Source organism: Bos indicus x Bos taurus, chromosome 1 (genome assembly GCF_003369695.1).
Source record: "Bos indicus x Bos taurus breed Angus x Brahman F1 hybrid chromosome 1, Bos_hybrid_MaternalHap_v2.0, whole genome shotgun sequence".
In the NCBI taxonomy this organism is placed as follows: Eukaryota; Metazoa; Chordata; class Mammalia; order Artiodactyla; family Bovidae; genus Bos; species Bos indicus x Bos taurus.
This window is the reverse complement of record NC_040076.1, coordinates 59,758,143-59,830,231: the sequence shown is the minus strand read 5'-3', so window position 1 is coordinate 59,830,231 and position 72,089 is coordinate 59,758,143. Positions and strand designations below refer to the sequence as shown.

Below are 72,089 nucleotides of genomic sequence, written 5' to 3'. Positions count from 1 at the left end.
CTCACTGTAAAAATGAAGAAGCTGAGCACAAATCTAGTAACTTGTCCCAAACTGGGATGAAATGTTGAACTGTTGAATCCAGGCCTGTTGATTCCTGGTCCAGGATTGTTTCCGTGATGCCGGAATCAGCAGAGCCTCACAGGCTATGAAGCAGCTGATAAGACCCAGGCCTGGGGTAGCCTGTCTCCCTGGGGAGTCTTTTCTCAGCAGAAGCTGAGTTACTAGGCAGCACTAACTTGCAGGTAGACAGGAGCCCATAGGCCCCTTCGCAGTGTTTCAGTTCCCTACATTTCAGCCTCCTGCAGCTCTGAGCCTGTGCAGAATCCTATGTGTATACTGTCAGTGGACCCATTAAGCTTGTACAGTAGAAACTGTTTCCTTTGACTTAGTGTGAATTTATGATGAGGAAAAGTCCAGGCAGGAAGATAAAATGTGTCATCATCCCATAGACAGTGCTTCTCAAACCTTAACCTGCATTTGAGTCCCCTGGAAATCTTGTTAAAGTGCAGATTCTGGTTCAGTAGATCTGGGGTAGGAACTGAGAGCCTTCATTTTAAGCACATGCCCAGGTGATGCTGATACTGCTGGCTCAGGGACCATGGTTTCCTTCTCTTCCAATCACAGAAACCTGCGATCTTTCACAAAAGAAGCCCAAGACTGGTACTAGCTTTAAAGGCTAACTGAAGCTGATAATCCTAAAGAAACAAGTCATAATTATATTGTAGTTGTAGTTTCTTATTTCTTACCACTTCTTCCTAACCTCCTGTGCTTTCTAAGGGAAAAAGGAGGAAAAGATGGTAGCAGAGAAGGGAGAAAGGGAAGAAAATAAGAGAGAAGGAAAGAAAAAAGAAAACTGAATTGGGAACGTAGCATGTGGTCAGAACCAACTGAGCATAGATTTCTGTGTTGCTAGCAACAGGTGCCCCTGGAGCCTCTTCTTATTCGTCAGGATCAACATTATCCATTTTGTAAAAGAGAAGAGGCAACCATATGGATAAAACCTGCAGATGCCAGAAGGAAAGATGCTTGTCTGCAGCATCTTTCCCTCTGGTAAGTAAGGGGAGTCCTTGGGGTTAGAAGCCCAGTGGAAAGCCCCATGATCCTGTTAAACCAGCTCCAGTTAATGGGCTGTGGCTGGGTGTTTGTGTAGCAAAGTGCCCCTCGCTGCAGTCCCTGGGGTGTTGGTTTGCTCCTTGATGGCTTCTGTACTGGAGAACAGGGCTTCATTTCCGGGCTTCTGGAGGGCTGATGGAGGAGGGGGCGGGTAGAAGCAAATGCTTTTGAAGTGATTTTTTTTTTTCCCCTAAAACATTCAAATTGCATTTTCCTAAGGGGGATGAAATATTTTCTGAGTTTTTGCTGTATAGTTTCTTCAAGCAATAGAAGGAGGGGGCAGGGAATGGAGGCTGGAAACAGCCTTAGTCAGGAATGTTCTCTGGGGTATTACCCGGCAGAGTTGGGGGGAGGGAAGATTTTTTTCTATGAGGCAAGCTCTCTAAAAGCAAGGAGAAGAAATTTGAAAATTGGGCCTGCTCACCAGGGAAAAACTGTCAATGTGGTGGTAGAATATACATGTGAATGGAATATTGAAAACAGTCTTGGTCAAAGCTCCAGTTTTGTGCAGAGCAGTGTCTTCCAGACTCTCCATCCCAGTCTCAGGGTCGAGCTGTTGAACAGGCCAGGGTTGGTGCTGACACGACAGGCTTTGTCTGTCTGTGTCTTCTAGGGTGTGTGTGTAGAGGGGGTGGGTATTGGGGGGAGGGAAGGGTGTGTGTGTGTGGTGGGGGAAGGGTGACAGCAAGGCTTTCCAGGAGCAGGTGTCTCTGGAGACGTTGGGGTGGAGCTGAGTTCAGGCCCTGGCGCCAGCCTTCCAGAGGGAAATCAGAAGCATGGTAATTAGGCATCTCCCCCCTCAGGCAAATGGGGAAGGAGTTTGCTTTTCTTAAACACCAGCCTGCAGAGATGAAAACCAGGAGCAAACAGCAGGATTCCCTGCCACCGCCCCCCCCCCCCAGGGTTCCTGAGGCCGCTGGTGAGAGGTGGCGCTTCCCTGACCATCTGTCACCAGCGCCACTCACTGTTGGTTTGAGCATCCTGGTCTCTTTCTCAGAGAACTCTTTATTACCCACTTGTTTGAATGATTTATCATGAAGAAATCACATTCTATCCCTGAACACTGAAAACTGCTGTGACTTTCTGAGGAAAAATGGCACAGAGAGAGGCAGGGAGATAGAACAGGGATGTGTCATTTTGCTTAAAAGAAATCTCCATGGAACTGAAAATAACTGAAAACTTAAAAGTCTGTTTTAAGAGAATGGTTGCAGTGTTATAACTGATTTGCGTATTGTTATTCTATCGGGTTCTGAAAGAGGACCAAGGTGGGCACTGTGATTGCTGTTTCTTCGTGAATGAGGAGACTGAGAATCTGAGAGGCTGTGATTTGTCCAAGGTCACACAATTAGTAAGTGGCAGGTCTGGGACTCAATTAAATGTGCCTTCTGTATTATGACTTTATTATGACAGCTCTCCAGAAATGAGCTGTTCCATGGCTTGGCAATAAAAGAATCCGCCTACAGGGTAGGAGACTTAGGAGATGGGTTCCATCCCTGGGTTAGGAAGATCCCTTGGAGGAGGAAATGGCAATCCGCTCTAGTATTCTTGCCTGGGAAACCCCATGAACAGAGGAGCCTGATGGCTTACAGTCCAGGGGTCGCAAAGAGTCAGAGGCGACTGAGCATGCGCACACGCTATATGCTATATCACCTTCGCATGGCAGCCCTGTCTGCCTTAGGGCCCATTTGACTATTGCCTGTAGAAAATAGATCATCCCCACCCACTTTGTAATTCTGAGCCATATCCTTGGTTTTTATTCTCATGAGGTTTATTTTTTTTTAAAGATCAAAATTTCCCATAGTGATATAAGGGGAGGTTGCCAAGCCTGTCCTTCTACCCACTGTGATTTCAGGGGGATCCCTGGGTATCAGTTATGCACCCTGGTTTGAAAATGATCTCACACACCAGCTTTCATTACATTTTGGTATAAAGCAAGTTGGAGGCAGTAGAGTAAAATAGATATTAGTATGAGCTTTGGAGTCAGATTTCCCTGAATTGTTCAGCCCTGCCACTGATTAACATTTCTAGGCCTTAATTTTCTTAAATGTGAAGGAGGAATAATAATAATAATAATACATCTGTTAGAGGAGCTCTGTGAGGGTTAGAGTAAAGAATGCATGTGAAATGGTAAGGAGGGTACCTGGTCCCAGAATGTTGAGTGCTAAGTCGCTTCAGTCTTGTTTGACTCTTTGTGACCCCATAGACTGTAGACCACCAGGCTCCTCTGTCCAAGAGATTCTCCAGGCAAGAATACTGGAGTGGGTTGCCATTTCTTTCTCCAAGGGATCTTCCTGACCCAGAGATCTAACCCATATCTTCTGTGTCTCTAGCAAGGGGAGGCAGATTCTTTACCACTGATACATAAGAGCTGTCTACATGCTGAGATGGAGAATGGAAGCTACAATGATATAAATGTCATTGAGAGTCCTATTTACCCAGATCACTTTACTATTATAGTATTGAAAGGGCTTAGTGATTATTGTTTATTATTTTTAACACCCAAAGTCCTGTATTAGAGATTACAATCAGATCAAACCAGGTAAATCCAAAATCCTTTTCTAGCTTTGATCACTGTTGGATCTGTGGCCTCAGGCAAATTACTTTAGTTATCTCATTATATAAAACTGCAAATATAATCTATCCCCTTTGTAATTGTGGCATGGAATGGAAATAATGGGTATAAAGTGACTCTTGATGACAAATATGTTTTAGATGCACAATAAATGGAATATATTTATTATTAAAATATTGAAATGTTTATCAACTAATATTTAATATAATGTTAAAATATTTACAGGCTATTCTTCCATAAACCGCATGCTAAAATATGAATATATCACTGGGGAAAATAATGCACCCAGTTTATTGGTTTAATTGGCTTTCACCTTAGAAAGAATTGGTGAGGTTTCAAGGTATAAGACAAAGAGAGAAGGGTGTAGGGGACAGTGAGCGGGTCCCACAGACTAGACTGGAAACAGATGCCTACCATTAAAGTGTGCCAGTTGTACACATGATGCTGGTGGTGGGGACTGTGGTGGATCAGACCACAGAACTTCTAGCTCTGAGAAGCCTTCTTCTTCACAACAGTACTAGGTGGGCATCGAAATTCCACAAATATTGTGTATCAAGTATCAACCAAAGTTTATAAAACTGAAGAAAGAAAGAGCTTGGACCTGAATCCAAAGCCCGTTCTCCCCTCTTGTATCAAAATGCCTCATTACTTAATTCTTTTTTTTTTTTCTCAGTTCGTATAATTTACTGCAGTTAACACACAGTTTAGAAATTCACCAATTTATTCTTTAACAACACAATGTAAATGTTGTTTTGCTATTAAACACATATTCCAGGAATTCATTCAATATTCATTTAACCAGTATTTGTTGGAAACCTCTTATTTGCCAGGGACTATAGAGGAGTATGTCAAGGCTGTATATTGTCACCCTGCTTATTTAACTTACATACAGAGTACATCATGCGAAATGCCAGACTGGATGAAGCACAAGCTAAATCAAGATTGCCAGGAGAAATATCAGCAACCTCAGATATACAGATGACACCACCCTTATGGCAGAAAGTGAAGAGGAACTAAAGAGCCTCTTGATGAAAGTGAAAGAGGAGAGTGAAAAAGCTGGCTTAAAATTCAACATTCAAAAAACAAAGATCATGGCATCCAGTCCCATCACTTCATGGCAAATAGATGGGGAAACAATGGAAACCATGAGAGACTTTATTTTCTTGGACTCCAAAATCACTGCAGATGGTGACTGCAGCCATGAAATTAAAAGACACTTGCTCCTTGGAAGGAAAGTTATGACCAACCTAGACAGCATATTAAAAAGCAGAGACATTACTGTACTGACAAAGGTCCATATAGTCAAAACTACAGTTTTTCCAGTAGTCATGTATGGACGTAAGAATTGGACCATAAAGAAAGCTGAGTGTTAAATAATTGATGCTTTTGAACTGTGGTGTTACAGAAGACTCTTGAGAGTCCCTTGGACTGCAAGGAGATCAAACCAGTTAATACTAAAGGAAATCAATCCTGAATATTCATTGGAAGGACAGATGCTGAAGCTGAAACTCCAATACTTTGGCCACCTGATGCAAAGAACTGACTCGTTGGAAAAGACCCAGACGCTGGGAAAGATTGAAGGCAGGAGGAGAAGGGGATGACAGAGGATGAGATGGTTGGATGCCATCACTGACTTGATGGACATGAGTTTGAGCAAGCTCTAGGAATTGGTGATAGACAGGGAAGCCTGGTGTGCTGCAGTCCATGGGGTTGCAAAGTTGGACACAGCTGAGTGACTGAAATGAATTGACTGATAGAGGATGAACAATTCATAAGACAAAGCCCCTCACCTCCCAGAGCTTGCAACCTGATAGAAGAAATAATTGCAATACAAGGCAGAATGTAAAAGATGCCAAAAGAGAAGCATGTCTCTCTGCTTCCCCATTTCTCCTTCCCACAGATAATCAATAATTAATCCTACTTTGGATTTTGCTCATATTTGTCTTCCAAGGAAACCAAATGTTTTGCATATATTATTTTGTCAACCCTTCCAAAGGTACAACAGCTTCATAGTTCAGTTCCAAAAACCTATCCCCTTGTAAAACCGTGTGCAGCCAATCTCACTTTCTCATGTCATTCAGAGCAGTGACACAGTGTCTAGCAAATTAGCATCAGTAATCTCAAGTAAACAGCACCAGCACTAAGGGTCACACATCTCAGCTTATTTAGGTCTGTATGGGCACATAGTCCCTTTTTTCTTTCAAATATTAGGAACTGATAAACCAGTCAGTGGGGCAGTAATTGGACTTCCCAGGTGACAGTAGTGGTAAAGAACCAGCCTGCCAATGCAGGAGACATAAGAGATGTGGGTTCAATCTCTGGGTCGAGAAGCTCCCCTCAAGGAGGGTATGGCAACCCACTCCAGTATTCTTGCCTAGAGAATCCCATGGACAGAGGAGTCTGGTGAGCTACAGTCCATGGGATCACAAAGAGCTGGACATGACTGAAGTGACTTAGCATCTGTGTACACTCAGTCAATAATTAGGGGAGAAATAAAAAGAATGAATCAATTGTATTCCATTTGGCCAACAGTAGAAGGCAAGCCCGCAAAGGAAGTTAAGAGGTACTGGCAGCATCTGAATGCTGAGTTATAGTGAAGGCTACCCTGATGGAAGACTGACTGTGTGCTGGGCATAGTGCTGAGGGCCTTACTTTCATCATCTAACACACACACAAGTTAAAGAGGGTTGTACTTACTTTTGGTTAAACACTCTTATTATTGCCATTTCCTTACAAGCAAAGGAACTGAGACTCAGTTTGGTTAAGTAACTTGGTTTCAGCCAGGAAGTGAGTCTGGAGTGAGCTGGAGCTCAACCATAAATCTGATTCTTTAAAGCTCAGGTCCTAATGACTATGCCACACCCTTTCCTAAGATTGGGAGATTCAAGAAAAGCTGCATGTATTTAAAGCCGGGGTGTCTGAGGAGTCTGTGGGAAAGAACCAGAAAGACAGGACTTGGGAAACATCCAGGTTTCAGGTGAGGCCATGAAGCATGTAACAGTAAGAACTCTTGTTTTAAAGGACTGAAGCCCAACTCAAGCTATCATAAATTACTGAGGAAGTTTTTGTCTCAGAGAAGCAAACTCTGGCAAGAGTGGGAGACAAGTGGATCCCGTGGTATTCATCCAGGGAAGTAAAGGCTTCAAGTGTCCGTCTGTCTCTGTTCCCTCATACTGCAGCTCTGCTTGTCTGTCTCCTTTCTTCAACACCAGCTCACCCCATAAGGCTGAAACCACGTTTATCAGCTGCCTCAGAATTTTATCTTTAAAACTTCAAGTCCTATGAGGAAGAAAAACTGTTCCTCATAAGATTCAGTTAGAAAAATCCCTAGAAAATTTCTGATTCGTTTCACCTAGCAATTGTTTACCTCCCTGTGGCTAGGGTAGCACTTTGATTGGAACATTCCCATCAACAATAAGATAGGAGTAAAACTGTTTCCTCTTGTAGAAAAAGAAGAAAAAGAAATATGGGGGGAGCAGGTCAAGATGATCGAGGAGATCAAGAGTAAGAGGATGTGGAGCTCACCTCCCCCCATGAGCCCATCAGAAATACATCGACGTGTGGAACAATTCTCACGGAAAACTAACTGGAAACTGATAGAAAGAAGCCTGTACAACCACAATTGAATTAAAAAAAAAATACATTATCCTATCAGGTGGGAAGGGAATAAAAGCCATCTAGCAAGGACATGTGCCCCTGGGAGTGGACTCAGGGAAAAGGAGATTACACAGGTGGACACCCATCTTGGGGAGTGAGTGGGTCAGGCACAGACTGGGAGGTCCCAGTCCTGGGGTCCTACTCAGAGGAGATAAGCCTATTGACTGGTTGGAAGACAGTTGGCACAAATAGAAGGGCTATGAAAGCCTGGACTCCACTCGTGAGTCACACTGGCTAACCCTACCCTTAAAAACATGTTGAAGGATCTTCTCTAAATGGAAAAGAAGTCAGAATATATAGGAAAGGGAAAGTTTTTACTTGGAAAGGCAAATAGTAAGAACTGAAGATCAACAATGTAAATAAGCCAGTACTTTGACTAAAATACAAAAAGAAAAATGTAAAAGCAGCTATGATTACAGTAAACATTTGAGGGAAAAGCAAGAAGATGTAAAATAAAATGTGGAAGAGAGAAATGAAACATGCTTGAACTTGAATACCAGTTTTAAAAAGTATATACAATTATAGGGCAATGTATATGAACCCTATGGTAACCACAAATCAAAAACCTATGATAGACAACAAAGACAAAAAAGAAATGAACCCAAGCATGCTACTAAAGAAAATCATCAAATTACGAAGAAAGAAACAAAAAGAAGAAATGAACAGAGATGAACTAAGAAAACAACCTGAAAACCAGATTTAAAATGCAAATAAGTACATACTTATTAATAATTACTTTAAATGTCAGTGGACTAAATGCTTTGGGAAAAAATGACATAGGATGGCTTATTGGATAAAAGAAACAAGACTCTTTGATATGCTACCTACAAGAAATTCACTTCAGGGCTAGAGGCGCAAACGAAGTGAAAGTGAGGGGATGGTAAAGGAGTGGACCAAATTAGGGCTATGGGATTCACAGCCTAGTGTGTATGAAAACATAAGCAGCAAGGGTAAGTAGTATAGCACAGAGAATTATAGCCATTATCTTTATGGAGTATAAACTATAAAAATATTAAATCACATTGCTATACATCTGAACTAATATAATATTGTAAATCAACTATATACTTCAATTTTTTAAAAAAGAAATGTTGAGCTGAAAATAATAGCAAATTAATAACAAATGTTTACTATAAGTTGAAACCAGATTAGCTATCAGAAGCTAATTATGTATGGAAAATACACCTTAAGATTTTTTTTTCCTACCTTATAAGCCTTCCTGCTGCCACATGCTAATCCACACCAATCTAAGATCTACAACATCAGAGGGTCAGAGAATCCTTGCGTCTCAAACCATTGCTTCCATGATTCATACATATTGTTATTCCTTTGGCTATTTGTTATACACAAACTCATTCTTTCTTAGATTATGCTAGCTGTTTCTCTGAAGTGATCTTCCCCTAATTATTTAGATCTCAACTCAAATATCACCTCCTTATAGAGAACACCCCTGACTACCTTAAGCGCATTTACCTTTATTTATAATGTTTTGGCTGCACCACACAGCATGCAGAATGTTAGTTCCCCAACCAGGAATCAAAACTGCAGCCTTTGCAGTGGAAGAGTAGAGTCTTAACCACCAGACCACCAGGTAAGTCCCCTGACTACCTTTTTAAGACAAAGCAATCCTTTGCCTTTTTTATCACATCATAGTGCTTAACACCACTGATATTCTCTTTTCTCCTGTCCTCATTCCTTTTATGTTCTGTCTCAGTTCCCTTAAAAAAAAAAAAAAAAGAGAGTTCTATGGGAGCAGAGATCTTTTCTGTCTTCTGTCCCTTCATAATGTCCACACCTACAGTAGTCTGGCATTCTGTGTAGGCCCTTAACACATTTTTGTTAAATAAATAGTAGAATGGATGAATCCTAGCCTTAGAAGGGACTATAGCATTTAACATGAAGATTTATATATAAGAGGTGCTTCAACTGTGTTTTTGAATTAATTAAAAACAGAAGAATCCAGAAAACCTATATTATTGGAATATGTTTGAAATATTGCTGAAATTAGAATGATATAATCAAGAGTTCAAATCCTCACACCAAGGTTGAACAGCGAACATCCACCTTTCCTTTCTACATTCTTATCAGATTATATGAGCTATGTGAGAGGGATATTTTGGAAAGGCCTGGCTTCTTGCACAGCTATCACTTTACTGAGCGTATCTCATATGCCAGACATCATATCAGGTACTTTACATGCATTAGCTCCAACTCTGAGAACCAAAACTGTAAGTAATTGTTTAGTCACTAAGTTGTGTCTGACTCTCTGCTGCCCCCATAGACTGTAGCCCTCCTCTGTCCATGGGGATTCTTCAGGCAAGAATGCTGAAGTGGGTTACCATTTCCTTCTGCAGTGAATCTTCCCTATCCAGAGATCAAACCTGCATCTCCTGCATTGGCAGGCAGATTCTCTACCACTGAGCCACCAGGGAAGCCCCAGTAGGCAATTTGCCCCAGGTCCAAATGTTTATTAAAGGCAGGAATGGGATAAGAACCCCTTCCACTCCATCACAGTGTAAGTGTTTTCACAAGTACTCTAGCACAGCAGTCTCCAACCTTTTTAGCACCAGAAATGAATTTCATGGAAGACCATTTTTCCAGGGACCAGGAGCAGAGAGGACGGTTTGGGGATGATTCAAGTGCATTACATTTATTGTTCACTTGATCTGTAATCTGATGCTGCCGCTGATCTGAAAGGAACCACCAGGCCTTGGCTGGAGGTTGGGAACCTCTGCTGTAGCAGATCAAGGAGGAGATTTCAGAGTTGTGTGTTTGATGAGACTTAATAATTGGTATATGCCCACAAATCCGTCTCATTTTTATCTGTGCCTGGCATGTGGATGAAGAAATGAAACTTTGTTCGTGGTTTCCCAGTTCTTGTGTCTTAGGACAGTTTAAAAGTATGATTCTTAGACCAATGTGATGGCTTATCCTAAGGACATATTAAAATGCAGATTCTCAGGCTCCATTTTTGACTTACTGAATCAGAAACCTGGGGATGGCGGGGGAGGGCAAAACTCTGTTTTCAGTCCTCCAGATGATCCTGATTCATACTAGTGTTTGAGCATCACTGCTTTAGGGCATCTTTTCAGAAGACAGTTTCAGCCGAAGGATACCTAGATATCAGTGGAGAAATGGGGGTAGAGTGACCAGCTGTCCCATTTGTTCAGGACTGAAGACTTTTCCAGATGTGGGGTTTTTAGTCTTAAAACCAGGACAGTCCTGGACAAAGTAGAATGACTTAGTTATTATATTAGTTTTTATTACTATCATAACAAATTACTGAAAACTTATAGCTTGAAACAAAAACATCTGTTATTTTTACAATTCTGCAGATCAGAATTCCAACATGAGTGTTACTGGGCTACAATCAGTGTTAATGAGGCTGTGTTTCTTTCTGAAGGTGTAGAAATAATACTTTTTTTTTTTTTTAAGTCTCTAGAGGCCCCCTTGCTCTGACTTCAAAGCCAGCAATGCTATTTTTCTGTAACTAGCATCCTGTAGTCATATCTTCTTCTGACCATAGCTATGAAAGGTTCTTTGATTTTGAGGAAGGACCCATGTGATCAGATAGGGTAATCCAAGATAATCTTTCCTTCTTAAGATCCTTAATTTTCTCACATTTGTAAAGTCCCTCTTGCCATGAAAGGTAGCATATTTATAGGTTCCAGGAATTGAAATTCCTGGATTAGAATGTTGTTTGGGAGCCAATATTCCGCCTACCACAGTTACCATGACTGGAAGTCTGGAATGTGGGAATTTTCAGTATTGAAACCAGTGAAGTCCTAGGCAGAACCAGGACAAGTTGGTCCCTTAATTGGGTGGTAGAGGGCAGAGAAGAGCTTTATTGCTTGTGGGAGTGGCCACATCATGCTGCAGTGAAAAAGACTCTAAAAGCAAGCTCTGAAGTCAGACAAAAGTCAAAAGGAGGCAGGTCTGTTATGAATTGCCTATTCTGTGATTTTGTGTAACCTGATCAAACTTCCTCTTTTTCATGCTTGTGACATGATCTCCCATTTGTGGATTTTTTTGTGTGTGTTGAGTATAACCACACTAATTTATTGTTATTCACTAACCATGGGTAATTCACTGTTGCTTATAAAATGCTACATTAACTACTACTACCATTTAGTTATCAAGTTTTGAGGGAAACAAAAACAAATCATGACTTTAATTGTCTGAATCTGGCTCTGTGTGTGTGATCAGCATGTGATCAGGGCCTTGCTGAGCCCTGAAGAGAACTGGGAAAACATATTAGCAGCAGTGCAGGCTGTAGTAGTAGCTCTTGCAGGGAAGTAATGTTCCATGAGTATTTTATTGTATAGAGCATATAGTAAGGATTTATCTATTCCCTGTAAGTATTTGACTGTCTCTAGTTCTACCATCTCTTCAGGTGAAACACCTCCAAAGAAAATGGCTTCTAAAGTGTCTGGAAATAAATGCACATATATAGTAGTGTTCATGCTGCTGAAGCTTTGTGAATTTAGTAGAAACATGGGTATATGAAACCAACAAGTGTTCCTCTTCATGTTAACCAGGAGACTGGGGGTGGAAGTGGTTGAAGGTTTTGCCCCTGGAGGTCATAGGTGCTATCCTCCTCTACGTTATGACACTGACCCTTTTCTTTAAGGAGAGAGCATAGTCCTTGTAATGAAGATTGACATGGAAGGACTCAAATGCCAAATCTTCCCCTTATTCACTGTGTGAGCTAAGGGACATTTCTCATCTTTCTGATCTTAATTTTTCTCATATTTAAAAAATAATAATACCTTATATTTGTGTGAAAGTTAATACTGTTGTTTTTGCTGTTGTTTAGTCACTAAGTCATGTCCAACTCTTTGCAACCCCATGGACTGTAACCTGCCAGGCTCCTCTGTCCATGGGGATTCTCCAGGCAAGAATACTGGAGTGGGTTGTCATTTCCTTCTCCAAGGGATCTTCCCAACTCACGGACTGAATCTGCATCTCCTGCATTGGCAGGTGGATTCTTTACTGCTGAGCCACCAGGATATATTTGTTGTGAAAGTTAATAATAACATACATTAAGTAAGTATGAAGTGTCTGGTGCAGAGTTGTTAAAAATAAATAGTGATTATTAACATTATTGGTTCACTTTTCAAAGACATCTCCGGTAATAATTGCGGGTTTGTCAAGGTTGTTTAGTGTCAGTTCAGTTCAATCGCTCAGTCATGTCTGACTCTTTGTAACCCCATGAATCCCAGCACGCCAGGGCTCCCTGTCCATCACCAACTCCTGCAGTTCACTCAGACTCACGTCCATCGAGTCAGTGATGCCATCCAGCCATCTCATTCTCTGTCGTCCCCTTCTCCTCTTGCCCCCAATCCCTCCCAGCATCAGAGTCTTTTTCAATGAGTCAACTCTTCGCATGAGGTGGCCAAAGTACTGGAGTCTCAGCTTTAACATCATTCCCTCCAAAGAAATCCCAGGGCTGATCTCCTTCAGAATGGACTGGTTGGATCTCCTTGCAGTCCAAGGGACTCTCAAGAGTCTTCTCCAACACCACAGTTCAAAAGCATCAATTCTTCAGCGCTCAGCTTTCTTCACAGTCCAACTCTCACATCCATACATGAAAAAACCATAGCCTTGACTAGACATAGTAGTAACTATTTTCACTCCTTGAAAGGCCATTCATTTAACACACTTTCTATTCTGTTTCAGGCTGAAACTGAGGGGGTAAAATTAATAAATAAGTAATCCACATCTTCTAGGAACTCTTAGTCTCCAAGGAGAAATGACACTTGCTTGAATGGGAAGCATGAATTAGTGATGTTTGGAGAAGAGAGCACGCCACACTTTGGGAGCAGCATGACTGAACCAGAGCACAGAGGTGAGATCCAGCCTGGTGTGTGTTTGGAATTACACGTAGCTTGCTATGCTGCATCATATTAGGAAGGAAGTAGTCAGTTGAAGCTGAAGACACTAGCTGAAGCATGAAAGACCTCCTGCATGTTGGCAGGAAGCTTAGACATTATCTGTGCATGGTGGGGATCCATCAATGGTTTTAAGTAGGGAGTGATGTGATCTAATTAAGATTTTAAAAATGTCACTCCGGCCATTCTATGAAGAATGGATTGATGGGAGGGAAGGATGAAAGGAGATCAGTGAGTTGGCTTTTTCAACTATGTTATCTGCATTAAACAAGAATGAACTAAGGTTATTTCATAAGACTTCAATTAAAGAACTAAAAAGAGTGTGAGCAGGGTTAAGGGAACCACCAAGACTGTTAAAGTACTCTGGGACTAGCAACCGTGGGAATGGTTACCAACCCCAGGCATGAGGGGTGGAAGGAAGAAAACAGTAAGGGCTGGAGCACCCGATAGGAGCTGAAACCTTATTAGGGCATGTCCTCCAGAAGTTGACCCCAGAGGAGGATTACTGCATAAGTAATTTATTCAGGAAGTGCTTCCAGGGGGACTTGGTAAGGAAGTAGGGGAGAAAGATATGCATAGACGCAGTTTCCCCAGCATCTGTTGGAAGGAAGGTGCTGCACAATGAGTTAAGGTGGAAGGGAGTCAAAAGGTCTGGTGCCAGGTCCTCGGCCATGTAAATCATGCATATCTCTTATCTTTAGTTTGACCATCTGTAAGATAGGGAAAATGCATCCTTTCAGAGCCATTGTGGGCATGAAATAAGGAAGACTAAGGAAGGGCTTTGTGAGAGGGTATGCTAATGTCAGGTGCTCTGATGTAGGAAAACTAAATATTTTAACCTGATTAGTCTGGGGAATATGGGTTCAGAACTGGGGCCACGCGTGGGGGCTGCTCCTTAGGTCTCCTGGGCCCTGAGCCTGTGCTCTCGGCCTCATTTCAGACAGTATTTGGACACTATGACGAGCAGAAAAGATACTGCTGAATAAATTTTTATGATGTTAAGAGTAATTTGGAGAGATGTTTTTAAATATTGTCATTTTAAAAAATTGAGTATAGCACTTAAATAATGGTATGTACGTACAAAGTACTATGGTGATTTTATTTTTAAAAGCAAAAGTATCTTTCAGTAACTGTGAAGCTGGGGAGATCCCAGCTGGGAGAACGACGTCAGGTCTCATTGTCCTCTCAGCCCACTGAAGCCCCTCAATAAAATGGTTTAAACCTCCCCCCCCAACCCCCAAAAATAATCAAACGTATCTGATTTAGAGGCATTATTACAGTATGGCTCTGTTGGCAATTAAAACTGTTATCTTATTGGAAAGCTGAGGGCATATCAAATGAATAGAATTGTTGCTCCCTTAAATGATGTCAAAGTCTAGTGTTATTATTGGCATTTTATGTTTCCCCAAACTTTTCTATAAACATCTGGGCCATAGAGTAATTTCTTACTAAATAATAACATCCATGAGACTGTGAGAAACTTGGTAAAACTTTGATGTGAAGAACCCTCATTATTTCTGAATGAGAAAGAGATTATCTCGAGGAGAAAGGCAGAGTAGCAAAGTGCCGAGGCATCTGATTCCCTTATGATCGATGCACAAGTTAACTTCCTCTGGTGACAGCAGGAAATACTGGTAACCTTGGCAACACTGGTGGCCCTTCCCATCCTTTTTTAATTGAAATAGCTGTTGCTAGGATACACCCTAAAGCAAAACAGAAGAGAAAAGAGGGGGAGCAAGAGAATGAGAGATATGAGAATGGAAGGAGGAGAGAGAGAAAAAAAATAAGAAAGACAATGAAAATGAGAGAAGAGGGTAAAATGAAAATATTGGGTGGTATTTGAAGGGCAGACTTCCATTGATTACTACCAAAATGAAAGAGCATGGGGTGGGGTAACGGTAGAATGTTAGTTCCTGATTTACTAAACATCAATAATGCATAATTCATTTTGAGTTTTCTCATGCAAACTACATATCCTTAAATGTGGGTGTTTTCATATTGGGTTGGAAAAGAAATGTTTATTAGCTCTCTGTCCCTTACCAAACTCTCATCTGCATTCTTTCTTCTGAGGCCTCATTTCTCCACTAGTCTGAAAGTAAAATCACTGCAAAGAATAACATTATATTAAAATGCAGTGAATGCTCCCTGTCAGGAGGACACAGGTGAAGTTTCTCTGGCATCTAGGGGAGACCATGACCCCATCATCCATGCTTCTGCCCTCACAGCTTCCGTCCATGCCTATGCTTGGCTATTGTGTGAAGACAACTTCAGCAGCTGACAACCTCTGAGTTCAGGGAACAGGTGATGGTTGCCCTGGGTGATTGTAGCTTTTGGTAGCCTGGGAGTCATATTATGTAAAACTTACAATTGAAAAGAACTGCCAGCCCTGATGAACATTCGCCTCTCCTGTGGTATGGAGAAGAGTTACCCTGGCCTCATCCCCCGTTTCTAAAAAATGAGTGGGTCAGCCAAGGTAGTGCCAAAAGTAATTAGGTGGCTTTGACACCTTAGGCATTTTGCTACAATTGAAGGGGTTTTGTGTGCTTTGTTCACCGTGGTATCGTCAGCACCTAGATGGGCACCAAGAACACGGTCAGAGCTCAGTAAGTGCCGATGAATGAAAGAAAAGAAATCACTTCAGCTTCCTGGGTCAGGGTCATCTTACCATTTTCAATTTTAGTTTAGGGGGAGCCCAGCCCTGACCTCTACAAATGGAATACCCAGGATTCAGCTTTTTATTAGAGTACCTCTTCTCTCATCAGGCGCATTGATTAAAAAATGGGTCTAGGATGAGTCAGAGATAATGGGACAGAGTGAGAATTTTTCTTAGAATTTCTAGCAAGAAACTTTCACTGTCTTCCCACTGGATGTGAATGAGAGAATACGGAGCGTCCGCTTCTGCCTCGGCAATTTGCCATCATGGTGGCTTAAGACAAGAGCTAATCCTAACAGAGCAGAGTCAAAAAGTGAGAACTCCAACTCTCCTCCCAGAGGACTGCTCCCAAGGTCTCCCAAAGCGGCCCACCCATGCAAGGTCACAGGAACCAGCATCAGCAGTTCCCATGCTGCACTGGAGTCACAGGTGTGCAGAGATGCTGAGATGCCTTTTTCCCAATACAGTGTCTTACTTTTGTACCTGATAGTTGAATCAGCATTGCTTGTCTCTTACCAAATTAATTTTTTAAATGGCTCTGTTTGCTTCTTCTGGAAACTTCCTTCCACATAGATGTGGTCTCTAGTACTTGGGATTTGACTGAAAAAGAGTTTTTCTCTCTTTCACATCTTTACCCCCATTCCATAGATGCTCCTGGATTCTTTGAATTTTCACCCAAACTCTCTTCTTAAAGATATCATCAATGAACACAAATCAATAAAACAGATACCAAGAAGCTTCTCACCCACCAACATTTACAGTCCTTCAGACATAACTCAGTTTCAGGACCCACTACTCTAAGCAAAATATAAGAAATTCTACAGGGCTCAATTATTGTCAACATTCTATGGTTTTGAATAATTCATGATTTATATATAATCCTAAAATTTATAACTTAATTATTTTTATACCCCTGTTATCTGCTAAGTCACTTCAGTCGTGTCCGACTCTGTGCGACCCCACAGACGGCAGCCCACCAGGCTCCCGTCCCTGGGATTCTCAAGAACACTGGAGTGGGTTGCCATTTCCGTCTCCAATGCGTGAAAGTGAAAAGTGAAAGTGAAGTCGTTCAGTCGTGTCCGACTCTTCACGACCCCATGGACTACAGCCCACCAGGATCCTCCGTCCATGGGGATTTTCCAGGCAAGAGTACTGGAGTGGGGTGCCATTGCCTTCTCCAACCCCTGTTATCTGCTAGGCATTAATCTAAAGAGTAGGTACTGCCTTCATGGAACTTACAATCTAGCAGGCTTGGGGAATGAGTAAATAATAAACAAGTGAAACAAGTAAACAATAAACAAGTCTTGTTTATTGTTTGCTACACAGATACAAAACTGCTACACAGATACAAAACTGGGTGATGTAACAGAGCTTTTCTGGGATGTCTGAGATCCACCTTAGCTAGCGTGGCCAAGAGGCCTCTTTGAGGAAGTGACAGTTGAACCAAGATCTAAATGATGAAAAGGAGTCGATTGTATGAAGACATGGTGGGGAGGTGGTTCTAGAAAGAAAAAACAAAGTCTGTGAACCCTGAGGAGAGAATGAACTTAAGCATTTGGAAAAAACAGGGATATGGTACTGAAGGAAGACATGAAAGTATAATATTTGAGGCAATCAAGAGCTTTATTTAGACATATTATGTTTACGTAGCAGGTTGAATACATTAGGTTGTAATACAGGAGAGAGGTTAGAGATGGAGATGTACATTCAGGATTAATTGGACTATAGATAGTACTTTAATTAAAGACTAAATGAAATCACCTGGGGACAGTGTGGCTGGAAACATGCAGAGGGCCAGAGAATTCCCACATATAAAAGAGGCTAAGCAAGCAGAGGAGGAGCTGCCAATTAGAATCTGGTAATGAAAATCCATAAAGTTGGAGAAAAACAAGAGTATAGTGTCAAACAATCAGAGAAGGGAAGAGTAAGCTGCATTGACTGTTGCTGAGATGTCAAGTTAGACGTGTACAGACATGTAACTGTTAGATTTGGTAACATCAGTTCCCTTGCCAAAAGGAGTTTCAAAGCCATGGTAGGCTGGAAGCAAGGCTGAACAGAGCTGAAGACTAAATAGGTAGCAATAAGGAGAGACATCAACCAAGGACTATTCTTTCAAGAAGTTTGGCTGGAAAAAGAAAAAAATGGTGTAGTATTTGAAAAAGATTTGAGTTCAAGAGGTTTCCTCTACTTCCAAAGGTTGGAGACAATAGAGCATTTTTGAATATGAAATCAATGATTTAGCATGAGACTTCCAACTTCCTGTCCCAAATTCAAAGGGCTTGGATGAACAAAGACAGATAAGTACTCTCTGAGAACCCTCGCAGGTCCCAAATATTGCAGTCTCAATCGTGTGCCCCAGTAGATCATTATATTTTGGTTTGTTGTTGCCTGACTTTTACAACTCTCAGATATTAAGCCAATTCCGAATCAGTTTCTTTATCAAACTGCTAATGCAACATTAGTTTCAGTCATCAAATCAAAGAAAAGTTCTCCTGGGTAGCTATAAATGGAAAAGGCAGAAATTAAATTTAGCCTAATATTAATATTTTAACAGAAAAATGAGTAGAAAAAGAAAAATAACAATGAAAACAAGTAATCCCTGCCAAAGCAATCCTATTTATCTTTCCATTTCCCACTATTTTGGTGTAAAAATAGTTTACCCTTTTCGTTTCAGGTGCTTTTGGGAAATGAGGAAAGCAGTCTGGGGCTAGGACTTGATATTATACCTATAACAGAATATAGACTAGGTTTTAGCATTTTTTAAACGTTAAAAGCAAACAAAAAAATGGATTAAAAGTTACGAGCAATTTCTGCCTTCTAGGAAGAAGTGGGAATTAACTTTGAGCAGAATATCCTTTGTTTTGGAAAGAGCTGTCCTCTGAAGATTCCTACGTTAGAAGAACTCCCACTGCCACCTGCCAGGGGGAAGAAGTGTCTACACTAATAGTAATGTTCTTATCCTGTTTTCTTATTTGGGTTGGTCAAACAAATGTTTATTTATCTGCTGTAGACGTCCATGATTGTTGGGTTAAAGTTGGGAATGGGCACTGGTCATGTAGAAAAGTAGTGTTTTTTACAGAAGGATTCTTAGACCACTCACATCAGCATTACTATGGAGTTGGCTAAAAGTCTTTGTAGATGGGCCCACATTACTTATTTTTGTGAATATTGTGTGGATATTCAACACATTTTTCAGACGATCCTTATCAGTAGTATGCTCCTAAATGTTTACCCTATTGCCTCTTGAGTTGAGGGTGGGTAAAGAAGCAGCACTGATGTATATTATTCACTGATTCCTCCTCTTTCACTCCAAATAGGGAAATTAGAAGAATTATTTAACAAATCTGATGACAAGCGGAGTTTGGTGATTTTATTTTTTATCAAGGACTATTTTCACTACTCTATAGATCAGGCTTGCAGCTGACATTTATATTTAGCAAGTTCTGCTTTCACCTTGCCTCCTCTCGTCTCAGAAAACAGATAAATCTTCCTGTTTGATAGTTGCTGCCAGTCACACCTTTCTTCCTCTGTTTCTCCCCTTCTCCCTCCAGCTAATCCATCTCTTTGCAGAGTATGTATCCCTTCCTCCCACAGCACTAGGTGGGAGGAAGGGATACACTTTTCCCCCTAAATTGTGTTTGTAGCTTTGTTTTCAACATGACTAACAAAACTGGGATTTCCAGGGCTGCTTCTCTGCCTTCCCTTCTTGAAATGATATCTACATAGAAAGGGGCCATAAGAAAGCAAGAAACTTAAAGAACTGATCAGACCCAGGAGAGGAAGTCTGCTATCTAAGACTAGAAGTTCATTAGCTCTCATCTCTTCACTCCAGAGAGAAGTCACTGAAAATTCACCTCCCCTACCACAGAGTCAAATGCATTGCCTTCTTCAATCTGAGGCTGACCTCTGAGCTGAGGTGCAATCTTATCACCCTGTCACCTGATAATGAAGCCCTGTCAGAATCTTCTCAATAGACCTTATAATGTCTATGCTTCTCAACACCTGGGGCCTAACCTCAGAGCAATGATCTCAAAAAGATGACCCTAAAGTTCCTTTCATTGGTTATAGGATTAGCATTATACATCAATGTCCTTTTCTTTTCCCAGTAGGTTATGAGTTGGGTGGTTACAGAGCCAAGTAGCACAAGGAGTTTAAGGATCAAAATTGTTTATCATGACTCATCCTGCTGTGATATAACAACCAAAGAGCTTAACAGTTCAGCCTTCAATTTTTTCCAGCTATGAAAGACAAATAATAACATCATAAAAGCTCCCCTCCCACCATACACACACTCATTTCATAAGTGTTTTTAAAGGAAAAATGGGGACAGAAGTTTTGTCAGTTCAGGATTAATCTTTGGGTTGACTTGAGAACAAAGTTGGATGGTTTAATGTGCCATATAAAGGTTTAACATTTGCAAAGAGTTCTGCTTAAGTGCTTTGTATGAGTCATCCCACCTGTTCTTTCCAATAACCCTGTCAGGCCTTTACAGAAGAGAAAACAGGTTCAGAGGACTTGAAGTGATGTGGGTGGAGCTAGAATTCAAACTTAGGTGAACTGGCTTCCCCTAATGACCCTCAACTCTATATCTCAGATATAAGATAATTCTCTATCAAGATTTTTCTCTTGAGCTCCAGAATGTATGTCTAAGTACCTGTTGGGCATTACTACCCTTTGGAGATTGACACTGCAAGACAAAGACTCTCCCTGATCTGAAAGCCGCTTATCCATCAGGCCTTATCACTTATCCCCTCTCCCTCTCATACTCCACACCTGAGCCCTACTGAGCTACTTGCAGTTCGGCAAAAACAAAAGCACATACTGTAATGGCTCCTGTGTTATCCCTCGTGTATCTTTCCTTTGGGATCGAGACATACATTTCCACAACTCGAAGAAGTACTGGCTGTTGCCGACACACAGCTGAGAATTCCTGAAGGAACTGCCTTACATCAAAGGAAGATACCATGCACAAAGTTGCACCCCAATCCAGAAGCAGCATATACCCCATGACTGGTCAGTGGAGGTATATAAAGCCAAGTACTCAAAAGGGGAGACCTCTGAATGCCATTCCAACTCAGTGCTTCCCCATAGGATGGGCTGAGTCCTCTGTTGGTACCACATTGCTGTTCAGCTTCCCCCCTCTGCCTAATCCTGCTCTCCTTACTCTTTTATAAGCATTTTCCTTCCTAAGAGCCCTCTCCATAATAGTGCATTCAAATCTCTGCTTCACAGTCTGTTTCCTGGGAAACAGTTGGTACCAAGACTTGTCTTTGAAGTGCTCTTTTGGAGCTATATTAGTCTTTGAATAGCTGACGATGAGAAACATGTTACTGGTGGTACATCGAATGGAATTTGGGTAATTCCTAGAATACTGTAACAATGCAAAAGTTACATCTTTCACTGATGGTAAATTGGAATGGGAACTAAAAGAGAATATACTGCAGGTGCACTGCTTCAGATAATCGAGAGGTTCTGGGAACTCAATGAATATAAAAGCCATGGAATCAGGTGGGTTTGCCTGGGTGCTACCAAGGCATTAGTGAAAGACGATGAAGGACTGAGAGCAATTAATCTCAAATTCAGGACAAAATTAAAAAGCCAGAGGGCCTGAGGGCAGAAAGGCAGAGGACCAAACCCAGAATGTGATTTAAAGTGTAGTAGATTCCAGAGAACATTGATTTGTTGACCTGGAAAATCTACTTCACCAAGGTTACAGCCTTAACTGAAAAGGAGTAAAGCTCTGAGGCTTGGGATGGGGTTATTTGGGTTGATACCCTTGAAAATCTTGAATCTCTAGTCTCCTCTGAACCCCTAGAAATGCTGTAATTCTTCAGGTTAAAAGCTATCACATTCTTTTTTCTGCAAGACATCAAGATAAGATATATGCCTACACCTCCTTTCCCTTCCCCTTCACTTCACCACTTTCCCTCTTGGCCACCAGAACAATAACTAGGGTCACAACATAACTGGCTTGCAAAATGTTTGGTCTGTCTACTAGCAGAAGGAAGGAACTATGCATCCAGAGAGCTGTAGGCCCCAGCCAACATGTGTCAACAGGACCAGGAAATAATGTATGGAACTTGAGCCTGATCCTGGGTCCAGGTAGTAGGGGAGGGGAATGAAAGCAAAACAAATTTGGATAAGGGAGAATTTATTTATGTGGGAACATTATCCTCTGATGCAGGATTTAACACCCTGTCAGTGACCCAGGAGACAGTGCTTACATGCTGCTTGAATGGTCCTTAGAAGCTTGGGGAAATCTATTCAGTTCAGTTCAGTTCAGCTATTCAGCTCAGTCATGTCTGCCTCTTTGCAACCCCATGAACCGCAGCATGCCAGGCCTCCCTATCTATCACCGACTCCCAGAGTTTACCCAAACTCATGTTCATTGAGTCAGTGATGCCATCCAACTATCTCATCCTCTGTCATCCCCTTCTCCTCCTGCCTTCAATCTTTCCCAGCATCAGGGCCTTTTCAAATGAGTCAGCTCTTCGAATCAGGTGGCCAAAATACTGGTGTTTCAGTTTCAACATCAGTCCTTCCAATGAACATCCAGGACTTATCTCCTTTAGGATGGACTGGTTGGATCTCCTTGCAGTCCAAGAGACTCTCAAGAGTCTTCTCCAACACCACAGTTCAAAAGCATCAATTCTTCTGTGCTCAGCCTTCTTCATAGTCCAACTCTCACATCCATACATGACTACTGGAAAAACCATAGCTTTGACTAGACAGACCTTTGCTGGCAAAGTAATGTCTCTGCTTTTGAATATGCTATCTAGCTTGGTCATAACTTTGCTTCCAAGGAGTAAGTGTCTTTTAATTTCATGGCTGCAATCACCATCTGCAGTGATTTTGGAGCCCAAGAAAATAAAGGCAGGCACTGTTTCCACTGTTTCCCTGTCTATCTGCCATAAAGTGATGGGCCTGGATGCCATGAGCTTAGTTTTCTGAATGTTGAGCTTTTAGCCAACTTTTTCACTCTCCTCTTTCACTTTCATCAAGAGGCTCTTTAGTTCTTCTTCACTTTCTGCCATAAGGGTGGTGTCATCTGCATATCTGAGGTTATTGATATCTCTCCAGGCAATCTGGATTCCAACTTGTGCTTCTTCCAGCCCAGTGTTTCTCATGATGTACTCTGCATATAAGTTAAATAAGCAGGGTGACAATATACAGCCTTGGTGTACTCCTTTTCCTATTTGGAACCAGTCTATTGTTCCATGTCCAGTTCTAACTGTTGCTTCCTGACCTGCATACAGGTTTCTCAAGAGGCAGGTCAGGTGGTCTGGTATTCCCATCTCTTCCAGTTTATTGTGATCCACACAGTCAAAGGCTTGGTAAGAAACGAGTTGCCAGTCCAGGTTCGATGCACGATACTGGATGCTTGGGGCTAGTGCACTGGGATGACCCAGAGGGATGGTATGGGGAGGGAGGAGGGAGGAGGGTTCAGGATGGGGAACACATGTATACCTGTGGCGGATTCATTTTGATATTTGACAAAACTAATACAATTATGTTAAGTTTAAAAATAAAATAAAATTAGAAAAAAAAAAATACTGGCACGTGGTGAAAGAAGAGATCAAAAGGTTCAGAGAAGGCTTGCTAGAGAGGATGTACTATGTAAAGCAGAAACCCACTGACTAACCATGATTCACATAAGGGTCCATAGGACACTCCCTTTACCATAATGATAAAAAATGCACTGATGAAAAAGTCACCAGCATAAATAAGATGCTCAGTGTTTGCTGTCCTCTGTAGGCTAGTGCTGAAGATAGAAGATGCAATTGTAGATTTGGGAATCCTGATGGTAATGAAGAGAATGCCAAAATAATGCAGGTTAGGTGGTAGCACCTAGCTATCTAAAACAAGATCACAATCATCATCATAAATGGACAGTCTGAATAAGAGCCAGGAAGACCTAACCCACACAGGGCCAAAGAGATGGTTAATAGAACACAGTGTATCTCTAGGCAGTCAACAAGGGTATGCTTGATCTATTCAGAAGGTTAAGGGAACTTAGTCCAATAAAAAGTCAAAATCCCTTGTTCAGTTTCTGAGCCAATTCTCAGCCCCAGATCCCACTACTTGAAGAAGTCAGGTCTTCAGGAGGAAGAGATCTGAAATCACATATTAAGTGTACATGAGAATTCCCTCAGTACTTCCTCAAGGCATCTATGACTATTTTAATAATCATGCCCCAAGAAAAATGGGAATACCCAGTCATTTCAAGTCAGAGAAGGCAATGGCACCCCACTCCAGTACTCTTGCCTGGAAAATCCCATGTACGGAAGAGCCTGGCAGGCTGTAGTCCACGGAGTCGCTAAGAGTCAGACACGACTGAGTGACTTCACTTTCACTTTTCACTTTCATGCATTGGAAAAGGAAATGGCAACTCACTCCAGTGTTCTTGCCTGGAGAATCCCAGGGACGGGGGAGCCTGCTGGGATGTCATCTATAGGGCTGCCCAGAGTCGGACACAAGTGAAGCGACTTAGCAGCAGCAGCAGTAATTTCAAGTAGTATGATACATAGGTTCTAAGTGAACAGTGAGAAGGGACCTGAAAAATTATGTGGCATTAATTAGAGTATGAGCATATGAGAACCAAATAATAAATAAACACCTGGTCTAATTCCATTTCAGTGAGTTCACTAGGTTCATGGACTCAATATGTAATAATTTCCTTAATCTCCAAATGTAAGGTTGGAACAGGCACTCTTCATATTTGGCAGAATTTCTGCATTGGTTCCTTGGCCTTTGGATGGCACATGCCTTCTCCAACCATCCAAGATTATTATCATATTTGTGAGCAACCTAATGTATTCATGGGCTTTCCAGGTGGCTCAGTGGTAAAGAATCAGTCTGCCAGTGCAGGAGACGAGGGTTCAACCCCTGGGTCAGTAAGATCCCCTGGAGGAGAAAATGGCAACCCACTGCAGTATTTTTGCCTGGAGAATCCCATGGACAGAGGTGTCTGGAAGGCTGCAGCCCATGAGTTTGCAAAGAGTCGGACACCACTGAGTGACTGAACAACTACAACAACCCCTAAGTAAAAGCTCAACACTTTTAAGTCCTCTTTGGATTCTGGAGTGACATATTTAATACTCAGAAATTTGCTTCATCCCATTCACCAATGTGACACAGAAAGACTATGAGCTTTGATTAAGACCCAGGTCAGAAAGGCTCTGTAGCCTGAATGGCTGATATATGGGCCTGCAGTACTGCAACACTAATGGTATTTAATAGTTATCTATGATGGGAAAAGATATTTGAAGTTTTTGATTAGTCCCAGTAGGCAAATTTTAAAGTGGACTTCTAATATTTTAGAGTAAGGCTATAACATCTGCAGTAAACTGCTAGAAATCAAGATAGCATTTGCAAAATAAGTCTTGCTATGCTCCTGGGACCTGATAGAGGAAAATCATGGGATGTCAACTGATTATGGAGCCAAGACTGCCCATCCTGAGCTGGGTCTTTTTGACCCATCAAGCCATAAAGTCAAGCTCAACTAAGACAGAAGGGGTATGTATATTCATTGGATTAGGAATGGCAGAGCCATAAGGCACAAAAACGTTGTAAGGAGCACAGCCCTCCATGGTATCCACTGCTGTGACAATGACACCTCTTCCTCAGATCGCACTTAGAGCTACACTGTCCTCAGTGGAAATGTCCTCAACCGGGTGGTCATGTTATTTATTGATTAAAATAAGACATTTTATGATTGGCAGAGGAGTACAATTATCAATTATTCCTAGACATCAGGTATAAACCAGAATCCTCTAGGTACACTGGGTTTTATGATGACCCATCCTTAATTGACAACCACTTTCCAGATCCTTACTAGGATTTCAAACTTTTAACTTTATATCCAGTTGCCAGTATTTTTGAGAGTAATAGGTGATACCAAAGGAAATAAGATTTAGTCTGTTGGTAACTTTTAAACAGTTTTAGAGACATATGAAATAGGGCAGCAAAATTTAAGCAGCTTGCACTCTTTCTGTTCAATGACTGACTGGGGCCAGGCTTAGAACAAGGCAATAAATGAGTTCTAGAATTACCAAATGCAGTAAGTTTTCAAGAAGCGAAACAATGGTAGGTAAAACTTCCAGGTAGAAGAGAGAATAAAGGACTGATCCATGATGGGCATACTGTCTAGTCACATGGTCCCCTCCAAAAAGTATTTATAACAAAGTCACAAAAATAGTAGTTTAGGCATCAGAATAAGTGGATGACTTTGAAAAAATATATTCAAGGTAAATATCATCCCTCACTGTGACAAGAGAAGTACTAATATGTAACGATGCTATGCAAATATCACTTCCATATTTCCTGGCTTGCAGGCTGTTAAATTCCTAGTCATGATAACACATATTAATGGGAGGTTGGAAGTTAAATAAACATAATTTGAGCAAGTCAATTCTCTGTGGTATGCTTTTTGTAACAGATAAAAAGCTAACCGAAATGATTAGTCACTGTAGAAATAAGGTATTGATCATGTAATAAGATGACTTTGCTTTCAAACAGCATGAAGCCCTATTCAAAAGCAATCAAATATACCATGTTATTGGGTCCTCTCAGCAGCCCCGAGAGCCAGGAATTATCTTATTGTCCCAATATTATAAGTGAGATGACTGTGGTCCAGGGCAATTAAATAATTTGTTTATTGTTTTACCTCCACTGAAGAAATTGAAACTAGAACCCATATCCCCAGGTATCCCCTATCCACCTCATAATCCAGTGTTCATTGTACTTGAGTGCCTAGAAAAAGAATTGACCTTGTGAAAGCTTTGGGTTTAGTGACATCTGACCATCCATTTTGGCTGAAGTCCATTTCTTTGGTTTTCATATCCCCTAGGGATAATCCATCTCACTCATCCCCGTCACATTCACCATCTGACCTGCCATGCTCTCTGAAAATTGCAACTGTGTTTTACCTTTGGAGCAACCAAATTCAATTATAGTTTCGGCCTTTGTGTTTCCTCAGCCTTTTTTCCTACACAAATTGATGGTGACAGCAACGATACCAATTCAATTACATACCATCTTCTGGTTCTCAGTAATGATTCTGAGTAGGTCAACAGGGACTAGCCAGGAACAAGGAGGACCATGAATTAAAAGGGAAGGATAAGGAGTGAAAGCCCAAATTAGAGACCCATTTTCACTTACTGGGAAAATTTGAGCCAACTTCTCTCATGTAATAAGCAAAATAAATCATGGAAAGTGAAAGGAAAGAGTAGGTTGGCCAATTTATGAAAGAGTAATTCTAGAAAGGATTAGAGAGCTTTACAATTATATTGCCTAGGTGAGCAAAACCTGAGTGATACAAAATAAAGCATTGTCTTATCAAAAAACTGGGTGTTGTAATAAACATATCATAGAAGGGTCAATTATTTTTGGCACTTCTGTTCATACAAAATATATTTCTTTATTGAATTCTCAGCACATAGCAGGTTGTTCTGGAGTAGAGAGGCTGCCGAGAACAAAATAGTTGAGCCACTGCCCTGATGGTGGTTACATTCCAGTGAGGAAGACACACGGGTCACACAGCTGCTACGAAGAACAAAAGGTAAAGGGACTGATGGTCATGTGATAGATAAATGCTATTTAGGTAGAAGGGACAAGGAGGGCCTCTCTAAGGAGGTGACATTTGAAAATTGAATGAATTGAGCCACAAGCATGTAGCACACACTTCCAAATCCATGGAGGTGTAGACGGTAATGACATTTGTTTAACCTTTGTGTATATGTTTAGTAGCAGACTTTAAAGGTTACTATTTTGATAGCTGTCACCTACCCTGGAAATGACTGTTAAGAGACAAGCAAATAATTATCTCCCAAATGCTAAACTGAATCCTCTACAAAATGAAGCCAGCTTACCAAATTGAATGCCTTTTTTTTTTTTTTTTTTTGCTCCTTTGACAATCCTTTAAAGCCAAGTCTTAAACAGTCATTCTCTTTCTCTTGCTCTATTACTTGTTACCTGATTATCCACTCTTAGTTAGCTATTTATTTTTTCTGTGTTTATAGACTGTTTTGTGGACTTCTATATTGTCTTGGGCAAAAAGCCTAACAATCAATAATTTAGTCTGTCTTTTTTCTTTAAATTAGAGTTTTGGCTTGCACATAATAAACCAGTGTGCACTTCCAATTAAATCAATTCAACAAATATTTGTGGCCTAAATATTATTAGCAAGATAATGTTTTTAGCACAAAATGGGAGAAAAAGATGAGCAAACACTGTTTAGCTCTTAGACAACATACTATGTGCATAGTAGATAAGTGTACAAATAACATGAGGAAGAAATGAATTTCTCAAAAAAAATCTCATAAAATTGAGAGACATTAGGTGAGGAACATAAATTACTTCAAGGAGGAGGAATGATTTGAAATGAGTCTTAAAAGCAAGGTAGGATTGCAAACTATAAAGAGAGACCCAGAATTCATTTCAGAACGAAGGTACAGTAAAAATAAGTAAATGAAGACAAAAAGAGGTAAGGCAGGTTTGGAGGACAGATACTCCAGATTGGTTGAAAGGCAAGTCATTGGGGTAAAGAGTGTTAAGTAGTTATATGGTGTCAAATAGGCCAGGTCAACATTATGAAGAAACTGGAATGCTGGAAAGCAGTGGGATTTCCCAAAGGGTTTTGAGTTGGGAAGTGTCGCTAAGTATATCTAGCATTGATGGAGGAAGTAGATACAGGTGGGAGACTGGCGTGGAATGTACTTCTAAGGCACAGAGGAGAGATCATGAACGTCTGAGATGTAGAGCAATGGTACTAGGAACCATAATTTCTGAAAAGAAACACAAACTTGTGATGGTATCCTTAAGGGATCTTGGCAATTGATTAGATGTGAGGCAAGGTAGAGAAAAATGTAAAGATTATTTTTTAATAATAATGGCACCTCTTGGGATGAGTTATTATGAGCAAATGCAGAGTTCAGTTTAATAAATATTAAGGTATTGCTAGGACAGGCAGGTGGAGATAAGTAGATGGAAATCTGGGATTGGACCTTGTGGGAGATTTGCTAGTAGAAATCATTTCAAAGGTGAGAATTGTGGCCATGGAAGGGAATCAAAACACTGGGGAAATAACTGTAGAAAGAAAAGGGCAGAAAGCAGGGGTCTAATTTTAGAGGTACTTTTTTATTTTTTGGTTAGTGGCAGCAGGAAAAACAACCAGAAATGTTAAGAAATACGGAGCAATAAGAGGTAGGATAGCAACTTACTTATGGAAACCAAGGAAGGTAACAGTTACAAGGAAAAAAGTTTAGTCAATAGCATCAGATATATCCTTGGGACTGAGGAACTAAGAAAAAGAACTGAATTTCCTAGAACTAACAAAAGATCATGGCATTTATTTCTTAGTGATGAAGGAAGGCTTATTTCGAGTAGGGTGTGTATAAGCACATGTGTACACAAAGGAAAAGGAGCTAGAGAGCTTATGTAAAAACCAAAAACAGGATAAGAATTATTAACACAGCACAAGGTAAAAGGAATAAACTAACATTCATTCCGTGCTTACTTTGTCCCAACACTATGCAAGTTATGCTCACTCAGTCCTGTCGGACTCTCTGCTACCCTTTGGACTGTAGCCCGCCAGGTTCCTCTGTCCATGGGATTTTTCAGGCAAGAATACTGGAATGGGTTGCCATTTCCTCCTCCAGTGGATCTTCCCAACGCAGGGATTGGACTCATGTCTCCTGTATCTCCTGCATTGCAGGAAGATTCTTTACCTGCTGAACCATCAGGAAAGCCCTACTATGCAAGATACACTTATGTTTTCTTATTTGGTACTCATATCAGCACTGTGTGAAAGATGTTATTATTTTCTACTATAGATGAAAATACAAGGTGCAAGGAGGTTAAACAAGATGCTCCAGGACATACATCTATATCCGCAATAGCTGTGAAATTCTAGCCATTGTGTGGCAGGGGCCAAAGGCCACGCTTTCTCTATGACAGCATAATGCCATCTTGAGGCAGGAGGCCTAGGACTAGGTTCAGTGGGTTCGGCAGGGAAGAAGACCAGAACCTCCTTCTCGGAAATGGAAACAAAAGAAAGGAGGGGTGGTAAAATATATACTAAAGCGGAAGTCATCTGCTGTGAGTGACTGACCAGCACCTCCGTGTTACAGGCAGAAAAGTGGAGGAAGGACTAAATGGTTCACGCTTCCTGTCTTGAAAGACAGGAAGTCTTCCTAGAAGACTCCTGCCTACATTTCAGTAGCCCAAACTCATCACCACATTGCTAAACCTACTTGCAAGGTAGGCTCAAAAATGTAATTTTTATTTCAAGTTGGGATAATGACTAGAGCTTCACATGTGTTAATGGCCATCCTAATCACCTGGAGATTTGCCTAAAATTGCAAACTATGAGCAGAGGCTCAAGATTCTTTATTACATACAAATTCTTGGTGATTGCCTGTCTGCTGGTCTGTAAACCATATTCTGAGTAGTAAAGTTGTGGACCAGTGGTTCTCAAACATTATTGTGCATCAGGATCACCTGCTAATTGTGATAAAACAGATTTCTGGGCCCCACCCTCAGAGTGTCTGATTCAGTAGGCCAAAGTGGGGCCTGGGAATTTGCATTTCTTAGAAGACTCCATGGGATGCAGAATGTTGCTGGTGGGTGGGACCACACAGGAAGAACTACTGATACGACTTCTTTTGGTGACAGATGGTTGAGACAGTGGATGACAGAAAGGCATGGCATCAAGACGGGAGCAGGGTTTGTTGATATTTCTGCCTTCATTTTACTGTTGGTGATCGCAGTGCCATTATATTCACACTCTCACTGGGTTAAAAACAAATGTCCACCATCAGCTGGCCTGATATATATTCTCAAGTTTTCTCCCTCTACAATTTCTCCATGTTAGGAGGAATCCTAACCAAACTGCAGTGCTGATTCAGCTAACCGTCAGTACTGAGTTTCACAGTGTGTGAGTGAAATCAATATGTAATACGAAGAAATTAAAATATCCTAGCGTCTCTAGTCAGAATAGTCTCCCCACATTAAAGGGAGACTGTTTTCTTCATAGCTGGAAAATTTAAGGTACTCCACTCAATCTCTTGTTTGTTTTCTATGTCAAAATTACTGGATTACCTACTGATTAGCAGACCTGGCCAATTAGTCTGATGATCTCATCACATAGTTTCAACTTCTCCAGCTGTGAGTTACTTTTTATACTGACTCTTTCAATTAAAAAAACTCCCCCAGCTGAGACAAATGACGAGTAAAGTGATAATGCCCACCAGCAATTTATCTTGACGACTTATTTAGAGCAGCCTAAGTGGTACAACTGAGCCATGGGGTAGAATTCAGGGAATGCATTGTGCTGCTGTATTTTGAGGCACTGAGGAAGTCCACAGCTCCTGGCACATGTAAATAAAACTGGTGCTGATTTCAACTGAATCTCATTACTACTGCAGGCGGTATATATGAATCTATGAAAACAGATGAGATTACTTTGGGAACATGCCCAAGATGTATTCACTTATGTCCTGGAGAGGTAAGAGTAAGAACAAATCGGCAAAGAAGTAGGAAATGAAAATGAGTAAGATAAGTACCCTTCACAAGAACGTATAATCTTACTTTGTCTAGCCCTTATTCCTACCTCCTCAGAGAAAGTTTTTCTTCCCCTGAGAGAAAAACTCAGAGGTGATTGTTTTTCCATAGGTCCCTTCTATGTTCAGAGGGCAGTAGGGTAAAAGATTTGTCAAAGAATCCTCATAGTTCCAGCTTCTACATGGCTTTTGGTCTTTAATGGACACTGTGGTTATGTTCCAAAGAGCCCCTAAAAATAGAAAGAATTTAACCTGCTGTCTTAAGTCTTTAATGAGGGCCACTTCTCTAGGCATGGTCACTTCAGACTTTTATTTTCAAAAGAAAAGCCACCTTAGAAGCTCGATGAGAAAAGAAGAATAGTCGTAGAACAGCCTGGAAAGCTAAAAGCATCTTTGCCATTCAGACCCTGACTGCATTAACAGGATGGCGGGCAATCACCTTGTGCCTTGTTCAAAGCCTACCATCTCTGCAGGCTTCCAACTCCTCCCCTCCAGCTTGCTCTCTGATCAGTAAGATTCTCTGTGTCTTTGCGTAAAGGTCATGGAATCCTAACAGCTGCAAAACATTTTGAAGGGGGATTAACTAGCTTGATTCCAGCCTACTGACTGAAATACATGACTCAGAATGAGAATCTCAGATTAATACTATGGATTGTCATCCCAGATGCCAAGAAATTCAGACACCTATGTAACCCCTCTTGGAAGAGGAACTATCTGTATCATTTCCTCAAGGCTCCTGGAGAGAATAAGCAATGAAGTGCTCAAAATTCCTCAATGGAGTTCACTTTCAGCCACAAGAGTTCCAAAGACAATCACAAGGACCAAATCCATTCAGTGTCATAATGACTCAATTTTCTAGAGACTGTATCTAAGACCAATGTAGGAAGAGACTGGATGTGGACAAAAGAAAAACACACACACAAAATTTGCTAAATTAACTGATTAAATGAAATAAACACAGAAACCACAGCTGGTTTCCAGTCATCGGCCGAGTTTGTGAGGAGGGCTAGCTCTGACAATTTGGAGTGTGGTGTAGACCTAAGGAGTGTGGGAGCAGCAATATGTTTATTTGTGCTTAAATAGAAACGCAAATAGCTAGTCCAAGCAAGAACTTCCTCCACAGAAAGAAACTGCAAATAACCCATCCCCTGGCTGCCAACTAGAGGCTTATTTTAGGAAAAGTAAGTAGGAACAGGCGGCAAGGCCAGTCCAGGAGAATTTAGAGGTGTTCCTCCCACACACCAGGCGCTCATTAGCATGTCTCCTCGGCTTCTGAACCATGTAACAGCTGCAGACAGACAATAGGGGGAACTGTCACCGAGAACCAAAAGGGTCCTGGAAAAGCCTGTTAATTAAGAAAAGATGGAGGGGGATGTGTTTTTAGAAAGCAATACAACTCCTGAACAGAGGGGAAAAATTTAATAGAGAGTTTTGAAAGACAATGACTCAAAGGAAAATAAATCAAAGTAAAATAGGTTATCACTCTTCAAGGTGAAACCACAGTTACTTGTTCCTCAAGCATTTATCCCGCACTTACTGAGAAATGCTGAATTTCATGAGAGGAAAAGAAATGGGATTAGACAGTTTCTATTCTTCAGCAATTGGCATTTATTTGCAAGGATAAAAAATTTATACCAACAACTGCTATGCAAAATTACAAGTTTTGGTCACTTATAAGGTGGAACATACCAGCTGTTTAGAACTGTTGCCTTATTATAAGCACATTGCTAGGATGAGTTTAAAAGGATGACAACTTAAGATGCCACCATTGACTTTGGAAGAACAGGAATGTTAAATGTAGGTTGCAGAGCCAGGTTGACTGTCTTTTTTCATTTTTCTTTTCTTAAAATCCATCAACTCAAGAAAATACCCCTCTACTTATTAGCAGCTCACCCCCACCACAAGCTACATGTTATTTACCCAGCAGAGAGTTCAAGGTCACTGCCTAGAATGGAAGAAACAGGAATGGTAGGCAATGCAAGCCCAAGAGCAGCCAAACAACGCAGGTAAAAGTTAGACCAGTGCAAACAGAAGCAAGGACAAAAGGCAAATGCAAGCAGGACTCCTGAGGGACTTAATGGAAAAAAGTTGCTTACAAAAAAAAAAAAGAGCGAGGGAGAGGAGCCATTACAGAATTAAAATTCACATCACATTTGATGAAAGAGGACAATAAAAATAATGTACTGATTAATCATTGTTACTCATAATCACCACCTTATGAAGTGGTGACAGCAGTCCCACTTTCCAGATTCAGAAACTTGCTATGGAGCAGAGAGGAATCTGCAGAGCCAGAATTAACATATCAGCTGATAAGCTAACCACTACAGCATCTGGACTCTCAGTTCCGCTGGACTCTGGAAACTGCAACTAGATACCAATAGCAGTGGATTCTGGAAATTTCCATCCAATGCCCATGTTTCTTCTCTTATCATGGGCTTTAGGTTGGGCCATGTGCATCTAGCTTCTATAGGTAAAGGATAGCACAAAGTCAAAGTGAATGGCATCTTCAGTAGACCACAGACATTGCTATATGTGCCATTTTCAACCACTTGACTCCATTATGTCCCTCCTCTGGAAGTGTCAGCCTGGAGCCTTTGTTCTTCTGGGTAGGCCAGAGTACACGGAGGAAAACGAAGCTTGGCAATTTCAAGTAATGCCCTGATGTGCAGAGAACCAGGCTCACACCTTCGAGAATAAAGGCCTTTCTCAGAGGTGCTTCAGTACAGCTAGCCCATAGCTACCTGCCCTTTCGGTCTCTGCAGGAAAGAGGTCAGGTTCCAGGGCTCATGTGGGCCCTTAATTCAAGTGAATGGACATCCAGGAAGTTGGGGATAAGGAATGAAACATTCAGTTACAGCACAGGGGCAATACTAACAATGTTTATTTGCAGGTTCCAATGGCTAACTTCAACCAGTTTTAAAAAATCAAGTTTGAAGACAGAGTGACAAACATGATGAGAAATATCCTAGATTCTCACATGTCTTATGACTGGCTCTGAAATGGATCTGATAAGCTCATGGTTGTGCGTAAATTAAATTGTCTGAAAGGAGCAACTCCTGGAACTGAGGCTCAGTTTATTATTCTGTTGTTGTTTTTAATCTCCATGTTGAGTTTGCCTCCTAACACACCCAGAGAGGGTATCCAAGTGAGAGACTGAGAAGGAGGGCGCCAACGGAGCGGAGATGTGCTTAATGTAGACACCATTAATAAATCACTGATAGTTAAGATATAGATTGGATGATGGGTGGCAGATGGGAAGGAGGTACGTCAAATTGCTTTTCTCATATAGATTATTGGATTAACAAGGAAGCAGCAGGCAAGTGGCAAACTGGTGTAACAAATTGCTATCATAAAAAAAAAAATTGAACTTATCCCAGGATGGTAATAAGGCTCTGTAGGCCATTAGCCCTTCGGAGAGGTGCTAGAAGTGGGAATATCCCTCTGAGATGGTAATACAGAGAAAGCTCTCCATATGCCTCCTCCCCTCACTATTGTACCTAAGCACATCCTGGTGAGAGGAGGGGGATGGGACACAGCCAGACAGCAGAGGGAAATGAATTAATGAATGGGTTAGCAGGTGCATGCCCCACATGATAAGAGATAAACAGAAGTATATACACCACACCATTCTGGCAACCAATGCTGGTTGCAACCAATACTGCTCGCTTTATTTGCCCCCTGCAGACCCTCCAGCTTCTTATTTTGAAAATTTTCAAACCTACTGACAAGTTGCTGCTGCTGCTCGGTTGCTTCAGTCATGTCTGACTCTGTGCGACCCTATGGACTGCAGCCTGCGAGGCTCCTCTGTCCATGGGATTCTCTAGGCAAGAGTAGTAGAGTGGGTTGCCATGCCCTCCTCTGGAGGATCTTCCTGACCCAGGGATAGAAACTGAGTCTCCTGCATTGCAGGTCGATTCTTAACTGCTGAGTCACCAGGGAAGCCATTGGCAAGTTGCACTGGTAATAAAATTAGCACCTGATAATATTATGCAGGCTTCACCAGTTGTTAATATTTTGCCACATTTGCTTTGTCTTTCATTTTCCTTCTCTCTTTTTGGTGAACTATTAAGTGGTAGACATCAAAATGCTGTGGTGGTATGTATTTTCTGCAAACAAGGTCATTCTCCTACATATTCACAATGGAATTGATGATTTTCAGGAAATTTTAGCTTTCATAAGTAATATTATACAACGTACAATCTATGTTCAAATTTCCCAAGTTGTTCCAATAATGTCTTTTATAGCTTTATTAAAAATCCAGGATTTGATTTAAAAAATGTATTGTTTAGTAAACATATCTCTTAAATAATTTATATTCTAGAACTGTGCCCAGCTTTTCTTTTTAACTGTTAAGACACTGACATTTTGAAGTGTCTGGACTAGTTGTTTTGCAGACCATTTCTCAATTTAGATTTTTCTGATTGCTTCCTCACGATTAGAGTAAGGTTAAACATTTCTGGCAGGATGTGTCTCTCGTAGTACATCACTTCAGGAGGCATATGCTGCCAGTTTGTCAAATTTGGTGATTGTAAGTTTCACCATTTGGTTAAGGTGATGCTGTCAAATTTCTCCATTGTAAATAGAGCCTGTTCCTTCTGTTATTAATAAATAATTATGAAACTGGGTGATTGTAAGACCAATGTTTTACACAATAGTTTTAGCATGTTTTGATGTTTTTTGTTTGAATCAATTATTACAATAGTCATTGATAGTCTTAGAAAATCATTTTACATTCTTTCTACACTTAAGAGTTGTTATTCTTTTGTAGAAATAAATGTTTCTTTTTATTTTCTCCATTCACCGCCATTATTTTTGCTACCACTATGGCCTCAGAGAGGTTTACTATAATCCATTCTGGCCAATATTTATAATAATATTCTAGTTGTCACAGATTTGTTCAGTGTAAGCCTCTTTAATCTGGTACCAATGATTTTTTGACATTGTCTTATCAGTGTTTGAGCACTTCTTTACTTTTTGATTCAGTTCAGTGCTCCTGGCTCACCCTGTACTTCACTGCCCCAGATTTAGGGTTTGTCAGTTTTCCAGCGAGTCCTGGTTCCTTTGAATGGAAGTTGGCAGTTATAAACCAAGATAAGGTGATCAGATCAGTTCAGTTCAGTTCAGTCACTCAGTCATGTCCGACTCTTTGCGACCCTATGAATCACAGCACGCCAGGCCTCCCTGTCCATCACCAACTCCCGGAGTTCACTCAGACTCATGTCCATCGAGTCAATGATGCCATCCAGCCATCTCATCCTCTGTCGTCCCCTTCTCCTCCTGCCCCCAATCCCTCCCAGCATCAGAGTCTTTTCCAATGAGTCAACTCTTCAAATGAGGTGGCCAAAGTACTGGAGTTTCAGCTTTAGCATCATTCCTTCCAAAGAAATCCCAGGGCTGATCTCCTTCAGAATGGACTGGTTGGATCTCCTTGCAGTCCAAGGGACTCTCAAGAGTCTTCTCCAACACCACAGTTCAAAAGCATCAATTCTTCAGCGCTCAGCCTTCTTCACAGTCCAACTCTCACATCCATACATGACCACAGGAAAAACCATAGCCTTGACTAGACGAACCTTTGTTGGCAAAGTAATGTCTCTGCTTCTGAATATGCTATCTAGGTTGGTCATAACTTCCCTTCCAAGGAGTAAGCGTCTTTTAATTTCATGGCTGCAGTCACCATCTGCAGTGATTTTGGAGCCCAGAAAAATAAAGTCTGATACTGTTTCCACTGTTTCCCCATCTATTTCCCATGAAGTAATGGGACCGAATGCCATGATCTTCGTTTTCTGAATGTTGAGCTTTAAGCCAACTTTTTCACTCTCCACTTTCACTTTCATCAAGAGGCTTTTTAGTTCCTCTTCACTTTCTGCCATAAGGGTGGTGTCATCTGCATATCTGAGGTTATTGATATTTCTCCCAGCAATCTTGATTCCAGCTTGTGTTTCTTCCAGTCCAGCGTTTCTCATGATGTACTCTGCATATAAGTTAAATAAGCAGGGTGACAATATACAGCCTTGATGTACTCCTTTTCCTATTTGGAACCAGTCTGTTGTTCCATGTCCAGTTCTAACTGTTGCTTCCTGACCTGCATACAAATTTCTCAAGAGGCAGATCAGGTGGTCTGGTATTCCCTTCTCTTTCAGAATTTTCCACAGTTTATTGTGATCCACACAGTCAAAGGCTTTGGCATAGTCAATAAAGCAGAAAGAGATGTTTTTCTGGAACTCTCTTGGTTTTTCCATGATCCAGCAGATGTTGGCAATTTGATCTCTGGTTCCTCTGCCTTTTCTAAAACCAGCTTGAACATCAGGAAGTTCATGGTTCACATATTGCTGAAGCCTGGCTTGGAGAATTTTGAGCATTACTTTACTAGCGTGTGAGATGAGTGCAATTGTGCGGTAGTTTGAGCATTCTTTGGCATTGATAAATACATTCATTGCTACTTAAGTATAATTACTTTTAAGCTCTTTCTTTGAGTTTGTACTGATACTTCCAAGTCTAATCCAATACAGCAGAGTTCTCCTTCCCCCTTTCCCCAGTTTTTGCCACTCTCCTACCATGAGAATTCCATGCCCTCCAAACACCAATATATTTGCTTGTTTGCTCAGTTGTGCAATACCCACAAAATTGTTTCAAACTATTCAACCACCAAAAGTTTCTTTTCATCTTTAGAAAATATACCACTGAAGGTGGGATGCAGTCAGAGTAAGGTTCAAAGCTTTTACTGGAATTAATTCTGGCTTTGCTTCTTCTACATAGAGTTCAATTCATGTGTTTGTATTCAATTTCTAGATTTTACTATATGCTTGATAAATTAATAATGTTTTCTGAATATACAAAACATTAATGTGGTTTAAAAGTCAAAAATAAATTGAAATGTAAACTTGGAAAATATCAATCCCTCTATTATCGCTTTGTTTTCACCCATCTCCAATAGACAACCAATTACCTTAGTTTCTGTGTTAACCATCTTGTGCTTCCCTTCGAAGATGTTTATTTACATGTCTGTGTGTTCAGATTTCCTTTTGCTACAAAAACAGTAGCAGACCATTTTTACCTTGTTATTTTTCTTTTCAATATGAAAATTTGAAATTAGACACATCTTTCTAAATTCCTTCACTCTGTTCTATTCAACTTCTCAGGTAATGAAATTGTATCTTGGCTCCAGCTAAAATGAGTGGTTCCTGAAGAAAGAGGTTAAGAACATGAAAGAGATGAGGATTGTGTTAATTTTCTAACTGGCATAGGAATTTATGTGCAAGTATTTCACTTAATATATTTCTAAGTGTGCTTCAGATGGCCCCTCAATTCATAATCAGGTAAGGGTGCTCACTAAAAATTCTTATTCCCAAGCTCTACTCCAAATCTACCAAATCAAATTCTCTGTAGGGTAGAGGTCAGGAATCTGCATTTTCAAACTAATGGGTGATTCCATGGACCTTCAGAGAAGCTTAGGCTATTATGAGAAGAAAAAGAAAAAGACTCTGTCTTTTCACTTGAGTGTTTAAGGCCTAAGGCTGCTTTTCCTATAAGAGCATGATTGTTTGTTTTTTTTTTAAGAAGTTGGTTTCTTTTGGAGTGAGGTCTAAGCCCATCTCCATTACTGGATTAAGCTAGCTAGCTAAACCCTGTATTCCTCTTGGATCTTTGAGATGAATCAGAGTTGGATGGAGCATACTAGAACCACACAGAACTTTCCCCTAACTTCTAAACCTCAGAGTAGAATTTCCAGGGAACAGTGGCTTTCCAAATGTTCCAAGTTTCAATCCATACCACATTTCTGCCAATGGATAACAGAGGAAAAAGGTGGATGGCAACTTTAAGTATCTCAAAACTCTACTATTTCCATTGCTTCTTCCATGCTCCTTAGCTCTTCCATATTCTCCAGTATGGATTTGAAGATGCCCAAGTGCACACTATCTCATCTAAAGTTAACAGTTTTGTTTAAAAATGAGATATTCTTGGGGGAAGGTAGGGGAAATTAATCATCAACTCCATTTTGCAGCTATGAAAATTGAGATGCAGAGAAGCAGGGTGGTGAGAGGCTAGTTGAGAGAGCCCTTCACAACACTGTGAAGTGGTTAAACCTTGTCTTTAATCATTTACTTTGAACAGCCAGTGTTTATCAAGTGCCTACTATGAGCCAAGGACTTTCCTCCATGCTTTTCCTTCTTCAGCTCATTTAATTTTTATACCACCTATACAAAGCAGATACTATCACCATCTGTCTCTTACAGGTGAATACACTGAACTTACAGATGGTATTACTTGTCCAATTTGCATAGTGAAGCAAGAGCTAAATCTATGTTGCTGTAACCAGAACCCAAGCCCTTAACTGTTACATAACTGAAAAGGGCTTCCAGAAACATGGTTCTTTATGATACTAACCCAGGTGCTCAGTGTCAGAGTCTGTTGATGGCTGTCCTAAGGATTTCCACTTAACAGTTGACAAGCTCTTCCCCATGAATTCTTAAAAGGGCAGGGATTCAAGAAACTTTTTTGTGACCTTAGCCAAGCCTCTGTGCTTTCCTAGGATTGTGTCCTTATGCTGTGAAAATGAGAGGGAAGAAAAAACATTTTTGAAAGTATATACATATATGCACACACTCACAGACACATATATATGTGAAAGATATAATCTTTCACTACTGATATAATCCAAATGCCTAATTTACATTTTCACACTAAGGTTTTAGTAGTTTTGTTTGCTTCTTCTTTATTGCTTTAATATTTGAAGGTGCCCCTCTTTATTCCCAAAAGAGGCTAATGTATTAACTCCAAGAAGTCTCTAATAGCGCAAATTTTCAGACAAAAAATCCAAAAAGTATTGAAATGCTGCTGTATCCTGATTACATTTCTCTTCCTGTTCTGAGGACAACTGTGTTCAGAAAAACACTCTCAGAGATAGGCTGGATAAATTGGGAAAAAGGCCCAGCTCTGAAACAGGATTGGCAGAAATGAGGTGAGAACACGGGGCCCACAAGCCAGCTGGCATACATGGCAGGGGTCCCTCCCAGGCATCGGAGATTCAGGGCAACCATAGAAACCATATGTGTGAGAAACACTGGCAGAGGAGGGATAGTATATCAGAATTGTATCCACATGGGGTAAATCCCAGGAGATTTGATGTGCTAGTGGTTTCCAGGCCCCGATCTTCTGGTGCTGGGAGGCAAAAACTCCTCTTGTACCCCACCAGTTAATGAGACAAGAATCGCTTCTCTCATTCTCACCCTGCATGGTGTTTTCTGTCTCAGGCACCCCTTTGCTGATGGTTGCCAGATAGAAATAACCTGTCATCAATTTTAAGGTTTATGAAGACAAGACAGACCTTACTTTGCTATGCCTCACAGCTCATGGCTCTTCTAGACAGTAGGTTCTAACTGTACATTGTATTAATTGAAGAATAGAGAATGAAGCCAAGTTTCCAAGGTGGAGAAATCCAACTTACCTTCTAGGTAAAATGAGATAACATGTAGCCCGTTCTTGTATTGCTTGTAATTCATTAAATCATTCAACAAATATTTATTGAATAGCGCTTACTTATGTATCAGGCACTCTATTAGAAGCTGAGGCAGTAAACAAGTCAGGTAGTAAGTCCTACCCTCTTGGAGTTGAGTACATATTGGTGGAGGCATGGAGTGAAAATGTAAACAAATAGGAATTTCAGATAATGAGAATTGCTATAAATAAAATTTTGATATTGTGATTTGTAACAAAAAATACATATTTGATTATTCAGATGACCACAAGATATTAATACTTCTCACATATATTTGTTCTTCCTCCACAGTTCAAATTTTATAAGTGTTGCAAAAGTGATAAAAGGTCTCTTTTGACATGCTGATGAGATCACTTTTTAAAAGCACCTAAAGATGGGGGCTGGTGCCAGTGGAGCCACCCTTGTGATTAGAGGGTTGGAACTTCCAGTCCTACCTCCTGACCTCAAGGCTGGGAGAGAGGCTGGAGACTGAGTTCATTCATCAATGGCCAAGAATTTAATCAATCATGCCTATGATAATGAAGCCTCCCTAACAGCCACAAAGGATGAGTTTGGAGAGCTGCAGGGGTTGATAAACATGGGGAGGTGTGGAGAGAATGGCATGCTCCAAGGAGGCATGGAAGCTCCATCCTCTTCCCCACTCCTTGCCCTATACATCTCCTCCATCTGGCTGTTTCTGAGTTATAACCTGTTATAATACACAAGAAGAGATAAGAAAGCCTTCTTCAGTGATCAATGCAAAGAAATAGAGGAAAACACAGAATGGGAAAGACTAGAGATCTCTTCAAGAAAATCAGAGATACCAAAGGAACATTTCATGCAAAGATGGGATTGATAAAGGACAGAAATGGTATGGACCTAACAGAAGCAGAAGATATTAAGAAGAGATGGCAAGAATACACAGAAGAACTGTACAAAAAAGATCTTCACAACCCAGATAATCACAATGGTGTGATCACTGACCTAGAGCCAGACATCCTGGAATGTGAGGTCAAGTGGGCCTTTGAAAGCATCACTATGAACAAAGCTAGTGGAGGTGATAGAATTCCAGTTGAGCTATTCCAAATCCTGAAAGATGATGCTGCGAAAATGCTGCACTCAATATGGCAGCAAATTTGGAAAACTCAGCAGTAGCCACAGAACTGGAAAAGGTCAGTTTTCATTCCAATCCCAAAGAAAGGCAATGACAAAGAATGCTCAAACTATTGCACAATTGCACTCATCTCACATGCTAGTAAAGTAATGCTCAAAATTCTCCAAGCCAGGCTTCAGCAATATGTGAACTGCGATTTTCCAGATGTTCAAGTTGGCTTTAGAAAAGGCAGAGGAACCAGAGATCAAATTGTCAACATCCGCTGGATCATGGAAAAAGCAAGAGAGTTCCAGAAAAACATCTATTTCTGCTTGATTGACTATGCCAAAACCTTTGACTGTGTGGATCACAATAAACTGTGGAAAATTCTGAAAGAGATGGGAATATCAGACCACCTGATCTGCCTCTTGAGAAATTTGTATGCAGGTCAGGAAGCAACAGTTAGAACTGGACATGGAACAACAGACTGGTTCCAAATAGGAAAAGGAGTACATCAAGGCTGTATATTGTCACCCTGCTTATTTAACTTATATGCAGAGTACATCATGAGAAATGCTGGACTGGAAGAAACACAAGCTGGAATCAAGATTGCTGGGAGAAATATCAATAACCTCAGATATGCAGATGACACCACCCTTATGGCAGAAAGTGAAGAGGAACTAAAAAGCCTCTTGATGAAAGTGAAAGTGGAGAGTGAAAAAGTTGGCTTAAAGCTCAACATTCAGAAAATGAAGATCATTGCATCCGGTCCCATTAATTCATGGGAAATAGATGGGGAAACAGTGGAAACAGTGCCAGACTTTTTATTTTTCTGGGCTCCAAAATCACTGCAGATGGTGACTGCAGCCATGAAATTAAAAGACGCTTACTCCTTGGAAGGGAAGTTATGACCAACCTAGATAGCATATTCAGAAGCAGAGACATTACTTTGCCAACAAAGGTTCATCTAGTCAAGGCTATGGTTTTTCCTGTGGTCATGTATGGATGTGAGAGTTGGACTATGAAGAAGGCTGAGCACTGAAGAATTGATGCTTTTGAACTGTGGTGTTGGAGAAGACTCTTGAGAGTCCCTTGGACTGCAAGGAGATCCAACCAGTCCATTCTGAAGGAGATCAGCCCTGGGATTTCTTTGGAAGGAATGATGCTAAAGCTGAAACTCCAGTACTTTGGCCACCTCATGCGAAGAGTTGACTCATTGGAAAAGACTCTGATGCTGGGAGGGATTGGGGGCAGGAGGAGAAGGGGACGACAGAGGATGAGATGGCTGGATGGCATCATTGACTCAATGGACATGAGTCTGAGTGAACTCCGGGAGTTGGTGATGGACAGGGAGGCCTGGCATGCTGTGATTCATGGGGTCACAAAGAGTCGGACACGACTGAGCAACTGATCTGATCTGATAATACACCTGTGATCTAGTAAGTAAAATATATCTCTGATTCCTGTGAGCCACTCTGACAAATTAGTGAAAACCCAGAAAGAGGCCATGGGAACCTCTACTATGAAGCCAGTTGGTCAGATGCAGAGGTTACAACCTAGGGTTGCAAATGGCAACTGTAATGGGGTGGGGGGAACCCAAACCCATATTGGAATGAAGTATACAAAGAAAATTAAAGCAGGATAATTGAATAGAAAATGATTGAGACAGGGCACGGGAAATACCTTAGGCAGGAGAATCTGTGAGCTGGTGAGGATATAAGAAACTCTAAGCATGTTGGTCATAGCCTTTAACTAAAGAGGGTTTCAGTGAAGCTTGGAAACTATTTCTAAATTCATCAAGATTTTTTGATACTAGTATAAAGGCAATACATGCACTTACTAAAACATTTTTCGAGCATAGTAGGATATGGACCTGTATTTGGGCAAACTTTGGGAGGTGGTGAGGGACAGGGAGACCGTGTATGCTACAGTTCATGGGGTCACGAAGAGTCGCACATGAACAGCAACAATAACAACAGGATATAAAAAACCCAATATCCTCCTCTTAATCCTACTACTCAGGGAGATATTAATATTATCAATATATATAATATTTTACATTATAATAATATTATTATCTTGTATATTCTAAAAAACTCCTATCTTTGTATATGTAAATTCATGTATATGAGTAACATTTATATACAAGTGGTATCATATTAGCTTATTCTTTTGAACCGCTTAGACCCCTTTCAAGAAAGAACTTCTTGCCTAGTTCCAAGGGATGCGATGAACTGACGCCTCTGGCCTCCTTCTTTTAAGGGTGACCTCAACTTTTGAGCCAACAGTGTGGTTCTGTCAGTGACTGAACTAAACTGTGGTAAGCTAAACTGTGGTACAAGGTCCACCCATTTCTACTCAACTGACACATCTCTAAGGCACATTTAAGTTACATCTAAGTTATTTTTTGCTTTGCTCCATTTTGCTATTAACAACTATGCAGCAATTATCATCCCTAAACATATATGCCTGCACTGCAAGGAGATCCAACCAGTCCATTCTAAAGGAGATCAGTCCTAGGTGTTCATTGGAAGGACTGATGCTGAAGCTGAAACTCCAATACTTTGGCCACCTCATGTGAAGAGTTGACTGATTGGAAAGGACTCTGATGTTGGGAGGGATTGGGGGCAGGAGGAGAAGGGGACGGCAGAGGATGAGATGGCTAGATGGCATCACCGACTCGATGAACATGAGTTTGAGTGAACTCTGGGAGTTGGTGATGGACAGGGAGGCCTGGTGTGCTGCGATTCATGGGGTCGCAGAGAGTTGGACATGACTGAGCCACTAAACTAAACTGAAACATATATGCATGGGTGCCTATTTTTCTCCACATTCTATCTAATAATGTTCACTATCTAATTTTTAATTTGTGCCATTCTGCTAATGCTTTATTTTGCAACTTCATCATTCTGAGTATATTCAGAATTGCTCTATATCTTACTCATCATTTGTGTTTATCTCTGAGCTTCCCCTTTATGTTCTCTGCCTTTTTAATACTAGGTTGTTGGTATTTTTCTTATTGATTTGCTGGAGTGTTTTGTAAAAGAAATTAACTCTTTTCCATAAATATTGCAAATACTTGTTCTTGTTTGTGGTTTGATTTTTAAATTTTTAATGGCATTTCCCTTATTCAATAGTTTTAATTTGCATGAAGTCAAATTTATCTTTTTTCCAATATAGCTTCTGGGTTTTGTGTCATGGTTATAAAGCTCTTCTCAGCTCTAGTAATATTTTCAAAATAAGTCCTTATCTAATTATAATATTTTTACATTTTTTTCCTTTAAAATTTGGGTTTAATCTTCAATTTTGATATAATGAAGTAGAATTTCAGCTTTTTTTCTTTTGCCAAATTATCCTCATGGTCTCTAAATATTCCATCTCTTCTGTGCTAATTCTAGATTTTTCTTTTATGATAAAGTCAAACTATGTATCTATTTGGTTCTATTTCTAAACATTGTATTCTATTTTACTGATCTACTTTGGTAGCCTTCATGGATACCAAACTTCTTTATTATTGTAGATTTATCATATTTTAATAGCTCATAGGAACTAAACCTTCTAATTTTTAACTCCTTTTAAGTTATCTTCTTTCTTTAGAATCTCCCAGGCTATTCACTCATGTTTATTAGTAATGTTTATTTCTTACATTATTTTCTGCAGATATCTTTTGCTTTTGGGTGAATAGCTAAAATGTGAATCTAAAACACATTCAATTTTAATCTTTGATTTGTTTTTCCAGGTGAAATTCAGCATTATTTTAAGTTCTCCCCCCAAATGTTGTTACTTCAAATGGGATAGAATTGGATTTTTAGAGTAAACAAGCTTTTCATATTATACTATAATCTTGCAAGATGTTACCATTGGAGGAAAGAAACGGTGAAAGATACATAGACTCTTTCTGCATTTTTATCTTACAACTGCATGTGATTCTATAATTACCTCAAAATTAAAGATTTTCTTTCTTTAAATACCTAGTGCAATGTCTGACACATAGTAGATTCCCCGTATTCTTTAACATAAATTCTTACAGGTATTCTTCAGTTTGCATTCATAAATGTATCTCTCAGGCAAAGGTTAAATTAGTGTTACATTCCCACATCTCTAGCAGACTGGTTTGAAAAACAGCAATTAAGCAGTAAGAGAATGTGCACTAAATTATAATAATTGTCTTCTGGATCATAGGATCTTCTTCATTAGGGTTCTTTTAATTTTTGTAGCAATTTCTATATTTAATCTTTTTTCTTGCTTTGAAATTTCTCCATAAATCACTAGCACCTCTTTCCCTTTTCAAATTAGAAGAAATGGACTATATACATGGGTTACATGTCACTTTGCATTTTTAGTTTTGAAACCAGAAAATCTTCACTTAGCACTTTTCTAGCAAATGCAGATTACTAACAGGGTCAGTCCTAAGAAAACATTGCTGCTGCTGCTGCTAAGTCCCTTCAGTCGTGTCCAACTCTGTGCAACCCCATAGACAGCAGCCCGCCAGGCTCCCCTGTCCCTGGGATTCTCCAGGCAAGAACACTGGAGTGGGTTGCCATTTCCTTCTCCAATGCATGAACGTGAAAAGTGAAAGTGAAGTCGTTCAGTTGTGTCCGACCCTTAGCATGGACTGCAGCCTACCAGGCTCCTCTGCCCATGGGATTTTCCAGGCAAGAGTACTGGAGTGGGGTGCCATTGCCTTCTCCCAAGAAAACATTAGGAGATCAATAAATCCTGTCTTGAACAGCAAGCTCATTTCCCCTCTGATATCATCCCTCAGAGAATTCCTAGGGGAGGGGCTATAGTTTCCCTTTGCTTCCTAAAGTCTCTCTAATGTTAGCTCATTTAAACTAGCTCTGGGTCTATGCTCAACATGTATTCCCCCACATACAGTGTTGTCAAAACTGAATTCTCTTCTATCTATGGAAATCTTATTTCAGAAATTCTGTTTTTTTGTTCAGAATATTTTGTGTAAGACATAAAGGGCCCTTGAGAGGAGGTAGTATAAATGTGAAATCAGCTGCTGGTAGCAACAATCTGCTAGGCTAAGGGCCTTTCTATTAACATGTGTGAATCAATTTATACATGTTCTAGCTAAAGGAGTTGTTCTATTCTTCTAAAGGGTGAGAAAGGATGAGCAATAAATTCAGCAGAAATGCACACTGGGAAATTCCTCTAGTGTTGGTCAAACTGAGGATTTAGTTCTGACAAGATCAGTAGTTTTATCTTATCTATCTCTAGTACAGAATTGGCCTTTGCTATGAAGAAAAATTATGATCAACCTAGACAGTATAATAAAAAGCAGAGACGACATTACTTTGCCAACAAAGGTCCTTCTAGTGAAAGCTATGGTTTTTCCAGTAGTCATGGCTGGATGTGAGAGTAGGACTAAAAAGAAAGCTGAGTGCCAAAGAATTGATGCTTCTGAACTATGGTGTTGAAGAAGACTCTTGAGAGTCCCTTGGACTGCAAGGAGATCCAACCAGTCCATCCTAAAGGAGATCAGTCCTGAATATTCATTGGAAGGACTGATGCTGAAGCTGAAACTCCAATACTTTGGCCACCTGATGCAAACAACTAACTCATTTGAAAAGACCCTGATGCTGGGAAAGATTGAAGGCAGGAGGAAAAGGGGACAACAGAGGATGAGATGGTTGGATGGCATCACTGACTCAATGGACATGGGTGTGGGTAGATTCCAGGAGTTGGTGATGGACAGGGAGGCCTGGTGTGCTGCAGTCCATGGGGTCACAAAGAGTCAGACATGACACAACTGAGCAACTGAACTGAACTGAACTGATGAGAGAAAAATAAAAACAGAAAAACTAAGATCAGTGATTGAAAATAAGACCAATGGCTAATAGAGATAACTCTCTAATAATGACACAGAATTTATCATCTTAGACAGAGAAGGTAAAACTACCAATCCTTACAAGAAAAAGCCCCCAAGGACTTTTGATACAAGGTAAGCAAAAGTGAGTGAAGTTGCTTCGTCATGTCTGACTCTTTGCAACCCCACGGACTGTAGTCTACCAGGCTCCTCCCTCCATGGGATTCTCCAGGCAAGAGTACTAGAGTGGGTTGCCATTTCCTTCTCCAGGGGATCTTCCCAACCCAGGAATCAAACCTGGGTCTCCTGCATTCCAGGCAGACGCTTTAACCTCTGAGCCACCAGGGAGTGGTAGATAAGCAAAACTAAATCTCAAATTTCAACAGAGAACCGGACTCAGATTCAGGGGAATAATCTGACTAAAGCCTATCACTGGCTCAGTGGTAGATTTAACTATATTTAATGATCATTAGGAAAGTGTAAGAAAAGTATTATTTTGAAGAAAAAAACTTCAAACTTTTAAGTTTTCTTAAAACTCTTCTCTGTCATACTGGCCCACAATAATTTCAAGTGCTTATTAGAGCACATTGCTCTTGATATAAAAACACTAAATATTTTTTCTAATCTCAGTTTAACAAGTCCAAAACTTAGGCCCTTGGAGACATCATAATAGACAATGGTCATTGGAGTTAAAAAAGAAAAGGGGTGGGGGGGGGGTTAAATCATAGAGCTATTAACTAGCTATGTAATCTTGGGAAATTTACTTAGACTCTAACAGTCTGTCTCTTAATTTGTAAAATTAAAAAAATATAATCAGTAAGATTTTATGGAAGAATTAGAGCAAATATATGCAAAATGGTTAGTACATGCAGAATTCTCTCCCTGACCCCCTAGGGCTGGGGTCAGGGAGGGAAATGAGTTACTAGAACAAAGAAGTTTGGAGAGTGGCCCTACAACACTGAGACCCAGAATCCTGAAGAAGAAGCACTGCCTGGCTGATGCTGAAGACTCTGATGCTCAGAGAAGAGTTCCCAGGAAGCAGGACTCAGCTGGTACAGATATTTGTGAGGAAGAAGGCTGAGTATGGGCAAATGGAGAAAACAACTGCAAACAGAAACAAACTGCTATAAGCCATTGCTGCTGGGCCAAGACATGGCTTGGGTGAGAACAGGAAGCCAATAGGAAGAAGAGTGACCATTTTCTTTCCCTCCTCCTGCCTTCTAGAATCCCTCTAGTATTCTCTGTTGACAGAACCTCATGATAACCAGCTGGCAAAGCAGCAATGCAGTCTGTGGAGTCCCAGACACAGCAAGACCAGAGTATAGAAGATTACGTTTGAATCTGAAAATCAGTACCTTGATAACCAGCACATTATTTTGTTTTTAATCATTTGTTATTTACCCATAAATTGTGCTCACAGTTGTCTTGGGTCAACTTCAATAATGATATCTATTCATGTATCCATTGAAATAGTGACAAGGGAGATTTTTTAAAAAAGATTAAATGTCAAAAAAATTTGACTCCTGGACTTGCTCTCCCAGTATCTGGTATTTTCTTTAATTTAAGGAAAAATAAATAATATATTTTTGTTGCCTTTTGTGAGGCATTATAAGGGCCATCTAATATTCTTCATTTGTTTTGTATAGTATCTTAGTAATTTTTTTTACAGTAGGAATTTTTGGCTAGCTATATGCAACCTGTTTTTGTTTTCTATGAAATGGGAGTCCTGGACCAAATGACCTTGATTCTGTGTCCAATATGAGTTTGTCCATCTCTGCTAATACTTCCTCCACCAAGCAAGGCCTATCTTTCAGTAAGTAGATAACTAAGTGTTTGGCATTGTCCTAAGCCCTGGAGTGGATTTCCTGTTTTCAGGATACTATAATCTATAAAGGAGACATAAAGACAGGTAGAAGATTATATCATACTCTTTTAGGTGTCCTGAAAGAGGCACACAATGTGTTAGGCAACCATGGAGGAGGGGTGTTTAATCCAAACTAAATGTGGATGTTGAATCTTGAAAGAAGAATGAGAATTAGGCAGCTGAGAAGAGAGAAAATAGGAATAAAAGGAAGAAAATGGGAGGTCTTTCCAGGTAGAAGGAATAGCATGTGCAAATGTGAAGACATGGGAGGAAGCTCTTCCAGTACCCGCCAACATGAGCATAAAGCCAAAGAGATCACAATTTGTATTGTACACTTTTAGCTAGAATTTAAAAATTACTAGATAGCAACATTTTAAAAGCACTATTATTTCACATAACAGGAAATCCAAAAGAAGGTATTTCTAGAATTGACTAATTAAGCAGTTTAACAATATCAGAGCTCCTCTTTTATGTTGTTGTTTTTTTTGGCAAATTCAATCTTCTGTGATTCTCTGACCTTTCTTTTCATAACTCCAAGCATCATGTTCTCAACGCAATGCCCAAAAGTGAAATCAAAGGGCAAATCTTTCTCCAAAAAGAAAGAAATCATCTTTCCCCCAAACCTCCATACTATTCTGAATTTCCCCAAAACACACAGCCTAGAATAAGAGACGCATAGAGGTGGTTTTTGTGGGGAGAAGGGCTAGGATGACTGAAACAAGAGAAGAGGGAAAGTCAGTGTATAGATACATTATTAAGCTGGCTACTGTCATAGGCAATTGTGTCTTCAGAGGCCTCTGAAGAACCATGTAGGCCATCCTTCAGGACTGTCCATTCAAGACACAGAAGAAGGGAACACTTATCTCTTAGCTCCTGTCCCCCACTAGACAAGGGTTGACCCAGGAAGTTAACCCTGTTGTACTTCTGTTCTACGAATGCATGAATATGTCTATACCTCACAGGGAGGTACAGAGATGGTCCAAGGCAGAAGATGAGAAATTGATAAAGTGCTGTGAGCTATACTGAGATAAATGCCTGCTTATTGCAGCGATGGCCAGAGCAGAGAGGTGAGCTGAAAGTGAGCCAGGTCCCATAATGATGTCTAATACACATCCCAGTGGACTTTTCTTCCATCTTCACTGTGAAGGATTATACCCTGACCCATCTAAGAACTGCAAAGGTGTTAAGGAGAAGCAACAAAAAGAGCTGCAGGCTTATCTTCCAAAACATTCAATTAATAGATAATGCCTAAAACAAACAAAGGAGAAGAAAATGGAGAAGGAAATGGCAACCCACTCCAGTGTTCTTGCCTGGAGAATCCCAGGGACAGGGAAGCCTGGTGGGCTACCGTCTATGGGGTCGCACAGAGTCGGACACAACTGAAGCGAGTTAGCAGCAGCAGCAGCAAAACAAAAAGAAATAAGTAGCAGCAATTTAGATGCATTAGCAATACAGAGGTATATTCCAAAAGAAACAGTTTTAGTGTCAGAAGAATTTTCCTTGGCAGAGCAGGAAATGGGATACAGACCGCTGTTAGTTTTTTTTAATGTCATATATTCTTTGATTCCTTAAATAAAGTTCATTTTAAACTTTGATTAAGAATAATTAAATGTTAAAGATGTATGTGGAAATTAACAAATGCTGCATAACTTCCATGATTCGTATACCTTATGCTTTCAGATGCCATAGGTGTCCTTGAGATGTCGAGCTTAGGTTAGAAAGAGCAGAGTCAGGGAATACTACTAGAGCATAGTACCTAGCTCATAGTAGTACAGAGTCAAGAGATGTTTAAGAAAGAAATGGAAAGTGGGAAGAAAAGAACGGAGGGCTGAGGAGAGAAACCTCTGATTAGTACCACCACCATCACAAGCTCATTCCTCTGTGCATCGGAAAGGTGTCCAAACACAGCAAAGCCAGCCTGGAGCTTTCAGCTTAGAAGCTTCACTATGAAATATTTTTAACCCATTTACAATAAAGACAAAAACGGATGCCTAGGACTTCGTTTTATCCTTCTGTTCTTGATTCCAGGTGGATAAAATTAAGTAATGGCATAATGCTAGAGTCTTAAATATCAAGGCTGTGCTGGTTATGCACATAAAGAATTCCTCTGATGAACACTTGTGCCAGGCAACACAACAGCAAACCATCATCCTTCCCAGAACTTTGTTGTTGAGTCTTCAGATGCTGCTATATTTGGTAACTCCGTAGAAAACAGTAAATGAAAAGTGGAAAGATGACAATTCTCTTCAGTCAAAAGAAAACAATGTATTCTTTTTAATGGCTGAGTAATACTCCATTGTGTATATGTACCACAGCTTTCTTATCCATTCATCTGCTGATGGGCATCTAGGTTGCTTCCATGTCCTGGCTATTATAAACAGTGCTGCGATGAACATTGGGGTACATGTGTCTCTTTCCCTTCTGGTTTCCTCAGTGTGTATGCCCAGCAGTGGGATTGCTGGATCATAAGGCAGTTCTATTCCCAGAGGGAGGGTAGGGGAGGGAGGAGGGAGGTGGGTTCAGGATGGGGAATGCGGATATACCTGTGGCGAATTCATTTCAATATTTGGCAAAACTAATACAATATTGTAAAGTTTAAAAATAAAATAAAATTAAAAAAAAATAAAAAGTTAAATTCAAAAAAAAAAAAAGAAAACAATGAATTTCTGAATTTAATATACTGGAACATCCTTTAATACGATGACATGATAGCTTCCACCTTTATGTCCCTAGTGCTTACTTACTACGGTGCCTTGTATGTAGGAGGTGCTTTATAAATTATTGTTGAAGTGGATTAATTGTATGGAATAGTGGAATTTATGTGGCATGTTTCCCAGTTATTCTAGCTCCTATTTACCCCTGCTATTATTTATTCCTTACACTTGTGTGTAGACCGGCATGTTTTCTATATTTCCTGTCACAAACCTCAGTAATAAAGGAAAGAAGAAAGAGGTAGGATGAAAGCAGAAGGGGGAAAAAAGATGGAGGAGAGAAAGACAAAGGAGAAAGCGAAGGAAAGGGAACTGAAGCTTTGGACAGGGATCCTGAGCAAGAATTGGTGGAGAAGAGAACGAACCAAGGGTGATTAAAATTTCTCTCTCAACATTCTTCCACCCGTGGATTGAGCCATGCTAGTTCATTCCACTTATCAACATCTTCACATTTCCCTGTCTCCTTTATGTTCATTAAAAGAAAAAAAAATCCCCACTGTAAGCCTCTTTTTTTTTTTTTTTTTAATATAGGCTCTTTAATAACATTATGTCTTCACTGAAGAGCTTCGCTTTTCCCACCCAGCGCCGGGCGGGGCGGGGGGCCGGCAGGGGCCGGCTTTGGACGCCCGTGGGCCATCGCCCGTGGCCGGGGGCGGGTCCGGTGGCCCCAGGGCCTTGGCGCCGGCGCGCCCGCCTAGTAGAAGGAGTACTGGTTCTCCACGGCGCGAGTGTGGCCCCGGGCGCCCTCGCCTGACCCGGGGCGCCGGGCACCGAAGCGGCCGAAGACGACGAGGCGGACGAGGACGAGGCGCCGCCGGCCTCCGAGGGCGAGGCGGGAGGGCAAGCTGCCGCGGCGAGGCTGGAGAAGTAGTGCTGGCCGGCCGGCTCGCTCCAGCAGAGCCTCTATTAAAAAAAATCTGAATACACTTGTATCCTTTAAATGTCAATATCTTCACCTCCCAAATCCTTTGATTAGTTTTGTATTCTTAACATATAACTGATATTAAATAAGCTTGCCTCGGTGACATGGAAAACAGTTTTGTTTCCCAAGCCTGACTTACTAGGTTAGAATGCTATATTCAGCACAAGCTAAATACCACTCAGCAACGGAATGCTGTGAACAAAAGCTGCTGCTGCTGCTAAGTCGCTTCAGTCGTGTCTGACTCTGTGCGACCCCATAGACGGCAGCCCACCAGGCTCCCCCGTCCCTGGGATTCTCCAGGCAAGAACACCGGAGTGGGTTGCCATTTCCTTCTACAATGCATGAAAGTGAAAAGTGAAAGGGAAGTTGCTCAGTTGTGTCTGACTCTTCATGATCCCATGGACTGCAGCCCACCAGGCTCCCCCATCCCTGGGATTCTCCAGGAAAGAACACTGGAGTGGGTTGCCATTTCCTTCTCCAATGCATGAAAGTGAAAAGTAAAAGTGAAGTCGCTCAGTCGTATCTGACCCTCAGCGACCCCATGGACTGCAGCCTTCCAGGCTCCTCCGTCCATGGGATTTTCCAGGCAAGAGTACTGGGTTGGGGTGCCATTGCCTTCTCCGGTGAACAAAAGCTACTAGGCTTTAAAAGACTGAAGCACAGTATATTAGACTGGATTTGAATTTCCTTTCTACTTTTAATATTTGTCTATCTTTAATGAGAAAACTCTTGAAACTTTGGTGACACAAATGAAGTGTGATGTGGGGTCCTTGGAGGAATTCAAGATGACAGAAACAAAAATGATTCCAGATTAGTGAAACGAGTACCAGTATGAAACCCCAAAGGAGCTGAGATTACATGTCTTAAAGAAAAAAATGTAGGAAGCGTTGGTTAATCTTTAAGATATCACTGGATACTGTAGGACTGATAGTGGGTGATTATTTTCTGTTCCTATTAAGGGAAGAACAAGTGCTTTATTATCAACCAAAATGATTAAATTTAAAAGAATCTCTTAACTCAAAGGTTAGTGAAACCCTAGACCATATTACTATACCAAATCCTCTGGGAGACCTTCTGTTGAATTCTGCTGTTCAAGGAAACAAACTTACTTTGGGGTCACAGTCTAATTTCGTATTCTGCAGCCTTTGAGGTAGAATGTCAGCATGTGGCTTTTTTATTTAGTCATGTTAGAGTTTGCCTTCCTCTAGGATGAGGAATTCATACAGTTAAACTAACCATAACATCCAGCTTACCACAGTATAATTCAGAAAAGTGAATTTTATAAATCCAATCACTTTGATTCTCAGGCTGGTCAGCCAGTTCTTAGCCTGAGTTCTTAAGGATACTGCATCTTGTTATACTCTAGATGTAATTGTAGTTTTTAGCAACAGCTGAGCGCCAAGTTACATGTTCCCCTGAGTTTCATTCCCAAAACAAGTCTCCCTCGAATCAGTTTTCTTACTTAAAATGCCCACCACAATTATTATCTTCCTACTTATCTGTACAGATTGTTATTATTTTCATTCACTGTTTTTCTGTTATGTTCTGTTGCTGGTCAGGCTCATTATAAAATTCACATTTAGAAACCCAAATTTTCATCAGTATATTTCAGCTAACTCAATGGATGGGAGAGCAATTCACAACTAATGGGGAAGCAGGAAAATCCATCAAAATGACTGGCATTCTCAAGTCTCCATCTTTTTCCCAGCTTTATCTTAGGTCCTCGTGTTATTCTATTCCACTTAGGCTCCATGATTTTAACTATTACTTATTCACTGATAACTATATATGTTCAGCTTATCTCTTGAGTTCCTGATTTAAACATCCAAATGAATGTTTCAAGTTGTACTATATCTCAAATCCAACTTGTCCAAATTTGAATGTCATAGCCTTCTTAACCCAGTTCTCTAAATCATAAACTTGGTTGTCATTTTGAATTCATTTGTCTTTTACCAACCTATAAAAAAATCACCAATTTCCATCAATTAAACTTTCTTAATAGTTTTCAAATACATACTCTTCTCCCCATCTTCAGCATTATTATTTTAAATAATAGTTTTTTGCCAGGACTCCCTGGTCCAGATTTATCTATTTCTGCATTTATTCTTATCTCGACACATTTCATTTATTCAACAACAACAACAACAACAAAAAAAACTCTTCAGAGGCCTACTACATGCCTAACTCTGCATTCAATGTTTAAAAGGAAATATACTATTTTCAGGGATAGTTTGAGATCAGTGGGAGAAATGAACAAAAGTAGATGAAGGCAGTGAAGCCATTTAAGATCAGTTATCTGTTTTAATTAAAAAGAAAGTCACAACTTTCTAGTGAAATAAATGGAAAAGGAGAGGGACTAAAAAAGTAATATATGCCTTATTTTCACTGAAGTCTGAAGCAATCAGAAAACACAAGCTACGGGTGCTGTAATAGCCTGAGGGGGAGATGGTATTGATGTTGTTATTGCTTCATCTATATTGAGAATGAAGGTGAGTGATTAAGCTATGAGGGAGAAGCAATAACTTGACCCAGGTTTTGATAGGTAGGGCTGGGTGCCCCCCAGAAACCAGATTATCGTTTTCTGCTATATTCAGTTAGCAGTGCTGAGCGTGGTGCACCTGCTTTCCACTTCTTGCTCTGCCTAACAATTTGCTTTTTACATTCCGGAAACTGCATTCCATAGAAGCACCTGATTAAGTGAGCAATGAGCAAAATTAGATAATGATACAGTACCCAAATGAGTCAGTAAGAATTCAACCGAGCCACAGTCTAAGCCTGAGGAAAACTGTTTGCAACAATCCATGTTTATGAGGAAATGGGAAGAGCTAGGAAGCATAATGTAATCAGTGTTCAATGTTATTGTGTTGGTTCAGACAGCAAAACCTTACTAAAGATGTCAGAAATTTCATCAAACCTGGCATGAACTTAGTGCAGCATCTTGATTCTACACAGTGGATTCTGTAGAACCATAAACCATGGAGCTGAAACAAGCCTCTGAGATAGTCTGGCCCAGTTCTTTCACTTTGCTGCTGCTAAGTCACTTCAGTCGTGTCTGACTCTTTGCGACCCCATGAACTGCAGCCAACCAGGCTCCTCCATCCATGGGATTCTCCAGGCAAGAGTACTGGAGTGGGGTTCCAGGTGAAGAAACCAAAGCCTAAAGAAATTGAGAAAGTATGTATCTGAAAATTACTTTGTACATCCTCCTTCAGTGGTCTGGGTGAGCAAAAATTACCTCCTTACAGTTCAAATACTCTAATCTTAGTCCAGGTCATCAGGATAGCACAATTCACTAAACCTGTTGGGTCAGGAATCACTGATTTCTCTGTCCACACCATAAAGGCTACATTTTAAAGTTGCTTAAAAAAAAAAAAAAAAAGCAGAAGAACATGGCTGAGATTGTTTTTAATAGTTGCAGCACTGATTTCTGATCCCAGTGTATTTTCTTTGGAAATTTCAGCTGTCTCTTAGAAGGTCTGTAACAGGTATTATTCAGTTGCCCTGAATATTTTATTTCATGATTTTATTTCACTGTGACCTTCACAGATTGATGTATTTATCTGACATACTCCTTTTTTTCAGCTGCTCTTTCCAAGTAATAAAGGCTAACTAGGTTAAAACATTTCAAGGAAAATACTGGGTCAGGAAGATCCCCTGGAGAAGGAAATGGCAACCCACTCCAGTATTCTTGCCTGGAGAATTCCAGGGACAAAGGAGACTGGTGGGCTACAGTCCCTGGAATTGCAAAGAGTCAGAAATGACTGAGCAACTAACACACACACACACACCCCCACAGACACACACTGCCTCAAAGGGGCTTCCCAGGTGGTGCTGGTGGTAAAGAACCTGCTCAAATGCACAAGACCTAAGAGACTTGGGTTCAATCCTTGGGTCGGCAAGTTCCCCTGGAGGAGGGCATGGCAGCCCACTCCAGTATTCTTGCCTAGATAATACCATGGACAGAGGAGCCTGGCGAGCTATAGTCAGTCCATAGGGTTGCAAAGAGTTGGACATGACTGAAGTGACTTAGCATGCACACACACACCGATCAAAAAACATGAAAAATTTACCAGATATATTTAACATACTGATTTGTACATATGCACATACAGACACACAGCCTCACTATTTAGTCTAGCATTCATCTTTAATGTATATATATGTAAATATATAATGTATATATATGTAACTATATGGTGATAATTACAGGAAACTACCCATGTTTTACTTCTCTTAGACTATAATGATATACTTGCAGGTGACTGAGAAACAAAGGTTCTCTTCTCATTTTTCTTCTTTTTTCAAAATATAGCCCTGGGAGAAAGATCCAGGTTAATCCTTTCTTGACTGGAGGGCCCAGGACATGAAGAGTCTAGAGTCAGTGGAACACGCAAAGCTCATCCCTGCTGGCAATGAGCTATAGGGAGTCACTCAAGCCAGAAAAGGCAATTTGGACTTCAAATTCTGCTGTCTGTCCAGGTAGTGTCCTTTCTGCTGAATCCAGAGAATTCTTGCCAAGCTAGACACTCACAGATTGTAGTGTGGATTTCTGCCCAGGGAAGCTGGATGGCTACCAACTCCTGCTTCACAGAGAACCATCTATACTCCTGAAAAGTTTTCTCTTGGTCATGAATCACACACACAAACAAATGAAGTCTGAAAGGAAGTTTTACATGTGGGAAAGTAGCCCTGGGAAAAGGTAACAATTGCATGGCTAGGAGAGATGACCTACCAGATGAGAAGTACAGACTGGGTCAATCCTAGAAAAACTTTGGGGAGAGGGTAGGTACGTTGGTGCAGAGAGTTGAGATTTACTTGTTATCCTTCCAACCCAGCCTCTTTACTCATTCTTGATACCCTAATAAAATAATTGACAAAATTTATTAATCATCAAGCATATATAAGACTGGTTAGATACTTCATGTAACTCTAAAGAGGTATAAAAATAACTCCTGCATGTAAAGAGCTTATTATATAGTTGGGTAGAAAAGACAAGAAGGCAAGGAAGGTGGAATGTGATTTAAAAAAAACCAAATGAATCCTGCAAAGATTCTATTTCAGGTGAGAGAATCCACAAGAGACAGTGTGTTTCAGAAAAAGAACCACATGACTTGAGCTAGAATTGAAAGACGGTGTGGTACAGACACCAGTTGCCACTCAACATCTATTTTCCTTTTTATCTTTAGTAAAAGAAACCTAACTCTTATTTGTATGGAAACCAAGTCAAAAGACATTTCCCGGTGTCTTTGCACCTGGTTGTAACCATGTGATTAGGTTCTGGCCAATGATATGTAAAGTGTTGTGTGGACAACGAGAAAGGCTGCTTAAAAGGACATAAATCATCAGGCACCAATTCTATGTGTTCTCCATTTTTCCTCTTTCTCACCTGAAACTTTAATATGGCAGTTGAGCAGCAGCAGCCATTTGGAACCAAGAAGATAACCTTGAGGATAAGATCCACATTCTGAGATGATGGAGCAAAAGGGGCACACTACTAAGAGAATCTGCAGGCTTTTAAAGGTAAAAGTCTAGACCCGAGGCTTCCAAACTATGGTCTTGGCCAATCGGAAACATTTTTTTTCCTCAAAATTGGAAAGGATAAGTCTTTATATATGTTTTAACATAAAAACAGAATAAAATTAATCCTCTATTATTATTGTCATTTCATATCAATAAACATTTTACAATTAAAAAATAAGGTTAATCTCATAGCAATCATAAATTGAATAATTTTAACATTAAGAAAATTCACATATTACCCTATTTTTAAAATTTATTTCAATATGGACCATCATCAATCCTTTGATAGATCAACAGAAGTCTATACACTAAGGCTTGGAAATTGTTCTCTAGATTTTAGAAATTTTATTCTAGAGCAGTATCTCCCCTGGAAAAGGAAATGGCAATCCACTCCAGTATACTTGCCTGGAGAATCTGATGGACAGGAACCTGACAGGCTACAGTCTGTGGAGTCACAAGAGTCAGACATGACTTAGCAACAAAACTACTACTATTAGAATTTACATTGGAGAAGGAAATGGCAACCCACTCCAGTATTCTTCTCTGGAGAATTCCACAGACAGAGGAGCCTGGTGGGCTGCAGTCCATGGGGTCACAGAGAGTCGGACACGACTGAGTGACTAACACACTCACTCACACAGTGTCTCCCCAAATATGACATTTAAAATAAATTTGAGTTGTAAATGTGATGATTTGGGGTGCTATGTGAGAAGGTTTCATATCATGCCTAGAACAGGCAATAAATAACATTGAATCAAATAGTGAAAAAGTTATCATGCCTTTTTCTGTTTTCCTTCAGCCCTTCCAACTAGAAAGGAAGACTCAATTTGATACTACTCAATCAGTGATCCAATACTAGGGTAATCTTCCATTTAATAAAGAGATAATGGATATCAATATCAGAATCTGGAAAGATGCAGGAAAGAGTAATGAGATATTTAATTAACATTGCTTTGTTTCCATTATATTTATAGTTAGCTTTCTTTTTATAATAAAAAGTTTCCACATTTTAAATAGTGATAAAAAAATTCCCTTTTAAAGAATACAGACATAAAGTTCATGGTTTTTAAAATCTATATAAAAATATACTAAGTAGCTAATCATATAGTGTTAGTTGAATACACTAAAACTAATGAAGATGTTACATGAATGATTGAGTAAATGGAAACAATTATGTGAGGGCCGTAAAGAGTTATCTGGTCGATGGCTCTGTCTCTGAAACCAGGACAGTCACTCAAAATGAAACAACCCGGCTGAACTAGAAGGTTTGGTCTCATCCTTGCGTTCTCTTGGGCATGTCGTTGGCTTTGCTTTTCCTGACTTCCTTTACCCTGATCTTGTTAACCTGATCCTAAGTCTTACCTACTCTTTATCTGAAGCTCTAATCCACAGTTCTGAAATTATACCCACTTTAATCCTCCCTTGTCCCACTCTGGGCAGCTATAATAACTGCTGCTGACAATTTATTCTACGTGGTAGATGTCTCATTCTGAGCCTCTACCACCACCTTTACTAACATACTCACCACTCTTAGTGAACTCCACCTCCATGCCAGAACTCATTGTCAGTCTGAGACCCCGGAAGTATCATCAGACTTCCACCAAAAATTCAAAAGGACAGGTTATAATTAATGCACTTTTCAGAAAAACTGAGGAAAACAATGTTTCTATGTTCTTACTGAACCAATCCATTTCAGCTCATCTTAGTCATTAGTTCCACAAACTAGATATTTTCCTAAAGTACTATCTTATAAAAAAATTGATTCCATGGAGTGATCATTATACCTTCCAGAAAAAAAAAAAAAAACAAATCTCCTTCTAGTAGAGCTTAGAGAAATATTCACCTTCCTTCTGCTCTATGAAGCCCATCAAAATTTCAACTTTTCAAACAGACTTCCTTTCAACAGTCTATGCTCTTTTCTCCCATAAGAGTATTGTTCTTTGACTCCAGAATCTCATACTTATTTTACTAGCTCTTAAATAAATTTAAGAATCAGGCTGAAAGGGTCCTTACAGTTTGTCTAATTAACCTTCCATACAGGGTTAAAACTCCTTCTACCAAAACCTCTAATGGGAAATAGTTTTTGCTTAAAAATGTATTAAACCACCTGAAAGTCTTATGGCATTAGTTGTTTTTCTAAAAGTGATTAAAATTGCACTGGGATATCTGCATGCTCAGGCCGAGGCCGGTCAGTCCACAAGAGATGGATGGCCAGGGCTGGTGACATGTGTTATCTGTGGCAATGTAACTATATTTCTTATTGTAGAACTAACTGACCCATATAAAGATGAACTGATGACTTGCCTCTTCATCACTTGGAACCAACACTCATCTGGACCAAATATTAACAATTATGGTAGTTAAACAGTTATATGGGAAAGATAGATGTCCTGAGATGAAAAAAAAATCACATTAAGCTGGAAACATTTAAATTATTATAAAACTGCAATGTTGCATTTTAACAAAACTGCAAGTATTTGGCAAGACCTCCTGGTTTCCATTCAAAAGAGAGTGGAAGGGTATTAACACTAAATGATGTCATTAATTATGGTAGGCATTTTCATCTATTTTACCTTATTTAAGCATAATAATTTATAGAGATTCAATGTTTGAAGTCACTCATTCAAGGTCACATAGCTTAGTAAGCAGTTGATCTGTGATTCAGAAGTTTCACCCTAACTGTGGATTGACCCATTATTCACTTGTCAGAACTCATGAAACTATACTATACAGAGTGAACCCTAATGTTCAGTTCAGTTCACTTCAGTCACTCAGTCATGTCTGACTCTTTGCAACCCCATGAACCACAGCATACCAGGCCTCCCTGTCCATCACCAACTCCTGGAGTTCACCCAAACTCATGTCCATTGAGTCGGTGATGCCATCCAACCATCTCATCCTCTGTCGTCCTGTTCTCCTCCTGCCCTCAACCTTTCCCAGCATCAGGGTCTTTTCAAATGAGTGAGCTCTTTGCATCAGATGGCCAAAGTATTGGAGTCTCAGCTTCAACATAGTCCTTCCAATGAACACCCAGCATTGATCTCCTTTAGGATGGACTGGTTGGATCTCCTTGCAGTCCAAGGGACTCTCAAAAGTCTTCTCCAACACCACAGTTCAAAAGCATCAATTCTTTGGCACTCAGCTTTCGTTATAGTCCAACTCTCACATCCATACATGACCACTGGAAAAACCATAGCCTTGACTAGATGGAGATTTGTCGACAAAGTAATGTCTCTGCTTTTGAATATGCTATCTAGGTTGGTCGTAACTTTCCTTCCAATGAGTAAGCATCTTTTAATTTCATGGCTGCAGTCACCATCTGCAGTGACTTTGGAGCCCCAAAAAATAAAGTCAGCCACTGTTTCCACTGTTTCCCCATCTGTTTGCCATGAAGTGATGGGACTGGATGCCATGATCTTAGTTTTCTGAATGTTGAGCTTTAAGCCAAATTTTCCACTCTCCTCTATGTTAAGTATGGACTTTAATTCAGAATAATGTTTCGAGGCTTCCATGGTGGTTCAGAGGTTAAGAATCTGCCTTGCAATGGAGGGGACACAAGTTTTGTCTCTCGTCAGGGAAGATCCCACTTACCTTAAGGCAACTAAGCCTGTGAGGCACAACTCCTGAGCCTGCATGCAGCAACTACTGAAGCCCATACCCCTAGAGCCTGTGCTCCACAACAGAAGGAACCACCACAGTGAGAAGCCTGAGCGAAGCAACAGAAGAGTAGCCCCTGCTCATTGCAACTAAAGAAAAGCCCATGTGCAGCAACGAAGACCCAGTGCAGTCAAAAATAAATGAATAAAATGCTATAAAAAATAATGTATCAATATTGGTTCATAAATTGTAACAAATTTATCACGTTAATTCAGGATGTTATTATTAGGAGAAATTATGAGTTAAGTATAATAGAATTTTCTGTATTTCTCAATTTTTCTGCAAAACCACTATTGTTATAAAAAGTCATTGATTTTAAAAATAATTTTAAAATAAATAAAATATTCATACACACACATTTAACTAATCATTCCTTCTCCCACTCTCCCCTAAACTCACTCCAGTCGGGTTTTCCATGGTTCCACCTCTGCATGGACACTGAGCACATCAGGGTCATCTGCGACCTCCATTTCCATGTGTGTAATCCTCAGTATTCATCTTACTTCACTTATCAATAACATTAGACACATTACTCACAACCTCTTTGTTGAAACACTTCACTTTTCTTCCAGGTATCACATTCACATGTTTGCTTTTCGTTTTTGTTTTTTCTCTTCCTTGACCTCTCCTTTTCAGCTTTTGCTAATTTCTTCTTTCCTCTCTGACCTCTTAACATTGAAGGGCCCTAAAATTTAGTCCTTTTGACTTCTTCCCTTTTCTATCTACCTCACTTCCTTAGTAATTTTATTTAATCCAATGACTTTATATTATGCTGGTGATTCTCAATTATTTTAATGTTCAGAGACCTATTTTTTTCCCTAAAATTTAAACTTACATAACTGTTTAATATCTTGTACTAGTTAGGGCTCTCCAGAGTAACAGAACCAAAAGGAAATTTATTATAAGGAATTGGCAAATGGGCTTACATGATTATGGAGGCTGGCAAATTCACATATGCAGTGTGGGCTAACAGGCAGATATCCAGAGTCAACTGTTCAGAAAAGTCTGAAGGCAGTCTACTGGAGAGTTCCCTCTTGCTGGGGGAAATTAGTGCTTTTGTTTTATTCCCTTCAACTGATTGGATGAAGCCCACACATTATGAAGGGCAATCTGCTTTATCCAAAGTTTACCAATTTAAATGTTAATCATGTCCAAAACATTCTCCAAGTAAGCACTTGTAATTAACCTTCACGCATCTCAAACATAATTTGACAAATCTCCACTTGTTTTCTTTCCCCAACTCAGGTAATGAGAGCTCCATCCTTCTACTTGCATCAGCAAAATCTATGAAGTCAGTCTTGGTTTGTCCTTTCTCTTACAACTCACACTCAGTTTTTCTTCTCTCCCCCTCCACTGACACTATCCTGGCCCATGCTGGTATCATCTTCTTCCACAAGTTTAGCAAGAGCCTTTTACTGGTCACTGGATATTTCTCTTACCCTCCTCCTCAGTCTGCATTACTGTTTCTCAAGCTGTATTGTGCATACACATCACCTGGGGATCTTGTTAAAGACAGATGCTGGTTTAGAAGATCTGGGGTGGGGCCTGAGAGTTTCCATTTCTGACATGCTCCAAGTGATGACCATGTTCCTGGTTCATAGATAACACTTTGAATAGCAGAAGTCAGACTGATGCTTTTAAAACACAATTGAAATCATGTTTCTCTTCTGGCTCAAAATAATCCAACTGTTTTTCCAATTCACTCAATGTAAAAGCTGTACTCCTTGTAGGGGCCAACTATCCTAAATGATCCAAACTCTCTGAGTCCTCTCTTTCACCTTCATTTACTACTATTCTCTCCTTTGCTGATTCTACTTCAGGCACACTGGCCTTCTCAGTGTTCCTCAAATATGATGAACAAGATCCTACCCCAGACCTTTCTACCAGCTTCTCTCTGCCTGGAAGGCTTTTCCTCAGCAACTCTTTTAAGTCCTGACTCAATTGTCACATTATCAGCAAGTCCTATTTTATTATTTAAAATATTTTTTATCTTAAGTTGGACTATAATTGATTTATGATGTTGTGATAATTTCAGGTGTACAAAAAGTGATCCAGTTATACATATACATGTATCCATTCTTTTTCAGATTATTTTCCCATATAGGTTATTACAGAGTATTGAGTGGGCTTCCCAGGCGGCACTAGTGGTAAAGAACCTGTCTGCCAATGCAGGAGATGTAAGAGACTTGGGTTTGATCCCTGGGTTGGGAAGATCCCCTGGAGGAGGGCATGGAAATCCACTCCAGTATTCTTGCCTGGAGAGTCCCACTGACAGAGGAGCCTGGTGGGCTACAGTTCATGGGGATCACAAAGAGTCAAACACGACTCAGCGATGAACACACACAGAGTATTGAGTAGAGTTTCCTCTGCTATACAGTAGATCTGTGTTGATTATCTGTTTTATATATTGCACTTGTATGTTGATCCTAACCTACTAATCTATACCCCCCCCACCCTCATGTTTCCCCTTGGTAATCACAAGTTTGTTTTCCAGGTCCCTGAGTCTGTTTCTGTTTTGTAGACAAGTTCACCTGTATCACTTTTTTAAATTCCACATATAAGTGATATCATACGATATGTGTCTTTCTCTGTTTGATTTATTTCACTTGGTATGATAATCTCTAGGTCCATCCATGTTGCTGCAAGTGACATTTCATTCTTTTTCATGGTTGAGTAATATTTCATTGTATAGATGTACCATTTTTTATCCATTCATCTGTTGCTGGACATTTAGGTTGCCTCATGTCATAGCTATTATAAATACTGCCTCAGTGAACACTGGGGTGTGTGTATCTTTTTGAATTATGCCCAGACATATGCCCAGGAGTGGAGTTGCAAAAAAATGAGTCCTACTTTAACTACTCTGCTTAGAATTAAACATACTTTCCCTACTCCCAGCATTTCCCACCTTCCCTGCTCAGTTTTATTTTTCTCCATAGTACCTTATCACCTTTACCACACAGGCTAATGTACACGTTCACTAGCTATATTGTCTATCTCCCCATCAAAATATACTCTCCTTGAGGGCAAGGATTTTTTTTTCTATGTGCTCACTATTGTATCTCTATCACTTACTAACAGTGCCTTGTACATGGTGTATACTCAATAATCATTTATTAAATACCTGAATGAAAGAGTAAATGAATTCCAAAGGCCATGCTTATTCCAGAACATGATTGTCTTTCCCTGAATCAAAACCTTAGCAAAGCTTCAGAAGAAACAGATTCAAAAGAATGTCTATAATAAAATTTTGATTTAGAAAGACAAATGCAGGTAATGCTTATTAAATACATATGACTAATGCCACCAATGTCATATAATGCAAGACAACATAAACAGTGTGAGCTTGCTCTTATAAGAATGTATACTGTGAACAAAAAGAGAAAGGAAGAAATTTTGTGTTAGTAGTGATGAGTCATGGGTAATAAGTGCATTTACACTTTTCAACATTTTTATAAAAATATAAATAAATTTGTAATATAGATTTTAATCTATGCCACGTAATTTTTGTTCTATAATGTCAAAGTTTAAACAATTATAGTTTCACTTATGATGGGCTAAAACAGAAATAAGCTGCTACATTAATGGGCCCTTTGTTTCAAACCTCAAAAGCCATCTAGTTATTTCATGCTGAAGATATTTGGATGAAAGAGGAAGATCACAAAATCTCCAGAAGCACACAGTCAGAAAATCAGGCTGAGGCTCAGCTCCAAGGTTGATTAGCCCTGAATAAGAACCAGATCACCCATTTAGTACCCTGAATGTGTGATCTACCCATCACAAGGCACAACAGACAGCACAGTTTTCACAGCCTAGGAGACCCAGAAGGGTACCATAGGAGCAGCCCCACCACTGCCCCTGACTCTCCACACCCCTCCCCCACACTCCGCCAACACTGCAAGCAAGAGAGATTCCAGGCAGCACCCCCTTCTTAGGTCACACACCTGTGCCTAGTGGCGTGGGAGGTGGGAGAGCCATTTTGGACTCTAATGCACCTAAGGGACTTACCAAAATATAATAAAAGCATTTAAAATGTATTGAGTAACTACAGTTATGACGAAGGTCTACTCTGTGTGCCAAACCTGACAAACTCAGCCTTCAGACCCTCAAACTATTAGGTCTCTGGGCTCAAAGCAGTGATATGCAAGAAAACGCTGAATGACTAGCTTTTTGGACAGGAGGCACATGATTCCTGTGCTGCGCTGTGCTTATTCATGTCTGACTCTTTGTGACCCCATGGACGGTAGCCCACCAGGCTCCTCTGTCCATAGGGATTCTCCAGGCATGAATACTGGAGTGGGTTGCCATGCCCTCCTCCAGGGGATCTTCCCAATCCACAGATTGAACCCAGGTCTCCCGCATCTCAGGTGGATTCCCTACCATCTAAGCCACCAGGGAAGCCCACATGATTCCTAGTGCGTGCCAATTTCCATGCAGTAAATACTTCAAACGTAGCTGACATCTCGCTATCAACATGTCGTCATTGAATCCAGGGTTTGGGGAAGAGATTGTGCATGACTTCATTCCAAATTGTTTCCACAACACAGAGATAATAAATACAAATCTGCTCAAGAGTAGAGCTAATAGCAAAATGCAGTAAAACATGTTTGGAATCCTTATCATCTTTGTTTCAATATATTTAATTGAAAGTTTGTATAATTTCATTTTTAGTAATGGATGTTTAACAACTGGCTCAGGATTTCTGAAAGTTTAAGAATTGGCTCTTGTGAGCTGAACTGCTGACTCCAATACACCATGGGTTCAAAGTAGATGATGTCCTTTTTTCTACATAGCTGGTATCTTTACAGTGCGTGCATGGATGCATGCTGTCTTTTTAGTCATGTCCAGCTCTTGCAAACCCATGAACTGTAGCGCACTAATCCTGAAAGATGATGCTGTGAAAGTGCTGCACTCAATATGCCAGCAAATTTGGAAAACTCAGCAGTGGCCACAGGACTGGAAAAGGTCAGTTTTCATCCCAATCCCATAGATAGGCAAGGGCAAAGAATGCTCAAACTACTACACAATTGTACTCACCTCACACACTACTAAAGTAATGCTCAAAATTCCCCAAGCCAGGCTTCAGCAATACATGAATCGTGAACTTCCAGATGTTCAAGCTGGTTTTAGAAAAGGCAGAGGAACCAGAGATCAAATTGCCAACATCTGCTGGATCATGGAAAAAGCAAAAGAATTCCGGAAAAACATCTATTTCTGCTTGATTGACTATGCCAAAGCCTTTGACTGTGTGGATCACAATAAACTGTGGAAAATTCTGAAAGGGATGGGAATACCAGACCACCTGACCTGTCTCTTGAGAAACTTGTATGCAGGTCAGGAAGCAACAGTTACAACTGGACATGGAACAACAGACTGGTTCCAAATAGGAAAAGGAGCACGTCAAGGCTGTATATTGTCACCCTGCTTATTTAACTTATATGCAGAGTACATCATGAGAAACGCTAGGCTGGAAGAAGCACGCTAGAATCAAGAATGCCAGGAGAAATATCAATAACCTCAGATATGCAGATGACACCACCCTTATGGCAGAAAGTGAAGAGGAACTAAAGAGCCTCTTGATGAAAGTGAAAGAGGAGAGAAAAAGTTGGCTTAAAGTTCAACATTCAGAAAACAAAGATCATGGCATCCAGTCCCATCATTTCATGGAAGAGGGGGAAACAGTGGAAACAATTGCTGACTTTATTCTTTTGGGCTCCAAAATCACTGCAAATGGTGATTGCAGCCATGAAATTAAAAGACACTTGCTCCTTGGAAGGAAAGTTATGACCAACCTAGATAGCATATTAAAAAGCAGAGACATTACTTTGTTAACTAAGGTCTGTCTAGTCAAAGCTATGGTTTTCCCAGTAGTCATGTATGAATGTGAGAGTTGGACTATAAAGAAAGCTGATCGCCGAAGAATTGATGCTTTTGAACTATGGTGTTGGAGAAGACTCTTGAGAGTCCCTTGGACTGCAAGGAGATCCAACCAGTCCATCCTAGAGGAGATCAATTCTGGGTGTTCATTAGAAAGACTGATGCTGATGCTGAAACTCCAGTACTTTGGCCACCTGGTGTGAAGAGCCAACTTATTTGAAAAGACCCTGATGCTGGGAAATATTGAGGGCAGGAGGAGAAGGGGACGACAGAGGATGAGATGGTTGGATGGCATCATGGACTCAATGGACATGGGTTTGGATGGACTCTGGGAGTTGGTGATGGACAGGGAGGCCTGGCATGCTGTGGTTCATGGGGTCGCAAAGAGTTGGGCACAACGGAGTAACTGAACAACACCAACAAATAAGTAACATTTATATGGTGGATGATGATAAGTGCCATGGAGAAAAACAAAAATAATGAAAGTTATGGGGAATCCAAGGATAGATTGAGGGGTGGGGCTGTCACAGAACTAATTGGTAATCTGATACTTGAGCAAAGCCCCAAAGGCAGTGAGGAGACTAATATGAAAAGGCAAATGTATAGGATGAGGTCCTCCTCTACTTTCACAGCACAGCATAAGACAGGATTTTTTTGGCTGATGTTTCAGACATGGATTGTTGGATTCCAGTATGTCTGTTTCTCCAAACAGCGGCCACCCCCAGAGCAGTTGCAGTCTCTACACATTAGTCTCTCCTTTTTCTTCCTCCTACTTTCTCATTCAAACTCTGGCTCCTCTCACTCCTCTCTGACTCATCCTGCTCTTTTATTCTTGGTCATAATTCTGTGTTCTGACTCATTCAGTTCTAATCACTGAAAATTTACTTCCTGTGTAACCAGCACTATGCTAAGTAAGAGGAAAGATTACAAAATAGCCCAAGATCCTTGAGGGCCTTCTGTCTAAATACAGACAAAAGAGACATAAACAAGCCCCTTCTTTTGACAAACACTGTGCCAAAGTGTTACTACCTATAAAATGATCTCTATTTTTCAAACAAAGAAAATGTATAACATCAAGCAAAAGGGAACATAATATGATATACATCAAATTGGAAAGAGGTTTATTCATTATCAATACCTGTACCTTTTTATTATTCCCCAAATCCTAAAAATGACATTTTTCTAGCAGACAGGTAGTAACAGGATATGTATTATTCATGCACTCAAAGCACCTACAACATTTGTATTTCAGCAAAATACCCACCTCTCTTCCAGATCACGCAGTAACAATTATGGACTGGCTAAAAATGGAACAACTGGGTTTTGTTGTTGATCATAAAGGTGAAGTTTATTGATTTAAAAAGAATTTGTCCAAAATGGGTATTTATTTATTTGTGTTTCTGATTTAAAAGGGGGCAGTGTTTTGCAAGCAGGGATATATGAGTCAGAGAAAACATTTCCAGCATCCTGGTTTGGTTGAAAAGAAAGAAGAAAAGGGGATTAGCAATTGAACACCTGCTTGATGCCAGGCAAGGTGGCAGATACTTTCCAATATATTATTCTATTAATATATGCCATTTCATGATACACACACATATATACACAAATATAGGAGGAAGGTTCTATTACTACCCTGAGTTTAAATAAAAGGAAATTGAGTTTCTAAGAGAATATAAATAAGTCTTCAATAAGCATAGCTTATGAGTAGCAGACATACGATTCCAGGTATGTCTGGCTCTGAGAACCATGGTTTCTCTACTCTTTATGCTTCTCTCAGATGAGAACCTCATGTTGATGAAGCCATGAGGTTGATCCTTACCTTGTGCTGGCTTAACTCTGAGCCAAAGCCTACTCTCTTCCACTGTCCAAATTCAGGCCAGAGCCTTATGTATCCAAAGTGTGGTTCAAAAAGACACCAAATAAGAGTGTGTAAGCTAGATGAGAAGAAACCCATCCTGACCCCTGGATAAAAAAGGGTAAACAGATACATTGCTGATGTGTCATCAGTGCCAGTTTTGTTGTGCCCAAAGGCTAGCAGGACTTGACCTTTGTCTTTCTATAAATTTAAGTTACTTTCTGTCCTTTAAATGATAAGGTATCGTCATTCACAATGTCAAAGAAGGCAGTTATAAAGATTCCAGCGGTCTACATCAGGAGAGGACCTAGCCAGATGCATTTTGATTAATCATAGCCTTCTTAGTAGAACTGGTTATTCGGTTGTTCAGTCACTCGGTCATGTCCAACTCTTTGTGACCCCATGGACTGCAGCACTCCAGGCTTCCCTGTCCTTCACCATCTCCCAGATTTGCTCAAATTCATGTTCACTGAGTCGGTGATGCCATCCAACCATCTTGTCCTCTGCCATCCCCTTCTCTTCCTGCCTTCAATCTTTCCCAGCATCAGGGACTTTTTCAATGAGTCAGCTCTTTGCATCCAGTGGCCAAAGTATTGGAGCTACAGCGTCAGCCCTTCCAATGAATATTTAGGGTTGATTTCCTTTGGGATTGACTGGTTTGATCTCCTTGCAGTCCAAGGGACTCTCAAGAGTCTTCTCCAGCACCAGTTTTCTTTAGTGCTCAGCCTTCTTCATGGTCCAACTCTCGTATCCATTCATGACTACTGAAAAAACCATGGCTTTGACTATACAGACCTTTGTTGGCAAAGGGATGTCTCTGCTTTTTAATATGCTGTCTAGGTTGGTCACAGCTTTTCTTCCAAAGAACAAGCATCTTTTAATTTCATGGCTGCAATCAATTCATCTGCAGTGATTTTGGAGTCCAAGAAAATAAAGGCTGTCACTGTTTCCATTTATTTCCCATTTATTGGTCATGAAGTGATTGGACTGGATACCATGATCTTGGTTTTTGAATGTTGAATTTTAAGCCAGTTTTTTCACTCTTCTCTTTTACCTTCAACAAGTAGCTCTTTAGTTCCTCTTCACTTTCTGCCATAAGAGTGGTTCATCTGTATATCTGAGGTTATTGATATTTCTTCCAGCAATCTTGACTCCAGCTTGTGCTTCATTCCAGCCTGACATTTCTCATGATGTACTCTGCATATAAGTTAAACAAGCAGGGTGACAATGTATAGTCTTGACATACTCCTTTCCCAATTTTGAACCAGTCAGTTGTTCCATGTAAGGTTCTGTTGCTTATTGGCCTGCATACAGGTTTCTCAGGAGGCAGGTCAGGTGATCCAGTATTAATATCTCTTTAAGAATTTTTTGCACTTCGTTGTGATCCATACTGTCACAGGCTTTAGCATAGTCAATGAAGTAGATGTTTTCTTGGAATTCTCTTACTTTCTCTATGATCCAACAGATGTTGGCAATTTAATCTCTGGTTCCTCTACCTTTCTAAATCTAGCTTGTACATATGGAAGTTTTTGATTCACATACTGTTGAGGCCTAACTTGAAGGAATTTGAGCATCATCTTGCTAGCACAGGAAATGAGTACAATTGTGTGGTAGTTTGAACATTCTTTGGCATTGCCTTTCTTTGGGATTGGAATGAAGACTGACCTTTTCTCATCCTGTTGCCACTGCTGAGTTTTCCAAATTTGCTGGCATATTGAGTGAATCACTAAAGCATCATCTTTTAGAGTTTGAAATAGCTCACCTGGAATTCTATCATTCCCACTAGCTTTGTTTGTAGTGATGCTTCCTAAGGCCCACTTGACTTTGTAGTCCAGGATGTCTGGCTTTAGGTGA

The 72,089-nt window shown here is 40.3% G+C and overlaps 1 non-coding gene across 1 annotated transcript; it reads right to left on the bottom strand.

Annotated features, from left to right (window-relative positions):
* Positions 1–48,105: 48,105 nt before the first annotated feature.
* On the bottom strand, positions 48,106–48,177 carry TRNAS-GGA. The gene has a single exon. It is a non-coding gene; the product is annotated as a tRNA-Ser (tRNA).
* Positions 48,178–72,089: the final 23,912 nt, after the last annotated feature.